At 38.0% G+C, this 72,089-nt stretch overlaps 1 protein-coding gene across 1 annotated transcript; it reads left to right on the top strand.

Annotated features, from left to right (window-relative positions):
* The first annotated feature begins 37,529 nt into the window (after positions 1-37,529).
* LOC140246772 (uncharacterized) lies at positions 37,530-61,238 on the top strand. Its single transcript, XM_072326108.1, has 10 exons — positions 37,530-37,952; positions 39,162-39,372; positions 41,021-41,119; positions 42,115-42,213; positions 44,560-44,640; positions 46,397-46,495; positions 48,110-48,350; positions 50,436-50,559; positions 55,155-55,409; positions 59,377-61,238. The coding sequence occupies exons 1-10, from the start codon at positions 37,593-37,595 to the stop codon at positions 61,159-61,161; spliced, it is 3,354 nt and encodes a 1,117-aa protein (XP_072182209.1). The 5' UTR covers positions 37,530-37,592; the 3' UTR covers positions 61,162-61,238.
* The last annotated feature ends 10,851 nt before the right edge of the window (positions 61,239-72,089 follow it).

The following is a 72,089-nucleotide window of genomic DNA, read 5'->3' as shown; positions in this document are numbered from 1 at the left end:
ATAAATAGCTTCTGATCAAACGAGCATTGAGAATAATGTTTTTTCTTGGACGAACGCTGTACTAGCTTTCGCATTGGTAACACCCAATTTGATTAAACTGTCTAAATGCTATTTCATGGTCTCAAAACATCAAATCTTGGTTAAGCGGTCACAGAGAAATGTGTACTAGTGTACTGCATGTCATGAGTCTGATTCTTCCAAGTTTAGTACTTGTATGCTGTTGTGTGTGAAAACAATAGACAAAATTTGGAGGGAAGAGATTCCTGACATCCTCTACAAAATTCCTCATTTTTCTTTTTCACTGAAGCAAATCGGATGGGATTTTCTGTAAGACGTGGGCAATGAGTTATAGTTTTGTACCCTTTAATCATATTTGGATTGATTTACTGTTTTTTAAAGCTATCATTGCGGAAGGTCCCGTTGTATTTTTTTTTTTTGGGGGGGGGGGGACATACGGTACAGCTGAGTCGGTAGAGCATCGGGCTAGCAAACTGAAGGTCTCGGGTTCGAATCCCGATGGAATCTAATTTTCTTTGATCATTTGTCCACCAATGAATTATATTAATTTCTCGTCAGTTTCCCTCTGTTTGCGTTGTTATACATAGTAAAAAATTGGCATCACTTCGTTGATCCCTTGCATTTACCCCCAAGTTTAATTATCCTTCGGGTTTATGTCGGGTTTAAGTGTGTGCGTGTGTGTTACACACAAACACACATTGCTATTGCTTCTGACCAAATGAGCATTGAAAATTAAGGGATTCTGGGACAAACACTATACTAGGACTTTCTATAGCTCAGTCGTAGAGCACCGGGCTAACAATTCGGAGGTCTTGGGTTGGAATCGCGATCGAATTCAATTTTCTTTGCTCATTTTCCACTAATAAATTCACAGATATGTGAATGACTAAATCGCGGTATCCCAGTTCTTGATCCCCGTGTGCGACATTAATGTGTACAAAATGTATTGAAGTTGACTGGGGGGGGGGGGAGACTGTATTGGGGAGGGTAGACCCCTTCCACACGACGGAACTTTTGTGGAATGTTCGGAAAATTTTCAATCCCCACATCGTGCTAAGTCTAATTCTAAGTCTAAAAGAGGAAGAGGGAGCTTTTGAATTCAGTAGAATTGAAGTTACATATTTGATGCACATTTTGTGATGAAATATCTGCCCTTGCCCAACCCTCTAGAGTGTATTAATTATGTAATAGGCGACAAAGTGGGCAGGATGTGGGAAGGGGTATCCCCCCCCCCCCCCCCCCACGCGAGGAAAATCTTTCATATTCAGAATTTAAAATCGATGATCTGGTGCATAATATGGGTGAAATATCTGACCAGTTTTCTATCAAAAAAGCACAAAAATTTCTTTATTTCGGGATTTATTAGGGACAACATGACATGTTTGCCCCTATTCCTCTGGGATTGACACCTCTGCATACGAGGCTTTTCCATTTTTAAAACCAAAATGAAAATACCTCGTTAACAAAATAATGATGGAATCTGGGAAAATTTCAATCCCAAAAGTGTACAAATGTATGAGGGGACACCCTCCGTTATTGAAATTATCTAGATATCTTCTCCCACCCATCCGACGGAACTTTTACATTTTTTTTAAACGAGGTGACAGACATGGTGCACTCTTAAGATGAAACATTTGGAAATTTGTCAATCTCAAAGATGATAGATTAGAAAGGACCGAAAGGGGAGGGTATATGGAAGTGGGTAGTCCGATCCCCCTGTCACGCTAGGGAGATTTGTATTTTCAGAATTCAACTTGAGCCTTCTTTGGGTGAAATATTTAGACAGTTTTCTATTAAAAAAAAAGCAAGAAAATTTCCACATCTCTTGAATTAAGAGGAGCAAAATGATGGGTTTTTTCCCAATACTTTTATGGGGGAACCATCCCCCCTCCCCATCGACGCCTACTCAGTATGAGGGAATTTTCGTAAGTGAAAGATCTGCACGCTCTTTGATAAAATAGTAGGAAATACGTCAATCTCAAAAGTTGTCTATCGAAAGGGTCCCAGTCAGTGGAGGAGCTTTTGCATGTATTGCAATTGGTACATACTTTTGGCGGTATTTGGATAATTTTCCATCAAGAAAGATCGAGATTTGCTCCCATCTCGGTTATTGTTTGGGGAAACAATTATATATATATATATATATATATATATATATATATATATGCCCCAAACATTTCCATGGGGGCGGGGCAAAATGCCCCTTTGCGCCCCCTCCCCAGCCGTCGCGTCGTATCGACGCCCCTGATCATCCATGTGTATGGCCATAGATGTATCGTGACTGACCTTCAATTGCAATCAAACTTCGAGGGAAGAGGGGTCATACAAAGTTTCACATTTTCTTATATATGAAGGTCACCTCAAGGTCAAAACTCACAGGCAGGGGTCAATGAACTTTGGGGCCCAATGATAAGTTTTTATAACGCATTTCTATTATGGGTCATAACTATTGATCCATGACTCCATTTGTGACCAATTTTGGATGGTAGATGTCCCTTGGGGAGTGGATAGTCACCACAAGGTCAAAGGTCAGAAGCATGGGTCAACGAACTTTTAGAGCCCAATGTTAAGTTTTTATGGCACGTTTCTATTATGGGTCATAACTTTTGATCCATAGGTCCGTTTGTGACTAAACTTGGATGGTAGATATCCCTTGGGGAGTGGATGATCACCACAAGATCAAAGGTCACAAGCAGAGGTCAACGAACCTTTAAAGCCTAATGTTAAGTTTTTATGGTGCGTTTCTATTATGGCTCATAACTTTTGATCGATAACTCCATTTGTGACTAAACTTGGATGGTAGATGTCCCTTGGGGAAGATGATCAACACAAGGTCAAAGGTCACAAGCAGGGGTCAACGAACTTTTAGAGCCCAATGTTAAGTTTTTATGGTGCGTTTCTATTATGGGTCATAACTTTTGATCCATAACTCCACTTGTGACTAAACTTGGATGGTAGATGTCCCTTGGGGAGTGGGTGGTCACCACAAGGTCAACGGTCACAAGCATAGGTCAACGAACTTTTAGAGCCCAATGTTAAGTTTTTATGGCGCATTTTTACTATGGGTCATAACTTTTGATCCATAACTCCACTTGTGACTAAACTTGGATGGTAGATGTCCCTTGAGGAGTGGATGGTCACTACAAGGTCAACAGTCACAAGCATAGGTCAACGAACTTTTAGAGCCCAATGTTAAGTTTTATGGCGCGTTTCTCTTATGGGTCATAAATTTTGATCCATAACTCCACTTGTGACTAAACTTGGATGGTAGATGTCCCTTGGGGAGTGGATGGTCACCACAAGGTCAATGGTCACAAGCATAGGTCAACGGACTTTTAGAGCCCAATGTTAAGCTTTTATGGCGCGTTTCTATTATGGGTCATAACTTTTGATCCATAGGTCCGTTTGTGACCAAACTTGGATGGTAGATGCCCTCTGGGGAGAGGATGGTCACCACAAGGTCAAAGGTAACCGGCAGGGGACAACGAACTTTAAGGGCCCAATGTTAATTTTTTATGGCGCGTTTCTATTATAGGTCATAACTTTTGATCCATAGGTCCGTTTGCGACCAAACTTTGATGGTAGATGTCCCCTGGGGAGTGGATGGTCACCACAAGGTCAAAGGTAACAGGCAGGGGTCAACGAATTTTAAGGGCCCAATGTTAAGTTTTTTTTTATGGCACGTTTCCTTTTTGCCATAAATTTTTACCCTTTTATATCTCTTTTTATCTGTTATATCTCTTTTTTTTAGCTGTTATATTCCATTCGTGTACAATTTCTTGTAAGCGACACATTATGGCACTTGCCTTGTTTGATGGCGTCATCATTTTTGTGACTGTATGACTCGTTGGCTGTATGACTTGTTAGCTGTATGTCTCGTGGTTGTCGGTCTCATGACGTGCGCCCTGAAAAATCGGGAAACCCGCACCCGGTACTGATAACCACCTGGGGGTATGTGTTAGTGGGGGGGGGGGGGGGGACTAATGACCATTAAGTCTGTAGCAGACTTTATTTAATGTTCGTTTAGTTTGAGTTGCTTTTCGTCTTAGGGTCCATTTACGACCAAGTTCTGATTTGGTACAGTGTTGCCCATTTCAACAGAGGAAACTATCTTATCAGAGACTCAGAATTATCGTTTTTTGAGAAAGTCACACATCCCTGCTCACCCTCACTGGAAACTATTCTATATAAAAAAGAGGTGGAAAAGTGATCGATTATGAAACGATAATGAATGACACAAAAATAACCATTATAAATTCTATTAAATGATTCATGATAGCATACTAGATAGACTTTGACCAGATAGATTTTTAACATTATGCATGTCCTCATGGTCAAAGAGCGGGCATCATACATTTTTTAAACTATCCATGGTCTGAAATACAGCTTTCATATATACCTTCATGAATTTGAGTCACACACGCTACTGTACCGTCTTCGATTCAGTCGCTTTGTTGTTCTTGTTTTTACACTTTTTCTCGATTATTCCCGGAAGTGAGATAAAAATAACAGAAACCCCAAGTTGTACGACAATTTCCCCCTCATCAACGATAATACAAGGTCTTTCATACGATTGTTTCATCTGCTAAAAGGGGTGACACTGTATTAATATCAGAACTTGATCGTGAAAGAAAGATGAAAAACAACCATCACTAATGTAGACCAAAACGAACAGTTCTCAAAGTCTGCTTTAGAAATAATGGCCATCAGAAGATTTGTGCACAACAGTAAGTAGCCATTAGATAAAGTTAATGTTCACTAGACTAATTGAAAAATAAAACAAGTTATTGTAAGACGAACTTTACCAAAGTAATGTTAAGACTAAATGATAAATTGTCAATGTAGTAACTATACATGAAATTGTAACTAGACGTGCCTACACGAGTGGGAAACAGACGAATCAAATACGAAAGAAATATTGAATAGACAATCTGGTATAGACAGACTAAATATAAAGAGACCAATGGAAATAGGAATGAATTAGCATAGACAAAATGGTTTTATCCAATGAAAATGGGAAATATAAACACATGATTTGGACAGACAAAAGGAGAAAATATTGCTGTGAAATGTGCATGTGTGTGTTTGTGTTCCTACCCTCCAGGTCCGCAAACTGACGATGAAAGTAGGTGATCCCCAAGTTTGGACAACAGCAGCCAAAGACTTTGCTGCATTTTTGTGTCTCCTGCCTCATCTTGAACATGCCAGTATCACATGCGCTGACTTGCCTGAGGCATTCTTCAAGGAGATGGAGTGGAGAGATAATGCTAAAGAGATCACAAACAGTAAGGTAAATATAACACATTGCAAACATTTACTTGTAATTACAAAAAGAAAGTTTGAAAGAGTTGTAACATTGTAAGCACTTGGAAGCGATATCAAAGTGTATTGCTGAAGTTCTTTGCAGTCTTTCCGTTGGCAGCTCTTTCTGTTGTATGTTTTCCTATGGAAGGGGAATCTGTCCTCTTTTTTGTTTTTCATTCAAATGCTTATAGTTATTTTAAAAGTGGGGATGATATTTACAAACACCACCATACACAAACTATTTACACGGTCATGACGGTAATCTTCCGGAAACGTCAACAGGCTTTATGTGTTGCAATAAACAAATAAACAAACAAACAAACAAAAACAAAAGTAGAGGAACTATACGTATGATATGTACATATATATTTATTTATCTAGTCATTTATCTATTAATGGAAAATGAGCAAAGAAAATGGGGATTCAATCGGAATATATATATACATATATATATATATATATATATATATATATACATATACGTAATCATAGCCTCAATAAACGAAATTCACACGACAGGTACATAACCTAATTATATTATACCGGTCAAGTTCGTATATTGATAAAGTCCAACAACTTTAATGGCCAATGTTTGATGGTCAATGAGCACTGTACACACAGCCGTAATGTTTTCTCAATATACTTTCCACACATTTAAGCTATAACCACCACGAACACCAAAAGGTATTGTTGATGGTGTTTTATCATATAAATCGGTTTCAGTGGTTAAGTAACACAATATGAGTTTAATTGATATTTTATAAGTGATTGCTACATTGATTATATATTCATGATTGATAGTAACATTTGTATGTCAATAATAATTGTCATGTGTACGGATTTGAATGATGTTATCAACTGGTTTTACAATTTTACTAATTGTACTCTAGAAGAATGACTAAGACGGGGATGCTGCATTATCATATCTGTTAAAATGTATATACGAAGAGTTTGTTAGCAAAAACCGATAAGTCCATTTTTGAAGATTTTGAAGTACGGTCTCTGTCATAAAGTACAAAATAATACCTTTTAAATGATATATTGGTCACTACATATAAAGGTACATTTTTGAAGTTATGGTCAAAAGAAGCACAAATTTTCTTATTATTCTCTTGATTTTTCTTGACCTTTAATCGCAAATATCTCCATTTGGCAATTATGGACTTATCGGTTTTTGCGAACAAACTCTTCATATTTATTTTCACACAAATGCATTCACGAACACAGAAGAACTTAACGTTCAAGACATTTATTCTGATGATTTTAAAGACATAAGAATACGCTCATCCATATCTTTTACAACTCTTAATTGTTAGCAGTTTGACTTTCATTTACTAACTTGTGATACACGAAAATCGCATCCAATACGATGTTTATTTATTCATATGCAGATTAATGTATTGTCCAGTGACATAAATCTCTGATATTGATATTGATATTGATATTGATATTGATATTATGCGGCTGTGTAATATTAAGGTGTGTCATGTTTATGTAGAGCTATTTATGTGTTCTGTATTTATGTGTTTCATGCATGTATCCATGTAACGTGTATGCGTGCAAGCAGAAAAAAAAAAAAAGAAAATCCAGAATTGAAAATTGAAAAAAAAGACATTTTGAACATTATATTTTAACTCTTTACTTATTTACTTACATACCAGTTTTGAATATATCTTACCCGTTACAGTTTCTTCATGTTATTTATGTACATATTATGTGTGTGTATTTGTTGTATGCTACAGATGGAGGGCATAACCATCAATGAAACACCGTTAAAGCAGTTGCTCAGTGACAAGCTAGGAGGCACTAGACAGGTATAATGTATTCCTAAGTATTTTTTCTTACTGGATCCTCGTGGATCGGTCATAACACTTCGAGTATAGGCCCATGTTCGAAATGTTTCATTGGTATAGGAATCTCCTTATAAATACACCAAACATCTTCTTACATTCTTATTTCCTATTGATATAATATTGTGGTAATATATATATATATATTATGTATATAATGTATATACATATGTATATGATTACATACATATATATATATATATATATATATATATATATATATATATAAAACGAAGGACGACTGTCAAGGGGAAAATACTGGAAACGTAAACTTTTAACACCTGTCACTGCAACGTCCATGAAAAAGAGGAATCTAATGACAATGTTGTCATCTAATTTCAAAGAATTGTATTCACTGGTTCATCATACTGTCAGTCATAATGAGAGAACATTATTCTCTGTTTGTCTGTAACTTCATACCCCGAGAAGAAGTAGAAAGAGTCACTGAAATTCTGAATCTTTGCAGTTTCTCGTGTAATTCAATAATTGATTACCTAGTTTTGTGGTTGTTTATTCATAACTCTTTTCATTTTATCAGTGTCCCGATCAGACGCAAAGTGAAGGCAGAAGCTCAGACCGACGTGAGAAGAGACAAGGAGGAGGCCACAGTGCTGGGCAAGATTGGTGTACTGTCTCTCAACTTGCCTGAAACTAGCCGACATGGGAAAACCTAAGATAAAGGAGTTGGGTTCTATGGGGGACCAGTGAAGATAAACGGAATATCCGCAAAGAAGAGGAGAAAGAAGGGCAAGAGAACAACATAATGGCATCGGATGAGAACTAACCCTGGCTGAACGTAATAACGAAGTGTTCTTGATAGGAGAAATCAATGGAGCAGGTAGCGACCGAAGAGGGGGATGAATAATGTACATGTATATGTGAGGGACTGAATAGTGGGGGGAAGGTGTGTGGGCAAGAGCGAAAATGCGATGGAAGTCAGGTAGTAGACTCCATGGAGCGGGAAGGAATAGGAAAAGGTGCCGACAAATGGGGATAACGCGCGTTTCGCTGACTTAAAAGACATTCAAAGAGGGAAACAACGTTATGGATGACGCCACAGCGAGTCCCCGAGAGAGTCTCATCGAGTTTGGCTGCTAATCTTTCGGCTCTTCGACCTGATTGAGGTATACGCGTGGATACGTGAACAAGGTACAAGTAAAAAACATGCATGCATAAAAAAAAAAAAATAATTAGACTTGCATATTTACAGGATTTAAGAGTTACAAAGTGGAGAGACGGTTCTCCATGGTGGTAGCAATACCCTGAATTAGCGACGTGTTTAATACTGAAAAAAAAAACCACACTTTTTGTGAACCATTCTAGTAATGGAGACATACGTGTCCCATGCATTTCTATCATTTGATTCATTGTTGTTATTGCTTTCTTCGATATTCGAACTTTGTGGTTACGTAGAGAATGAACCGTTCACTCTTCCAAGAGGCCTTGTCGGGACTACTTTCAAACAGGTAGGACATACTGGTTGAAAACTTCAACACATTCACTTTAACACGACAACGTGCAACAACAATAAATGGAAAGAAAGTGTAATACCAACAGGCGTAGGAAAATGTTGTTATTTCTTCTATTGCAGAAAATTAACGCATATTAGCGGGGAATGAATGCATGAACAACAAGACCTCATCTTTTTCATAGAATACATAATTCCCATTTCATTTTAGTCTGGATTAGGTATACACATTGAAATATTATTGAATTAGTTTTGTTATTTTTGTGTGGCAGCTATTCAATTTAGTTTTGATGACAGACGAAACAACCCGCCCCTTACAGAAAGTTAGACATCCTGCAACAACAACAACAAATATAAAATGCCAATGAGTCGTGGTATAACGAGGAAAATATTGATATGTCAAAGTATGACAATATAAAATCATCCGTGAAATCTACATTGGATGTCTTCTCTTTTCTTGCTGTGATATGATGCAGTGTGTTAGTGTAAATAACAAAAGCACTCCAATTTGATAAGTTTTTGGTACATTGTTTTCACAATGATAAGTGCAGAGATGAACAAAACGAAGCAGTGCCGTACCTATTTCGACATGTTAATTTCATCTTATTATTGTCTAGTATCCAACTCAATCAAATTAATGTATGTGGCAAAATGTGACTATCTTCTGCAACCTGAAGTTTTTTATCTTTATAAGCTATATACTCAATAATTGAAGAGTTTGTTTGCAAAAACCGATAAGTCCATTTTTGACGATTTTGAAGTACGGTCTCTGTCATAAAGTACAAAATAATACCTTTTAAATGATATATTGGTCACTACATAATGTTACACTGTTGAAGTTATGGTCAAAAGAAGAAGAAAATGTTCTTATTATTCTCTTTATTTTTCTTGACCTTTAATGGCAAATATCTCCATTTCACAAATATGGACTTATCGGTTTTTGCAAACAAACTCTTCAATTGTTGTAGTTGATAATGTAATTACTGATGGCTTGAACGCTACATGAAAATATGCTAACTATGCAAAAAAGGATGCGGTTTTTCTTATTCAAAAATCTTGTTGATTTGTCGCATCTGTTGAAATGTGGTTTCACTGAATGTCACAGCTATGAAATGACAATACCGTGTGTCTGTGTTGTATTTTTTTTCGCAAAGTGTTCTATCTACATGTGGAAAGAATAGTTATCATTACTACATACAGATTTTCTGTGGTTGTTCAGCCGTGTCTGATATCGTGAAGGAACTTACGTGCTGACATAAAAAAAAATGAATATAATGCTTTGTTCACTGATATGTGTACTGGCACAAATAGAAAAAAAAAGAGCGTAGCATGTATTGAATTCCATTGTCTTGTCTTGGAATCTATAATGAGGTAATTGTGAAATTTGCTACTCTATGGCTGAATTATATCTGATTTATCATGATGAATGTACAAAGAATATATATGAAGAGTTTGTTTGCAAAAACCGATAAGTCCATATTTGCCAAATGGAGATATTTGCGATTAAAGGTAAAGAAAAATAAAGAGAATAATAGGGAAATTTTCGCTTCTTTTGACCATAACTTCAAAAATATACCTTTACATGTAGTGACCAATGTATCATTTAAAAGGTATCATTTTGTACTTTATGACAGAGATCGTACTTCAAAATCTTCAAAAATGGACTTATCGTTTTTTGCAAACAAACCCTTCATATGTTGATACCATCTCAGTAACAGTTTAAGCGCACAATATTGCGATGAGATTCCACGAGGCTATGTTCTAGCTACGAGAATGTCAGAATTCAATCACACTGTTTGACATTGCAGATGATGTGTTCGTTTACATTTTTTTCTGCGAAATGTAATACAAAATATAGCGAAGTCGCCTTTTTATCTCACAAGTAGTATTGCGTGCTTGTGCAGTTATGTCCTGATTTAGGCCGTATTTTTCAGCGCGCCTAACCAATTCTCGTATACATAGATGTACATTATGATTTTATTGTCTATTTCCATGGAATATGTCATGGCTATGAGAAGGCTTATTGAAGAATGACAAAGAAGCTTGCCTATTTCATATGAACTAATAATATTGAAGTAGGCTCTTTATTATGAAACACTCGTGAAATAATATAAAGTGTGTTTCGATACAGTGTTGAATGCATCCTTCTTTTATTAGTACAGTGCAAGTTTCCGATGATTGCCCAATTTATTTATTCATTCATTCATTCAATTCGGTTTTATTGCAAATCAAAAGAAAGCATAAGTCCGCAGACTAATAGTGCCATGCGTAAAGAATTAAAATACATGCATGATTACAGAACATTCACAGTTAAAGAAATAATCAAAATGTTCAAAACCTATTTAATTATTCTGTCATGCCAATATCATATTCCTTACACTCCTATAATTAAACATTGCATTTACACAAAGCTAAAACTGGGTACACATGTGGTGATATTGATGTAGACATACTGTATAGATGCACACATTCTATAATAGACAATATACACGTACTAGACCAGAATAAATTTCTACATGCAGCCTAACGAATAAAAAAGAACGTTAAATCAGCGGAGTTATAGTACCATACATTAAAAAGAAAAGTTATACGAAACAAAAGTACACCTGTTCATATCCTTAAAAAAACAAACAAACAAACATTCTACCTTATTGATATCACATCACCTTACAGCACAATATATATCATTAATATCATATTACTATTGCACTGCACTTCAGAAAAAAAAATGAAATACATTACATGGTGGTATTATGCGATTGGACATACCATGATATAAATAAACTGTACACTTAGGCCTACATGCGCAACATTGAAGAACAGATAATTCATTTCAGCTTCCTTGTGTGTATATCATATATAAAATATATCAAATATGAAATTACAATGAATCCTGAAAAAGAAAATCAATAAAACATACCCCTTATACAAAAATATCATCTTCATCAACATAGCCATACGCAGATATAGGCCTACACGCATAACTATGCATGATAAACAGATGTATTATGTACGAACAAATACACATGCACAGGCGATGTACATTATGTCCTTATTATTAACAGATATACTTTCAACAATGCGTCTTACTAAGATCAGATTTCGTTTGAAAATGATGGTTGCAATTTAAATTCTTCAAAAATTAATTCTGCATAACTGAATATTTCTTGATTTATAAGATTACACAAAGCATTGGGCACATGAAGCTTTATCTGTTCAAATTGTCAATGAGTAATGTTATTGCAAAACGTTCAAAAGTTTCACAATTGCTGGAATACTTGATTGTCCAACTCTACAAAACATATAAATCATGAGATTCCAAATGCAGATAAATGATGAAATAACAAATTTCTCAGAAATTCCATAATCGTTGAAATACCTTATTCTTAATACAAATATATCAAATCACATAATGTGAAACATACATCATAAAAATTGCTATTGTTCAAATTATAATTGAGTGATGTACATATACAATTACAAAGAATTCAAGAGATTCAAAATTGCCGGAATACTTGACTGTGCGTACCTTTTTGTTCTGGTTCTTGGCAAGGGTAAGTGGTGACCACATCTGAGTACGGCTCGAGATACAGATTGTCTACTTGGGAGGAAGAAGACCTCTATATCAGTCAGAGAGCAACACAGATTTTCCAAAGCACAGAATGAGGTCTGTTCGACGAGACTCCAGGGGTGGGATGTCATACAACACTTTGTCTAAGAGTTCATCATAATGATGTTTCTCAGGAGAGGCGATCATGCAAAGAGCCCGCTTTTGAACTCTCTCGATTCTGGTGGACTGATGTGCGGTGATGCTGCTTCCCCAGACTGGAGCACAGAATTCCATCAAGGGGCGAATGTCCTATATTATGTTGTGTAGACGAACACCAAATCACCACGAGAAACTCCGAATGATTTCAGCATGGTAAGAATGTACAGGCGGCGAGATGCTTGTGAGATCATGTGATCAACCTGAGCATCCCACTTCAGGTTGGCTTAGTATCGTCACACCAAGCAGACGAAGGGCAGGTACTGCTTCCAGTGCTGTGCTTTCAATCATGATAACAGGCGGAGCTGGAGCATTGCGTATAAAGCTAACAAGCATGATCTTGCATTTCTCAGGTTTGGGCGTCATACCATTGACTGAACACCACTGTGACAAGGTGTCCACCTGCAACTGGAGCTGACCAGCATGAGATTTGTGTCGTATGTCTACTTAGTGACAGATGATCAATATACTTCACATCCTATCGGTGCCCATTGCAGCATCGTTGATCATATTATAAATGAGGAAGATTATGGGCTCTAACTTGGTCCCCTGAGGAACTCCACACGTGAGCTTCTGCTCGGTCGAAGATGTGCCACAATACCTCACTGTTTGAGTGCGACGAGACAAGGAACTTTAATAACAAGAATGATAGCTGGGCGGACACCATGCTCCATCATCTTCAAAGTGCTAAACGTAGGGTGATCAATAGTCAAATGCTTTCATAAAGTCAATAGTGCAGAGAGTGGCCTCGTATCCTGGTCTCGACATCGATAGACCTCATCGAGAAGACTCACAAGAAAGTGGCTCACGGAACTGCCCCTCATATTCCCAAACTGCTGTGGGTCGATCATGGGCTTGACATCTGCCATCATCCATTCTGCTAGGAAACCCTCAAAAACACGGGCAAGGATAGGAGTAATTGAAACAGGTCCCAGCTGACTAAAACCAACAATGGGTGTTGTTTTGGGGACTGGACATACAGATGCAGTTTTCCAGCAGGATGGGAAGTGTAATGTCTGTAAGCAGTTGTAAAAGATGGTGGTCAAGGGTTCAGAGATTTCATATTAGTGCGAATTCTTTGATGAGGCGAATAGGTATGTCTCTAGGATGTCCAGCCATGGATGCATTCAACTTCTTGAGACGCTTGTAGACTTCATGTCGATTGATCTTTGGAGGAGGGAAGGAACGTACTTAGATATGGGGGTACATCAAGGCTAGGAAGTCGGCTGCAAATACTGGCAAAATGACAGTTAAGTTCATGGGCAAATTCAGCAGGCATTTTATCGGAAGCAAGCTTATAGACAGAAGCCTTGCGCATCCCTGTAAGGCCCTTGATTTGTTGGGGTAATTTTCCAGGATCAGTCAACCTAAGGTGATTTACTTTTCGAATTCCAAAGTTCTTTTTTTTTGCCTGAGCAATCTCTCTTTGAACAAGAGAAAGACCCTGCTTGAAAGATTGCGTATCACCCCGGCCACGGGCCATGATGCTCATTTCGGTTGGTTATGAGTCGTCTAATGCGGTTGTTTATCCACACCTTGTCATTAACTCGACATCTGATGGACACCTCAGTAAAATGAGAATGATAGCGAGCAGTAAGGATTTCCTGGAGCCACTTGGCTTGCAAAGATGCATCGGGCTTCTCATCAACATCCGATGAATTGACATGTGTTATCCCTTGTCCAAACTGTCTTAAACTAATAGAAAATGCATACGGCTGCATGTGTGTCGGCGTGTCTCCATCTGACGTAAGTTTCTCAAAATTTACAATAACGTATAAATCAGTAAAGCTCAATATGTCCTTGAACCTATTTCTAATTTGAAATTTTCACTTTTTAGAAATAATTATTATAATCATCTAAGTGATAGGCGTTTGTTCCTATGCTGAAATATTTTGCGAAATGTGATGTGTCATTATCTTAAATCTGTAATCATCATTTACAAATGATTCACATGACGGACGAAAGTGTTTGATATTGTTTTAGTTAGATGTAAGTGGAACCTTTACAGATAACAAAATGTGACTTTTATTGGCTAACCTTTATACTTTTGTACAAAATGCGGTTAATATTTACTTTGGATTCATCCGGTATCGGCTGTATACTTGCCCATCCTTCATAGCAATGGCTTATTTGAGCGTGCGATTTTGAGAGTTGATTATTGTAACCCGTAGTTCCTAGCACTTGTTATAATCGTTGTGATGTTATCATTGGAATGTCATTTTTTATGAATATTTGTAGCTTTAATTGCTATGAAGAGCAAATCATTATTATAACATAACATTTCGATATGAAGTGTGCAGCATTGTTGTCGTTAAACGGCATACCAATTCTCACTGAATTCATTTCATCACACAAAGTGATTGATAGTTGAATCTGTGTGTACAGGTGTAAATATGCATTGATAAGAAAATAATATGTTCCTCTTTTCCTTGCAAGTGTAGATGCAATATAAGTTTATTTGAGTCGTAGTTGTGCATATTTCGCAATATAACCAGATATAGTCTGTAGTTTTCAGCATGCCTTACATATTCGGCAACATAATATTATGCCATTTGCATGCGTTGTGGTTTCACTGTCTACGGAATCAGTAAACCATGCTCTATAAAACATGACAAGGACTCTCGCTGATTTCATATTACTATAAACGAAGGTGAACGAGTGATATGCACTGTTATATGCCACGCATTTTTTTTTTTTTTTATTATGATCATGGACCTACTACACACATGGACTATGAGCGGAGGTATTTCTTCGTATCAATCTGCATCGCCGCAACCTGATTATAAGCATCTTTATGAGTACATTCAGATGTTTGGACAGTGAAGATTGGTCATCGTCACCGACAAAAGAACTGTTTCCCTCATTTCGGTTTTATATCGCTGAAGTGCCTTGTCAGACTTAACTGCCTTTGGAAAATCGAAAATGTTGGGTAACGGCAAACCTGAAATCACAAATTTATCAATAGCTGAAGCTGACGTTTGATGACGTGCATGTAACGTTGCTTAATGGTAGATAAGATATTCATGTGGTCTACCATTACTGTCCATGTTTCGTATGAAACAGAATTTATTAGAAATTACAACCAACCTGCCGAAATACTTGCTTTCTCTCATAAATCCTGTGTATTTCGAATGAAATTAACTTGATTTAAGTGTGTTGTTATCTTTTGCCCATCTATACGTTTTAGCTATCTCAAAGCGCCGTCATGTTTTACCAGGCCGGCTGTCGGTGATGCACAATGAGATCAAAGCAGGAAAGTATCTTTGAAATGATATTGTGAGGCTTTCTCAGAAACAGGTGTTTGATTTGATAAACGAGCGATGTATATGTCCATGTGTGGTACGTCCATAGACGGTGAGTGTCGATGTTTGTCAAAATGATTGCATTGAATCATACATATGATGGGGTTTTTTTAAGTTTTCGGGAACTAGTTCAATTTGTTGTGCGATGAGATTAAAAAATCGTTATCATGATATAACATTGCTTACTTTGTCGAACATGGTATGTGTGGTTTAAAAAAATAAAATGTTTCACTCTGTATCACTATATAATTTTATTATGCATAAAAGATGTGAAATAGCGGGGCTTTATCCTAGGGTATGTCTCATTTTGTTTTCACTGGTCCAGTGTTATATGATAATAATGCTGTCATAATAGTATGGTTATATTAAAGATGATTATCTACAAAATAATTATGCCTTCGCTTTTATTGAAAGGTAGAAGTCAATGATTATGCTATGAGAGTGGTTAGCATGTCGTTCGTATGCTGAAATATTTTGCGATATGTAATGTTTCACCATTTTAAACTACAACTATTATTTCATCCATGATTCGCATGGTGAAGCAAGGGTTTGATATTCCATATAGTTTAATGTAAGTTCAACATTTTAAAGGGACTCTAGAGTATACTGGTTGAGGTGATGATTCAGGTTCCTAAAATTTTGGTCAGATAATGAGAAACCTCCTGTGAAATATGAAAAAGCATTTAATTCCAAGAAGAATTAAACTTTTATTTGATGAAAATTGGCCTTGAAATGGCTTAGGTATAAAAAAAAAAAGATCCCAAATAAAATTGACAGGTCACGACTTTAATCAGGATCTCTTTGTACATTTTCATATTTTTGGGGGGCAAATGATGAACTCAAACTCAGTTTGCGCTTTGTTGTTGGCCTTGTTTTCTCAAGGGAGCTAGCTCATTTGTAACTCATTTGTAAGGGACTATGCCGTGAGTGTATAGCAAAATAGAATATTTCACCAGTGCCAAGCTGTTATTAATAGTTGTTTCAACGTGATTTGCAAGGATGAGGAATTATGTTTGATACTGTATAATAGGATCCTGGACATAGTGAAATGCAAGTGTACAGATAAAAAAAAAAAGTGTGTATTTCATTGGTTAAATTGATTTTCCTTTTGCACGATATAGAGCTCGAGGAGAAGTTGGTGGCAATCAACATCAGAAGCCTCATTCAGTGACATCGACCTACAACAAAAGCTATATCACCAACAAACTTTCATGAGGAATCGCCTAGAACAAACTCTGTATTCCTTGATCTCGGGTGCCTTGTCTCTCTCTCTCTCTCTCTCTCTCTCTCTATCGAAACATCCCAAGACGTGTGATTCTTCAACGAGGCGTGCATACATTTATTTGCATATATATAAGTATATATATGTATATGACAAATATGTAGTCATAGTTATTTTGAAGTCTTCCCATATCTGTCTAGTGCTGGCTAATCCCTATGACAATACATTGCTTAGCAACTCAGTATGCAGCTATTCTGTTACAAAATAACCTGTAGAAGGAAGTGTTACACTTTGTGATATCTTGTATACGTGTAAAGTGTTCAATTATCATTATTGTATAATGTCCTGCAAGCGTAAAATAAAAAAAAATGGCATAATGTTTACATAAAAAATGTGACGCTTTTTTGTCGTTAAACTGCTTTGAATTCTCTTTGTATTGTGTTCAGTGTTTGGTGATACATTATTCAATACGACTGACTTTAGCTGAAACATGTATGCCTATTAACGAGAAATAGTGTCGTACCTTTCTTATCAAGCTTAAATGCAATGTTAATTTTTTTTTTGTCTTTTGGGGGGATGGAGGTTTGTGTGTGTGTGTGTGTGTGTGTGTGTGTGTGTGTGCGTGTGCATTCTTTTTCCTGTAAGGCTCTGACCTGCCAATGAATAAGTGTAGGCCTACAATGAATCCATATATAGTGTAGAGAGTCTACTCCCGCTTTAAACTGACACGGCCGTAAGTAAATCATGAAAATCTCGTTACAAAACTCAAAACCCAGAGCTTTATTTTTCTTCTTTTTCATACTTAATTTTTGGGCTATAAAGACATTTGTCACAACGAAAGAAACCTGCTATGGCAGATTTTGCTAGATTACCAAATTCGATGGCGGTTATGGCGTTCACAGTGGCACATTGTTCAGAACAAAATGTTTTTGTGGTAGCAAAGGAGCTTCAAACGCAGTTAGGACTTGTTTGGGGCTCACAGCTTTTCCCCCTACGTTAAGGTGAGCGATGCACTTCAAAGCAACGAAAATATTCAACATGACATATATAAAGCTCACTTCATAAAACAAACAAACCACCAAACAAATTAACAGGTTAATGATCCATATGATAACAAGAACTTTTGATTAATACCTACACCTAACACTGAGGGAGTTAGCTTAACCAGGAGTTAGCATACTCTGTATGCCTTTTATAAAAAAAAAAAAAAAAAATAGAAACCATGACAATGTATTGACTTCAACAATGAATAACTAATGTATATTTTGCTCACTGATAGTCACATGTGCCATATCTCAAGTCAAGTGCTCAAAACCTGAGGAAGTAAGATAGAAATCGGCAATTTCTATGATTTAAATTAAAAAAAAAGTTACCACGGCAACACAATGTTTGACACTAACAAAAAACATGAAGTTTGCACAACTATCTATCACAGGCGTCACAATGTGCCAAATTTCAAGCCAAATACTCGAAGTCTGAGGGAGATAACTGACTCAGAATCCACGGCAGTCTTGTACGATTTTCATTCAGGATATGCTGTTACCATGGCAACGCATTATTCAACAGTGACTAAAGATTAAGTTGCACCTCTACGTACAATAGCCGTCACATGTGCCAAATTTCATGTCATATGCTCAAAGACTGACGGAGTTGACTGAATCCACAATATTTTTGCATTCTTTTAAGTTAAAGAAATGTTGTTACCATTGCAACGCATTGTTCAACAATGACGAAAGATTAAGTTTACACATCTATATACCCTCGTGGTTACATGTGCCAAAATACAAATCCCAAACATTTTTTTAAGTTTTTTAGTTTTAAAAAGAGGTAACCATGGCAACGCTTTGTTGAACGATGACAAAAGATTAAGTGTGCACGTCTACCTACTATAGCGGTCTGTGGAGCGGGATTTGTAAAAACGCCTTGAATTGTAAAAACGTCTCGCCGGGCAATATACAGTCATCTGGAAAATTACTCAAGTACAAGATTTGTAAAAACGTCTCACCGGGAAATGTGAAAACGTTCAATTTCTGCCGGGAATTGTAAAAATGAAGCCGGGAAATGTAAAAATCACGTACTTTAACGGTATTACATTACAATGGTGTAGGATGACCCCATATTAATCTCGATGTCTAAAAAAATTGCTCATGAACCTTTACCGTTATATTTCTTTTTTTCTTGTAAATTCCAAAACAGATTTTCACCAAACTTGGCAGATGATATCTTTATGGTAATAAGATCTTAATTTGTTAAATAAGTCCCGCCTCTCCTTCCCCCCCCCCCCCCATCGCCGAAGGGGGGGGGGAGGAGTTGAAGCATCTGAGTTCCTAAAAAGTCTGGGATTTTTCATCTTCCTATAGTCGAACCAAAAAAAAAAAGATAGAGGCAAGTTGGTGCTGAAATTTCATGTTTGTATAGCGGATTGTGGGGGCTAGTCGCGAGGGGGAAGGGGTAATGGGCAGGTCTGGAGGGGTATTTTATACGTTTTCAGCATTCTAAAAAAAAAAAAAAAAAAAAAAAAAAATCTGTTAAGGTTTTTCACCAAACTTGAAACAACATCTTTATAGAGATATGATCTTGTTAAAATAACCCCCCCCCCCCCGTCGAAAAAAAGGGGGAGGATATGAAGCCTCTTAGTCTGGAATATGTTTATCTTCTTAGTCGAAACAAAAAACGATAGAGCTAAGTTAGTGCTATGGTCGTAGATACATGTATGATATTGATCATGACTGAATGTTTGATTATGGAGGATCCAGGGGTGCCTTGTTTGTTTGTTTGTTTGTTTGGTGGGGTTTTTTTGGGTTTTTTTTTTGGTCTTTGTTTTTTTTTTTTTTTTTTTTGAGAGGGGGAAATTGGGTTGGGCAAAGAGGGGAATTTTTTTCACATTTTCAGCATCTTTTCAAATAAAAGAATAAAAAAATCTTTGACGGATTTTCCTCAAACTTGGCAAAAAGCATGTTCAGGTTGAAGCCTGAGACTCCTTAAAGCCTGGATTTTTTTTTTTTTTTTTTTTAATCTTCGTAGTAGTAAAAAAAAAAGAAAAAAAGATAGAGCTAAGTTAGGTCTACATGAAGGCCCTAATGACCGAAATTTCATGATTGATTGATTACGGCTGATCCAGGGGTACCGGTACCCCATATGGGGGGAGGAGGTGAGGGGAGGAGGGTAATTAATTTTCCACATTTTCAGCATCTTCTTGAAAAATCTACGACGGATTTTCACCAAACTAGGAAAATGGCATCTTTATAGTGATGGAGTCTCAGAGTCTCTAAAGTCTCACATTTTTCATCGTCTTAGTTGAGCCAAAACAAATCGGAGCTATATTTACGCAATGACTGAAATTTAATGTTTCTATGGCGGATCCAGGAGTGCCCTGATATATATATATATATTTTTTGGGGGCGGGGGGGGGGGGGGCGGGGGAGCAGGTGGAATGAGGAGGATGAGGGGAATTTTTCACTTTGTCAGCATCTTCTTGAAAAATCTATGACGTATAGTTTTCACCAAACATGGCAAGTATCTTTATGAAGATATGACCTTGAATTTATTTGTTAAAATGAGCCCTCCCTCCACACCCCCGAAGGAGGGGATTGATGCCGAACCATTGAAGCCTGACACTGAGTCCTCAAAGTCTGGAATTTTCTGAGTTGAATATAAAATGATAGAGCTAAATTAGTGCTATAATTATGAAGTCATCAATGACTGAATTTCATGATTGATTGATTTTATGATTGAACAAAATATGAAGAAAATTTTTTTAAAAATCACTTTTCTAGCAATATGAAAGAGCACCTGACCAATCGCTTTCAGTAAGGGGGGGGGGGGATAATATTTATTGCTACCCTTATCATATGGCAGTATCACGTTGATAGAATGTGTAATTTTCATGAAAAATGAATCTTTGTGGAATTCCCTTTACATTTTCCTTATAATATTGTTGTCCACTCATAGTCATAACCTCTAGACTAGTAGTGTCCTCATCTTGCCGTTCCAACACCAACCCATTAAAAATTCTTAACTTTTGCATCATTTTTTTTTTATAGATTTTTCTCAAACTTTCACTGATATATGTTGCTACTTTCACTTAATCCGCATTGAGAAGAAGAAGAAGAAGAAGAAGAAGGAAGAAGGAAGAAGGAAGAAAAAAAAAAAAAGAAAGAGACCATGCGACACTTGGCGCCCCCCGGCCATAGGTGGCAGTCAGTGCCGTATATTAAGAGAGTCTGGCCAACTCATAAATTGGACGCCATGTCGTTACCCAGCGCACCGTGCGCTAAAGGTTTTAGCGTATGTGCTTGGGGATTAGCGTAGTACGCGCAGGCGTCCAAAAGCCGCTTGACTTTTTATTTTCATAGAGAGACGGTGTAGGTTGGGGGAGGGACATTCTTTCATTCCATCCATGTTGAACAAAGCCAACAATCAATCCTTTTACACATTTAAATAGACCATTGTAGACACAAGCACCGGATAATAGGGAAGCTGTCTAAAGGAAAATTCCTGAATATAAATATGACAAATTTTTGCTGTAAAAATAAAAGAAGAATGCACAGTATGCCGTGTCGTAAACTTTCACTAGACTGCATGCTACATGTATATTGTATTTAACAAGATGTCCAAAGAACAAAAATATTGTATAACAAAATGATATATAAATTTACAATTCTAGCAGTGCACAGGCTATAGACGAATTCCACAGCTATTACTGTTTTGCACGTAAATAACCATCAATTATCATCCTATTTAGTACCATATAATATACTTATGTATGAAACTGACATGAAGGTCTACTAGTATGTAATTCAAAAGGAATACGCCTATGTACAATGTACAGCCTGTACAACATGAAACGTCATCGGCAAGCGCGTATTAAGGTATGTAAAATGATCTAAAATTGTTTAGAAATAATTTTCAAAAAGACCTGTAATTGAACGAAAGCACAAATACCTGGATAACATGATAATGAGGGATATCCTCAGTGACATCCGTACCAAATATGAATTACAATCAAGACCATTAAATAGATACGAAATAGGTTTTTAAAAAAAAAATGAAATTGTCAAAATGGCTACCGGTAGGACCCTATACCTTAGCCATATTATATTGTTCTCTTAGCAGGTGTAGAGTACGTCTTGACGATGTTGCACGATAGTTTCATATAATTGAGAGAAAAAATGGCATGTTTGTCATAAAATTTAATGCGTCGAGTGTTTACTTTCCTTGAACTAGGTGTGAATGGATGACTTTTATTGTTTAAGAGAGCAAGTATTAAGGAATTTAAGCATATTTTTACTCGTAAGTTGACCTATAAAGATCTATTTTCATGGCAATATTTTGAGTGGTTGTTTTAACAATATGTGGAAAATCTTGTCATTTTACTATTTTTACTTGACCTTTGACCATCAGGGCCAAAATCCTTCCCTACACGTAACTGTGTAGTGTAGATACCATGAAAATTACGTGTTTGGTTTTAAGTTTTTACATTGGGTAATCTCCAAGGTATGGAGTAACCGGGTAATAATATTTCAACAATGGATAGTAACATTTTAACATTTTACCTGACATTGATCCTTGACCTCCCCCCCATGATCCCCACCCCCCCCCCCAAAAAAAAAAAAATAATGATAATAAATCACAAGAGAATCAAAGGCGCCGCAGTAAGTTTCGTCTGGAAATGCACGTACTTACCTTCAAAAATTATAGATATGGGGGAAATGCATGTAGTAATATCTTAAGAAATTAACCATTATGTACATGATTTTGACCTTTCACTTTGAACGTGTTTACATAAAAGTTTATAAGCTAAAGACAAAACTTCAGTGTCCTCTCACACATGCATACATGTCAAGTTTCATTACAAACGGTATCCAAAAAAAAAAAAAATGATTACGGAATGAAGGACAGACGGAATTCGAAGGACGGACGGACGACCAAAACAAATGCCTCGGCGACACTTCGTACGTTATGGCTGTGACATACAAAATATGTAAATCAAAACTTGGATAGTCTGAAGGACACCGCGAGTAATCCAAAGAAAACAAATCATATAGTCTTCCGGACGCACTCTGATTTCCCACTTTTTTTTCCTTCGTTTTGGATCTGTCGGAAAGCTGTGCATCATTACGCTTGAGTCATGTCTGTTCAAGCAACGCCATGCTGGGCAGGAATAAAGGCATGACAGATCTTCAGTTTATCGCAGAAAGATATCAAAATAATTTTAAAATATATTATGTATATACCTTCTACTTCAATAAAGTTTGAACGGCAATGACAATTCATTATCCCCAGTGCACCATGACTGATATTGGGGATTTCCCAAAGGCAAACAAAATTAGCGCGTATCTGCGCGTAATCAACAATGGGCACTGCGTATGAGCTTTGCTCGCGCCCGCGTGATTGCCTTTGGTAACAACATGGCGCCTGTAGATCACGGGACCAGCTTTTGACCAATCACAGGCTTCAAAACACGTAAGCCAAAAACCGAGTTGGCCAGACTCTCACGTACTCACCTACTGTACGCGTTCAAGGACACAGCGTGCGCGCTGCCATATTGTCTCACTGTACGCTCTGACAACGAGTGGGGGCGCTGATCACTTTCGGCCGATTTAATTAATCGCACTTCCTGTACAGCTTTCACTAGGGTAAAAAATCGAGAACTACCTTTCGGCGGCAATTTTGAAATAATCTCAATGTCACATTGTCCAAAAAAGTGGATTTATGAAAAATGAAAGACCCCTCATCGTCCTTTGTCATACAGATAATGGTGACAATATGAAATTACGTTAATCAAGCCCTCTTTCTTTCACTGTCTCAACACATCGCCAACGCAGTTAGTCCCATGCGTATTTTCCACAATATTTAGTCATTTTATTTTACAATTTTTGAACGTATTTCAAACATTAACCAAAGTTTTTCCATAGTGCCTTTTGTGTTTTCTTTGATCAGTGATTCATATTCTTTGACTTTGTAATTCCAATTGCAAGTCTAATTGGGCAGATTTTTTTTTTTGATTGACTTTATATCACCATGCATGCCCGTGTTAACACAGGCTTGGATGTCCATCGGGACCATCTGTCTCGGGTGTAAATATGTGGTGATTTATTTTGCATGGACTGGAAAGTTGTTGGGATGGGATGGGATGGGCGATACTGTAAAACAGAAAAAAAAAATTCTGAAAATCCTGTGTTTTTATCTCCATTATTATCATTATGACCATCACCTTCATCACCACCATCATAATGAACTCCATCATCATCATCATTATCATCTGCACGACAACATTATCGCCTCCTTCATTATCAGCTTTACCATCATAATCTTGTCTTTTTAGTCATTGACATTGACTGGTCATTATCATCATCACCTCATCTTGGGATTTTACAGTTTTTGGATCTATGATGTCATAGCAATGATGATTGATATACTGTACGTATGTTATTTACCTCTGCTTCCTTTCCTTTATTTTTTCTTTCTCTTTGTTTTTTTTCCTCTCTACCGCTTATCCTCCCTTTATATACAATATATATAAATATATACAATGTATATATATATATATATATATATATATATATACATATATATATACATATTTTTTTTTCCTGACGCACAATTGCAATGGTTATTCGTTATCATTATATCTCACAATTTGTAAAGTGATTATGTGCAATATTGGTGGGATTGGAAAGAAATTTATATAATGATATAATCACTGATATTGTTTTGTATGGATTAATTTGGATGCTGTGTTGTATTTTAGGGCAAGCTGATTTGAGTTGTTTCAGTTTATCGCATCACTGGCTGACATGGGGGGGGGGGGTAGAGTTTGGGAACGCAGTAACAGGGAAGGTGTCTGGAGTTTTTCTTGACCGAAAGATTGGTCTGCATCTGGTCGTCAGGGAAACGTTCCGTGGAGACTGCGTCTGGTTACCACGGATCCCCAGGATAGCGTTAACGTCAAAAATAAATAAATAAATAAATAAGAATAAATAAATAAGAATAAAATAAAATAAATAATGTAGATAAATAAAAGACTCCTCCAGACAGACGGATCTTTCTGTCTACAGTTTTTCATGCCAATGGAGCCAGTTTTCATGCCATGTTTTCATACGATTGTTCTTTTCAGTTTGACTTTGCATACGTGTTCGGTTGTTTATCTATTTATCATGTACTATTTCGTGTTGTTTTCTTCTCTCTATGTACATATTGTATTTGTTGTTTTGTCATTTATATGTAAAAATCCAGCACTGAATTTCTTGTGATGTTTTTATTGGACGGTTAAAAATGAATTGAATTGACTTTACTTGAATTGAACTGAATTGAATTGAATTCTCTCGAAAAAAATGCCCACAAATGTTGTCAATCGGGAGCAAGATCCTCATGTTGGTATATGCAGTGTATGTTCACTGGCCATGGAAAAAAAAATAAGGGTGGCCCCACTAAAAAAACAAGGGTGACCCCACTAAAAAGCATCATCAATTTCAAAACACACATGGGTGATTACTGTTGCAGCACTCCACGATCACCAGTATCATAAAAAAACATGAAACACATGCAATGACCTCACACCATCTCAAACAGAGGCAATGGCAGCCAAAGTTGTAAAAGAAATGATAGGCTAGCAAAATCCACAAACAAAACAGCAATTCTCAAGGATGGCAACTTAGGACAGGCAATGTATTTTTTTCTGTTTATTACAATAATTAATATAAGCTTGTAATTTATAACAACATAAACTATAAATTCATATATAAAATATATCATACAAATTACTTTTAAATAGGCTCTTTGTTGCAGTGTTATGTATAGATTATTTCCTTTACTTTTGAGGGGGGACAGAACATAGGATATACATGTATACCATTGTCAGTGTAATGTAGATACATGCTGTCATTTTCATTAGTACTGTATAAGTTATATACATGTATTTTGCTGGGGGGGGGTATATCTTCACGAGTCAGTCTTCATAAAATTTCCCTTTCCAATATTTGTCTATTCATAGTTAAAGAAACATTACTAAAATTCTAAAATTAAACTCTTGCTAACTTCCCAATCTAGTGATAAAATCACAAAGAAATTATGTATGTGAAATAAATAGCTTATACATTAAAACTCAACAGAAGTCAGATGTTTTATAATCTAATACCCAAGCCTAAGCCAGTATGTGACCTTCCCTTATCACTTCACAAAAACTGAACTACACCTTTTGAAAATTAAAACTCAACATTGTCGAAGACAACATTATCCCGTGGTACCAGCTTTGGGGAGCTGGGCTTGGCCTCATGGGTGAGCGAGGGGGGAGAAGCAATGTACTCCCACCTTAACAACATAAGGAGCAACCTGAGACGTTTCTCCCTCACAGACGAGCTCCAGCTTGATCTCTGATCAGTCGAAGAACAATGGATCTTTTTGAACCCAGCTTCCTATCACAGAAACAGGAAAAAGTAAAGTGATCAAACAATGAGTGAATGCAAAGGAAATCTATGATTACTGAAACTAGAGAAAGACAATAGACTGTAATTGCTTGATGAATCAAACACTAATCTCTGACTCACTACGTACTGCATCGATTGTTATCGTGATGGCTGCTTCGAAAGCAGCAGAGAAGACAACCAAGAAGAAATCGGCTGAGCATTCACCGACTCAGGTGATGGTCCTTTAGTTTCTCGCAGTAGAATTGCACCTAATATACATTGCAAATACACTTAAGTACATCAAAAATGCAGATATCAAATTTCATTTAAAGGACTGAGGAGATACAGGTACCTAAATAAACTTGCTCCAGGGTGCATGTTGTTCATCATCTAGTTTGAACCAACAATGAGTGATTCTCAAGTATCCATACAATGATAATATTGTCTATAAAGGATGTTAATTTGAATGCGAACGAGACTGAATATTGATATTTCATGATTATGCAGATCAAGTCTGTGTACATCTGGCAGGAAAATACCAAAGCAGTATACTGACTACTTAAATATTGTTTTGAATTTTTATGTAGTTACTGTACAAATACAGCGCCCCCCCCCCAAAAAAAAAAAAAAAAAAAAAAATCAGGGCTCCAGAACTTTTTTCAAAAATCTTTATTATTTACTTTACTTTTCAGCGTAATCATCCAGCTTGCCTGCAGCCTGCGGATGAAAGCCAACATGCATGTACACGTATTACCGGTACCGGGTACGCAAAGATACGACACCCCTTTGCCTCATGCATTAAAACTTAAAAGCATGACCACTGGAGCTGGCGCAGGGGAAAAAAAAAATAATTCCCCCCCCCCCCCTATAAAAAAAAAAAGTCCCAACGCCTATGGGTATAGCACTGTAGATAAGGTCAATATGATGATATATTCATAACAATGTGTCAATGTGATGTTCATATCTAATCAGATGAGATATCATCACACACATTTGAAAAGCTAACTGTGTGTCAAAGTTAGGGATCAAACACTTACAAAATGATTGGTAGCGATTCAGAATATTATAATAAGACAAGATGACCTGCAAATGCGTCGTAATACATAAAAGTGAATTTTTAATATTTTTTACAAGTTGTGTTGGTGGTTTTTGACGCGTACACTACGCGCATAGTACGGCATGGGACCACGCTCACATCGAATGCGAACGGAAACTCACCTGCACGTCGCCCCAGCGGCACCGGCGTACTCCAGATGCGTGTCCCGATCAAAACACGATTATGCTGCTTTTAAACTCAGTTGAAGATCACTCTAATCAAGATTATTTCTCCGAATCAACTAAAACAATCAGATAAAGCCATCGGTAATATCGTACTGTATAAGAGGTACGAAGAATTACACTTCAGCGTCACATGGATGTTCAAAAATTGACTAAAAACGGTCACGACGTCAAAAACGATGGAAACTCTGTTTATTTGTTGCCGAACTTCAGACACACGTAAAAAAAGTTCTACCCAATTAGACTTGCAAACTGAATGGCCAATTTGAAGAGAAAATCATAAATATCAAAATTATATTAATGATTTTCAGCAAAAAACTTTGAATAATTTTTAATCAATCAACCAAAAAACCCTTAAATTTTTTGAAGATCAAATTGATAGGAAACAGGAATTTTTGAATGACTTTTTTAAATATTTGGATTGATATTTTATTCATGAAATTGGCATTGTTAGAATGAGTATGACACGAGGAAGATATTGGCGATTATTTCAGATCAAACATTTGATTGGCTGATCGACGAGGGGAAAATGTTTATGCATGATAAGAGAGAGACGGTAAGCGCATGAAAATGTGGAATTTGGGGTGACAAAATGGCCGCGCGCGGCTTGTGGCCGTTGAAGTGAGTACGTGCTCTGTGGCAGTAGCTCCATTCTCTGGCATGGCTGGCGCGAATTTGCAAGCGTTTGGCGTTGGATGATCCATGATCCACTTGGTCATCGTCTTTCAAGACTACATCAACAGACGAGCACTAGCTCTAACATGTAAACAGTGTGAAACTGGCAACTGGTTACGCGTCGCGTCCTGTAAGAATTTCACATTTTGACGCTGGACTGAGCTGTAGCTGCGATTGACAGGTTTGTCTCGTAGACGTCTTACATTTAGATGACTTCAGGTGGATGGGGCCAGGGCAGGGGAACTCATCACGAAACACGAAAGTGCTAACAGGGTTGTGTCATTACATTTGACTTCAGGTGGATGGGGCCAGGGCAGGGGAACTCATCACGAAACACGAAAGTGCTAACAGGGTTGTGTCACAACACGAATATAAAGTTATGGGACTGATGGACGGGACGTGCTTACACTTCAGCAACGTTACACATACAGTTGAAGCGATAATGCCCAGAGCATGGCTAAAAATGTAATGCCCCATACCCCATGCGTTGAACTTGAAGTCATGGTCACATTCAAACTTGAATTTGATTTCAACCAGACATAAATTTAGATCTAGTCTAGACGACAACTAGATTCTATGCCGTTGATTTACTAAAATTTACTAGACTCTAGAACCTAGTTAAATTTTACAGCATTATTTAGACTTACGAATAAAATACCCAGTTCTAACTTTTTTTTTTTTTTTTATAGAAGTCATGGGCACTGGACCCACTGATGTAGAAATGCACACCTAACGTTAGGCCTACTGGTGTAGAAATGCGCGTTACCTATCGGTTTCTCCACCGTATACGCGTCTACATTAATTAAATGGCATCCACTGGCACTGTCTACTGAATTCTTACAACTGGAATAGCATCCACTGACTGTCTGAAGCACCACACCACAAACCTAGTCACGAATAGCCTCATCACTCATCCAGTTGCTGAACAGGCTTTGATGAGAAGCACCGGCGTAGAAGTAGAACAAGTAAATCATGTGAATGTTGTGCACCTGTTTGAGGTGCTCAAATGAACCATGGCATGTGAGAGTATTATCGTGGAATTTGAATAGTCAAAAAGGCAAAATAAAGAGAGAAATCAGAGTTCGGAATTAAAATGTTGCTCATGAACTGGGCAAAACCATGAAATCGGCCCCACGGCCCACTGGCAGTGTGCATGCAGCCGTGTGTTAGCAAGCAAATAGGTTAGGGTTAACGTTATACAAGGGTTAGATAAAGTAAGATTTAAGGTTGTGTTTAGTATGATGAAATTGGGCATTAAATTAGTCAAGGAACATTAGGGAGTCCCTCGAGCTCCGCGACTAAAAAGTTGAACAAAGAAAAAAGGGGAGGACGATGCATGCTGTGGAAATCGGCCCCGCGGCTTTATCAATCTCGTGAAAACGCCGTTTGGTGGGGCCGCATTCAGGAGTACTTTATACTGTGGAAGAAAGCTCCTCCGCCATGCTAATGTACCGATGAACGCCACACGGTGGGGTTGAATTTACTAGTAGTACTTTAACTAGTAGTAAGCAAGCTGCCATACGGACATGCAGTGGTGTTGCCTATTTCACGATCGCCGCACTTTTCAGTCAGAATCTGGAATTTTCTACTTCTCTTTCTTAATTGACTTTCAAATTCCGTGAAACCGTGGTACCGAAACCGTCTGATAAAGTCCATCTTACTCTTCCATGTCTGATAGCCATAAAGAAATTTAATTGACAAATCATTTAAGGGAATGGTATTTGGTACTGTAGGTATGCGTGGTGTGCACTTCTACATGATTACCCTTTTTGTGCACCATACAAAGGATCGGAATACATAATGTGTCATCACATGCACTTTGCCTTTGGGCCCTCCACTTTTTTCAACCCTTTGAGGACGAGTCCTGAGTATACTCGGGCAGGTGTCTATGGGAAATGCGTGTTATAGCAAAACTAGTCCGTCCTCAACGGGTTAACCCAGAACGGATATGTAAATGTCACTATCCCACAAAAAAGAAATAAACTAGGCCTAGATTAAATTTATAGGACCCAGGTCTACTAGTACTACTATACTTTACTACTACGAGTACTAGAGTTAGATGTCTAGAAAATATTTAGGGACCTAGGGCTTAGGTCACCTAAAGTTCTAGATCTAGATCTAACATCAGATGTGTTCTAGAATGTTCTACCTTCTAACTCGTTAGCTAACTGTTAGAGAAGAGATCTTAAACAAATTGAAGTGTGAGGGCGGTAAGGTTATGTTTTCTGCTGAAGGCCCTTTTTTTGTTGTTTGTCAGCTGAAGTCGAAGGAGAAAGATGAGCTGAAGAACTTTGTTTGTTTGTTTTTTTCTGCTTGTCATGTGAAGAAACCCGGAAATGGAAAGGACCCTTTTTTTGGGGGGGGGGGGGGGGGGGGGGGGGCTTGTCAGTTGAAGAAACTTGAAAGTGGAAGGGGAGAGATGAGCAGAGGACCTTTTTTTCTTGTTTTTGTTTTTGTTCTTGCTTGTTACTCTAGCTCGATCCTGAAACCCAGAAGTGCCTCCAGCCCCCCACACACTTTTGAAAACGCTCTGCCGACCCTGTCTATTTGTTAATTAGACTAGTCTAAGACTAACGTTGATAATGATAGAAGATCAGGCCTACCTTGGCATTAGAAAGATCCATTGTCTGGAGGAGTCTTTTTTGTGTGTGTGTGTGTGTGTTTTTTTTTGTGTGTGTTTTTGTTTTGTTTTGTTTTTTTGTTTTTTACTTAATCACTCTCCTCCAAAGACCCAGTCTCAGCCAAATAAATCTCATGACTCCGACATCGAGATCACTGACATTAGTGTCATTTAAAATCATTCTGCTCACCATGTCACCTCTCACTGACACACAACACCGACATGTACCATATCCCGGAATAGTTCCAAGGAACTGTTGAAAGGGATTAGGTGTAGTAATCTATCTATGTAGGAGTAGAATCTTATACTTCAAGGTTCAAGGCTTAAACTATCACCTATCTATAGGTGATATACACTGTATGCCTAACCAGGTTAGGCGTAACGTAGTTAGGCCAAACCGTTAAAACTAAACTGCCACCAGCCCCAATGCGTACAAGTTGCGTTAACTGTGTACAAGGAGTGCCCCAAGGTTAGCCTAGAACATGTTAATAACTATGTCATGACTTATTTGCCACTCTTGCTAAACCAGAAGGATGGGTCTGTATCTGCTTGTCGGGGATACGAATGTATGTTCCACAGAGACTGGGTCTGGCTTCACACAATCCACTCCTATCTATCTATTAACCAGAGTACGAATTAAAAAAAAAAAAAACAACAAAACAAAACACAGACTCCTCTGGATAGACACTTGACCGACAAGTATGTCTAATTCCGCGAAAAACTTCTCATTTATGATAATCACATTTGCTGGGTCAGTTTGGGGTCAAAATTTGCTGACCCAGCAAATGTCATTATTACCTCCGCCAAGGGAGAAGGTTATAAATGTTTTCGTTACCGTTGTTTTGTGTGTTCGTTCGTTTGTTTGTCCATGTGCAAAATAACTCAAAAAGTAGTTAACGGATTGGGATGAAACTTGCAGGAAAGGTTGAGAATGACACAAGTAACAAACGATTAACTTTTGGTAATGATCCAAGAATTTTGGGGAATTTATGAAGGATTTTTTATGTTTTGGCAGGTAGGGTCAATGAACTTGGGAGTTCAGGCTGCACGTATTTGAGGTTTGCCTGTGCGCACTAAAGTGCGTGCTCTAGTTTCTGCTGGGGTGAGGCGCGCCGTGCAGCTGAATATGACGTAACAAAGGCTTCTATACTTGGAAATCTGGCGACTTTTAGCACCGATGTTGTGTACCGTACGTATGATATCTCTATGGAAGAACAAGATCAGTGAAGTGGTGGAAATAAACTTCATGCTTGGCGGAGGTCTGCGCTCTCAGAGTGCTTTTCTAGTTATAATTATGAGAAGTTTTTCGCAGAAATAGACTTAGTTAATAAGTAGGCCCTAATGTTACCGTATGCTTCTATCAGTTATCTCCCTAAAAGCCCATTATTGCCACAAAGATTGCTACAGTATTTAATTGTTGGCCTATGCTGTAGAAAATCAGATCAGTCCCACCCCCCCCCCCCACCCCCCGCCGCTGGCGCTGTATCAATCTTGCGTAAACGTTGTTTGGTGCCCACACCGGCATGCTTTTATGTACAAGTGGACAAGTTGTACCTTCTTCTTCTTCTTTTGTTGACTACCTCATTCACAGAAAGAAATTTCAGCGATACAAGCACACTTATCATCATGTACAGCGTACTAAGGTGTTCAGGAGATAACTGTGTTAAGGAGTGCGGGGGTTGGCATTTTCCAAGGAGATGTGTGATGGTCTCATCTTTGGATTGACAGGGGAATCTAGGGGGCATTTCATGGAGAGGTTTTGTTGGATATTTTTCTGACAAACTGTTGCAAGCTACTAAAATCCTTGCATCTGATTGGCTGAGAGCAAATTTGTCCGACAACTTTGTCGGACAAAATGCTTCATGAAGTTGTCGGTCAAGTGCTGATAATTTCAGCAAAATCCTTGGTTTTGATTGGCTGAGATGCTGTGGTCACTGACTGTTACTATGGTACTATAGAGGAACCATTGTCAATGGTTCGCCACACGAGGACAATGGGGCTTAATTACGAGTGTAAACTGGCAAATGCTGTGTGTACTGGTAGTGTTAGTAACGGTTGCCAACTTGTGTGTGGTACAGACATGCAGTGGTCGTGGGATATGGATTCCCCCCCCCCCCCCCCCCAGCTGAAATCTCAGCCATCGGTGGTGTGATCGCGAAGAAATTTTGTATGCGTGACACCCACGTCATAATCTACAAGATTGTGTCATAAGATTTTTTTTTTTAACAATTTCTAATTTTAATTCATTAATTATGCAAATTAAGCTCAAGATCAGATTTTAGCCTAATTAAAAGCATGAGAGTCTACTTTTTGATCTGTAAATCTGTTAATAGCATATTCAACAATTGTACATCACAAAAACTTCAAAAACTCATTTCAATTCTTATGTACTGTATTTTATTGTTTTCAGAATTTGTCATGTATTTCTGTTTTTCAACTTTGTTTTTTTTTTCCCTGTTTTTTCATTGGAAATTGTCACTGACCACTTTTCTACCATAATTAGCCCCAAAATAATCAATGAAAGTGATTAATTCTAAAAATAATCGGGTTTTTATGACTTTCATGACAGAGCACTGTTTTCCATAGGAAATGTACACAAAATTGTGCCCGTTTTGGGGCGACATTCCGTTACAAAAATGGGCGTGGCTTCGCAAAAGTATGTGGGGACGTTGCAAATTTGGTCTCAAAAGTTGCGGGAGACTTGAACAAACAAAGTCAAGAAGCCTCGCGATGAGGCCTTCTCGCGTTGCAGAATTATAGCGCGAAACGTCGAGGGGGCAGATTCCGCCCCCCAGCCCTTTTAGGGTTAAGGGTTTACTATATCAATAGGGTTAGAGTTAAGGGTTAGGGTTAGGAATACAATAGGACAGTTAATAGGGTTAGGTTATTATAGGGGCTAGGTAGTAGTGCACTTTATAGGGCCCTAGTCTTTATGTTTTGTAGACCATCTACCTCATTCTCCGTATGCCAAGGTGATATCCCATGAACCACCACGCACTGAGCAGCTGGTGAGCTTCTCACTTCTGTGGAATACATGTACCGGTACCATTTGACAAGTGATAATGTCACTGATATAGACCTGAAGCCCGCCTCACACTTACACTGCACTGTGATATCGACACATACACAGTAGAGCACTTTACGATATCGTGTGCCTTTGCTCTCTGCTTCGGGATTATCAAGCTTTGTAATATTGCATCCCAGAAAATTGCCACAATCATGGTGCAAAGTGTGGAAAAGTGTGCCATCCCCCAATTAGCCATAAATAGGTTCCGTTTTTTTTTTTATATCCTAGCTACAAACTAGCCATAATAACAATCACGTAAATGTTTTTAAGCCTCCTTCATCCATTCGCCACCACTGCAAACCACCTGCACAGGGCAGACGACGAGACTTGTATACTAGCGTGTGTGTGTTGATGAGCATGCAGTGACTGCCTGTAAATCTTCAACTGTGTAGAGAGTAACAGACTGATGTTGAGATCAAGATATAAGATTTTGTGTATTTTTTTCTTCATTATTTCACAGAATAATTTGGCCAAGGAAAGTGGACATACTCATACATGCCCTCTGCAATAATAGGTTGATTGGTGATCCCCTGCCTGAGATATAACTCAGTATCAATTCACTTAAATTCATGAATGAGGGCCAAAAGTTACAACTGCACTGTTTCGTTGCATTACTTGTGTGTCATACACAGGAGCAGAGCAGGTTCATAGGATGGAAGAGCATGTGGTGTGGCATACTGTGTTTTCATTTTGCACCCACACATTCACACATGTATACACTCTGCATCCCAACTCTAAATTCCACCAACATGCACACATTGCCAGAACACATGCTTTCAAACCCTTGGAGCCTGATAGGTACGGTACCCTACCGTACAAAATTGTGTTCACATGCACTGCTTGATTAGGGTAAAATCTCGTACCAATAATAAAGGGCCCTGAAGTTTATGATTGCCGAGCAAAGACTAGCAGATGAAAATTACGTCGAAGACAAGTACAAGCCTATTCCAATCGGCCGACAGACCATGTCTGTTGGTTTATCAATGGAATGCGAATACATTAACAGTTCTAAGCGGATTATGCAATGGTTAACTAATATCTCAGCCATTCACATAGTCTGCAGAACTGCCATATGTCAGACCAACTTAAAAATACCTACTACTTCATAGACACCGACATCCTTGACAGAAGCTCGAGTGAACATCAAGCAAAAATGGCATTTTTAAATTCCACAGATACCTGGAGGGAAAAGAGACAAATTACTGTAATCTACTTAAATTTATCACAATAATTTCCAGTAACTGCTGTTACTGCTCTTGATTCTGTTGGCATAATCGTCCACCAAGTTAAATTAGGACAATTGTCATGCATTTCATGTAGATTTACACTGCTTTCTGTTTTTATTATTAAAGGTATGATGAAGCGGTCAAAACCGCAAGAGAAGATGAAGGAGTCGGCTTGTGACTTTTGTGAAGAAGTTAGTCATGTGCGTAAAAGGACATTGAAAAGGCCGGCGAGAACAGCAAATGTGAACAAGCCTGCAAAACGTCAGAAAACAGTATGTACACGTACGCCTGCCAAGATTCGACGCAGAACGATTGGAGTGCAGACTTATGCAAAGAGCTACACAGGGACGGCTGTACCAGTAAGTACCAGAATCTACATTGTAGTGTGACATTGACCCTTAAAGTTTACCTGTTGAAAACTAGACGTTTAGTACCAGGTACAGTCAGGGAGGTGTTTATGGGAAATGCTTGTTATTTATAGCAGAATCAGCTCATCCTTAATGTGTTTAGTGCCTACTGTAGTGATGCTTGCATCAGATGATCGATTAAAGATTAGAGAACTGAAAAATGTGAAGTTATTAATCATGATTTTTTGCTTGAAGAAGAAAAAATGGGCTGATGTTTGGAGGGAATTCAGTGAATGTTAGTAAAGTTCAGACTTACTTTCACACCTACAATGTAACCCTTGACCTGAGGGGTCACACATTTGTATAGAATTTCAACTCATTTTGATGGGCTGTTACAACTTTTTATGCCTCCGCAACGAAGTGGCCGGAGGCATTATGTTTTCGGGTCGTCCGTCCATCCGTCCGTCCCTCCGTCCCGTTTTGTTTTTGTCGATATCTCAAGAACCGTGTGGTGGTTTTACATCAAACTTGGTATGAGGGTATATCCTTGGGGGATAATACTATGTGTGGATTTTAGGGTCATAGGGTCAAAGGTCAAAGGTCACAGGTTATTTTGTAAAAAAAAAATTGAAATGTCATGTTTTTCTCCATATCTCGCTAATGGTTCAAGGTATCTTCATGGAACTTAGTATATATGCTTGTACTGATGGGCAGTGATTATCTAGGGAAGTTGGGGGTCATGGGTCAAAGGTCAGGGGGTCAAAGGTCAAGGTCAACTCCTCAAAATATCACTACTTTCCTCAAAATGCAATATGCCTGAAGGTTTTTTTTTTTTTTTTTTTTTTAACTTGATGTATGGCATGTATTACCCAATATATATTTTTGGGGAAGTTTCTTGCCCAAAGGTCAAAAGGTCAAATGTCAAGTGAAAGTGCTAAATTGCACTTTTTTCTCCATATCTCGAAAGTAACTCAAGGTATCATCATGAAACTTACATATTTATGCATGTTCTACCTAACAGTGATTCTCTGTGGAACTGTGAGGTCAAAGGTCAAAGACCAGGTTTAGATAATGCTATTTTCCCATTTGATACTGAAATTATACTTTTTCTCAATACCTTGAAAATTACTCAATTCATAAACTTATAAAAGGGTCAAAAGTCAAGTAAAAATCATCAGTTCCCCAAATACCTGCACTCTGACATTTTAATCATTCATCCAATTGAACCTAGTTCTAGAAAGTGAACATTCAGCACATTTGTGTCAAACCTGTCATTTTAATATTTTGCCAATTGTGTGAAACTGTCATCACACATTGTCAAGACATTGTACTATAGACCTATTAGGAGAACCATGCATTATGGCGGAGGCATATCAGTAGCCGTAGCGATATATTGAGTTATACTATAAATTGTTACAATGGCATGTGATACAGTAGGTTGCTCTGAATATTTTGTTGTCTTTTTCAAGTCTCTCAGTATCTATTTGATGGATTGGAACAACTGCCTCTAAACAGCTTGCAGTTAGAAACAACATCTAGTGCTGTCCCTGATGGCCCTGAATTGAAGGTTTTCTGTGTGGACATAAAATCCCAACATAAGATTGCTTCTTTGGGCTGCACTATATATCAGGAGAACAATTTGAACTGCCCCCATTCATTCTGTTTTAATGTACCTGTCAACACAGATTTCTGCTCCTCGTGTCATAGTGTCATGCTTGTCTAAATGCACCATGTAATCCATGTTTATCCTCATAAATTGCCCTTTCAAATGTGCTAATGCATATTAATGAGTATCATTGTAGTGAGTTAATAATGATTGTATTTTATAACCGAACTAATAAAATGGTTGGTTACTCTGTAAAACAATAATAGATTTTTCTTTCTTTCTTTCTTTTTTTTTTTTTTTTTTGGTCATTCAAGAGTGACCTAATGAAAATAAGATTTGTGCATCAAATTTCTTTCTCGAAATATAGCCCGGCCGCTTTCTCCCAGAAGCAGCCGCCAATCTAAGACACGGTAACTACAAAGAGACTATTGCGTTCATGTGTCGGAAAAGTTCCTCTTTCACGACACACATGGTCTCAGCCATCTTGAAGAAAGTCTCGAAGGAGGCGGCAGATTTGGAGAAGAAAGGGACGTTCAAGCCGGGGGGAGAGGACAAGTTCGACAAATACCAGCAACTGAACTGGAAAAGCATTCAGAAGGACCTGAAAGAAACGTGCCCAATCCTCCTGCAAGTCTTGCAGTCGGTGGTCCCGGGCGGAAGACGGCCGACGCGGCTGGAGCAGGTGCGGATGATCACAGCCATATCAGTGCTCATGTTCCTGAGAAGGCCGGGTCAGAACAAGCTCATCCAGGAGCTAACGGGTATCATGCTGTGGCTGGCTGGATGCAAGACTGAGGTGGGTCATGATTTTGAAGAGTGAAATGGACAACAAAACGAAAGGGACTGTATAGTTTTGGTTGAGACCAAACTTTTGGGTTTCTAAAAATTTTTTCTGTGAGATAACGGGAAACTTCTAAATAATTGAAAGAGCATGTAATTCTGAGAGTAATTCAACATTTATTTGATGACAGTTGGTTTTGAATTGGCTGACATTTATACAGAAAACAAAGTCATCTGAATAAAGGGTGGGAGCCACCGTTTGTTATGATTGTTTTGTTTTCCTTTGTTTTTTTATGTCTCGGCCATTCCGGAATAGAATTTGATCAAATCAACTGTGAATTCCTCTTAGAATTCCTAGAATGGTCTGCTCTGTATTATTTCATGACTAGTTTCGTGGTATTTGGCAAAAAGTTTAAAACACAATCTTCATCTCCACCAATACTGTACCAGCCCCTTAATAAATAGGTTGTTTACGTCGGCATTTTAATAGAATGTAGGAACCAAAGATCATAAGATGGGTTATTCCCTCCAGATATTACATGCGAAAGAACAAACAATATTTTGCACAGAGATGTGCAGAAATTTCATATTCCTTTTTCTAATCCAATCTTTAGCCCTTCAAAATCGATGCTAAATAGTGAAATTATAGCAGGTCACCTGTAGTAAACCAAAGGAATAAGGTGCTGAAAAAGTGTCCCTCTCTTTCTCTCTGGGATCTCTCAATCACTCAATCATTTGAGGGTCTGCTAATCCTTTTATTAAATGCATTATTTACCATTTGAAGATAAAACGAAAATACAGCTTAAGGGCTTCAGAATACATGTAGTCCTAGAATGTGAGTTAGTGATAGAAGCAACCAACTGATGTAAAAATGTTAATCAGTTTAGGGTAATCAATGTGAAGTATTGTTTGATAACATACATGTACAAAATGTGACTAAACAGTAGTTGTGATAAGATTGTCAAATTGACAACCATCTACATTTATGGTTTATCGAGAAAAATAGTGATATCTCATTTTATTTTTGACTTTTCTGCAAAATTTTTATATAGCCATTTATCCAACTGGATTGCCCCTGAACTGCCCAAAACATTGCCGGCAAAACTTCTCGCAAAACTTCCCACTCCAACTGGGATCCTACATACTGTACCATCCCCCCCCCCCTGCCAAACTTGTAGATCTTTTGCCAGTCTGACCGTGCCTCTTGTTTAATCCGATGATACAGACCCTTGTCAGATTGAACCGACTCGGGATGTCTACTAACCAGAAATCAACGTCAAGGAGCGTCGACATGATCAGGAACGCGTTCGATGGGGACCTCAAGAGGCACAAGGAGAGCATAGAGAGAGTCTGTGGGCAAGCAAAGAGCGCAGCGGACGAGAGATTGCTTGAAGAGTCACAAGTATCATCAGATTTATGTTCTGATATGAACGAGGGTGAGCATTACTTTCATCATAGGAAGCGTTCAAGTGCTCTCTGAAAGCGAACCACACCATACTGTACCCGCGCCACAGGAGCGCTCGAACGCTCCTAAAGTGTACCTACCGTACTGTACTGAGCCAAAAGTGGACCACTTCCCAATGCACTCCAAAAGCGTACCAAAAGTTTGTTGTAAAGCATGCATGTATCATGCACATGTCACAGTGCAAAGACATTGTATTCTCTTTGTTTTGGACAGCTGTGAGTAGTTCAAGCGCCGGGTGCATGTCATTCTTGCTACAAAAATGCCTTACCTTTTCTAAAATTAACTTGTGAGGTACATGTGTACGCTTTTTCAACAGAGCGCTCGAACGCTCCATATCTGCCACAGTTGGGTGCGGTATGCTGTGGTTCAGTTCGCTTTGGTTGCTTTGGCGCACTCGAACGCACCCATACTCTTGTGCATGGTATCATTACACAGTCCCTGATTTCTATGACATAAAAAATGAAATGCATACAAATGATCATAGTTGTAGAATTGTCCCAGTGTATACACACAGGCATGTTTCCTATCGAAAGATGTCGCGTCATCTTTCCATTAAGGTTCTCAAATACCAGTCACATTTTATGTGAATAATATGTATTTATCTGTTGTCACTTGCACACAAGCTGTCTAGTATTTCAGTTTACACTTCAATATGTGTATTTACATTGAAGACCACCACTCACTACTTTGCCAGGACTTTGCAAGGAATCGCCAGTTGTATGGCCTTTCCTTCCAGACGTGAAGATTTCCAATGTTTCTATCTCTCAATTCAATTTAAAGTTTTATATGTGTATCATTTGACCAGACCTGGAACTGTCGGTCAATTATGCTGCACACTGCAGGTGAAAGTCAAGCTATTATAAGCGAATTTAAATACGTTTGACAGGTCATATGACCCAGTTTGCTTTCAGAGTCATGCCAAAACTGTACTGGTAGGATCATGTAATATGCAGTGGGCTTTATGTGGTCCAGTATAAATCCCACATCAATTCAAGAAGTAAGAAATGGTTTTATTCTATACAGGAATTGTTCAGTAACTGTTACCTGAACAGTAGAGATTTCATTTTAACAACCTTTATCACATTTATTTTCTTTTTCTTTTCTTTTCTTTTGTAGTTTTCTGTGGTGTTCACTGTCTATATTCAAAGTATACTATGATAGTGGTAGAACTAAGCAAAATCATAGCCATTACCATAATTGCCATAGTTGTAACAGCAGAAGTAGTGATATCGATAGTAAATTATGTTCTCATAGCGCTCAATGATTAGTTTCTATTCATGAGCATTAAGCAACACTTTTGTTATTTTTTTGTGCAACGTGTATGCTTCGATCACACTATGCATATTCAAATTCACTATGACCACTTCATTTTTAGTGGTTGCTTCCAATTTTTTTGCTAGAATAGGGGTTATGCAATCACAGTATACATATCTTCATTGCCTGTTTAGTCTGTCATGTAGATTGTTATTCTTGCCAGTTTGTATCTTACATGTATTTATTTTTTACTCACATACCCCAGGAGGGTGATTGAGTTGATAAAACTACAAACTACAAACTACTACAGTGGATTTTAAGCATGTTTGATCCAGCTTATTTTTCTCTCCGTTGACCTACGGTAGGTGGTGATCAAGCACATGGTGGATCAAATGGAGCAGACTGTAGCACTGCCATCAGTGAGGCCCATCCGTCTAGTCAAGACAACACACAGTCATTGCCAAGTAAGATTATGTTTCAAATTATATGGTACTGGATAAATGTGTAGACCGATGCACATATAAAATTTAGTAGTATTTTCAGATATTATTACCTTTTGACAATAATGTAACACATTATGGGAAGTCTTGCCAAATGTGGCAAATTAAGTGAAATTAGAAAAGCACTTGAGTGATAGTGCAGACCTCAGTCTAGCCTATGGTATAATCTAGGCTGAGGATGCAGCTATTGTCTTCACTGTTAGGCTATAAATGTTAGAAGCGTCACAATTACTGACTCTTCACTATTAGTGATACATCTGATGCGGGGAGACTATGAACAGTGGAAGCATCCATCTCCTATATCCTGTTGCCTTGTTTCAGTTGTTGTTTTCTTAATAAACTTTGAATCAGTGGGAGTATTTTTTTAAAAAGCTGCCGATTCATAGTTGATTACAAAAAAGACAGTGACTTCAAGTGGATATTATATATAACGAAATGGATGCTTCACCCGCATCAATTGTTCGTAGCCTCGCAGCATCAGGCATATTGCGTTACTACCAAAGGAAATAGTGTCGCCAATTTGGACGTTTAGCATGACAGTGTAAGATCATAGCTGTATCCTCTGCCTAGATTATAGGCAAACCTCGGCCAAGCTGCTCATATCCAACCATGCACACATGTTGGAAATTATCAGCTTGATTTTGCCGAAATGTTGATTAGAAAACAATCCTGTATCACTCCCAAAATTGACTCTTCTTTTGTGTCATTGACTTCTTCTGGAAGTTTCATCCAAATAGTTTCTCAACTTTTGGACTTATTGTGGAAATAGACAAACCAACACCATCAAAAAATAACTTCCTTCCCTGGAGGATGTAGTAATCACAAGAATGCTATTGAATGTAGTACGTTTAGAGAGGAATCTTACAAGATTGTTTGATGAGAAAAAAATAGGGATTTATTACAACACTGGATATACATGATCAATAATTCAACCTTTCTTTTTCTCTCTATCTCTCTAGATACTGATCTTCCACATGATGGATCAAGCAAAGCAACATACAGCACTCCTGCCATTGAGCCCCATCTTGTTCATCATGACTACACACGGACATGGCCTGGTACAATTGGGTTTCTTATTTACTAATTAGTACAGAATATATAGAATTAAATCTTTTAAGTCTTTTCGACTCATATGTAACATTTTGGGGAAATCTTGTGAAAAGTGGCAACTCAGATGAGAAAAATGGTAAGGATGCGAAAATTGTTTTAGAGATGAACAGGATCTGATAATATTCTTTGTTAAGAGAGAATCGAGGCTTTATTATGACAGTGGATATTCAGTTAGCCTTGCGTGAGTCAACCTCACATATGTATACAGTTGAACCTCTCGTATCCGGACAAGTCGGGACCAGGGCTCATCCGGATAAGGGATTTGGCCGGATACGTGAGACTCAATGTTGTTTAATCATGACTTTATTCAAGTTCAAGTAAGTATGAGAATAACAAATATACAAAAGAACCAGGTCCACCGTTTCATTCAAAACGAATGGCAGGTTTAGACACGTACATGGGGATACAAAACAACAATATTAGAGTTTGCATTATTGCAACCCATATCACACATAGAATATCAGATATTACCGGTGATCAATCAATAAAAACAATCAATACACAATACTATTTCTGTGTTACATTAACAGCAGTGATGTTGTTATCATCCGCAGTATTAATACAATAATCCGCATTAAAATATAATATAATAAATTATACAAATACACATATAGGCCTATATATATGCATATACATACATGTACATATACACACACATACATAAATACAAAAAAAAAACACATAAACCTTATTGTCATCATCATCTCATCAAATCTTCACCAACGTTAATCTTTATTTGGCTCTGTGCCCCATACCCCTACCACATTATCAGAACCCATCTTATTTACAACTATCAATCTTTTTCAACCTAAAACCAAAAATTATAAACAAACATTTCTACATTTTTTTTTTCAATTACCCATTCACCCATAATATTACAGTGCATCAATACTAATCTCATCTCAACTTTCCAAACATATCATTTAACCTCAAATTCCTTTCCTTTCCCAAGAAAAAACAAAACATAAAAAATGCGAAATCCAAACCAGACGCAGCGGCAGAATAAGCTTTCACCCGTTATCCCCATCTCATACCTGCGGCTACCCTCCTCCCCCCCCCCCCCCCCCCCTCTCCCGGGGAAAAAAAAATCTACAGCCATACCACATATAAACCGGAAATATCTGCGCCTGTATATTATACAAACAATAAATATCTATATCAATAATTATAACATACCTCAAACAATATTCTACAATTATATCACATACATAACACATGATTACAAACATGTGTCTTACAGACCGGCAAACATATTCCTGTACTTCCACGTCGGCTTCATAGTGGGTGCGAATATTGCATAACTAATAAGTCATGGATCTAGGTGCCGTACCTCCCCCCAAGCTCTCTCTTTCCTGGCATAAAATATTGAAAAAGAGGAGAGTATGGCGAGTTTAGAGAGTGTCTGGAAAAATTCGTTGGGACGAATCTTTGAACCTGTTCTCAGAATTCGCTTTAAACGGCTTTTGTTCCCCCGGTCTATTAGGCCCCTTGCCCCGACTTCTATCGCGTGGAATGACACTGAGTAGCCCTTATCCTGGATGTCCCGCACAATTGAATTATACTTTTCTACTTTTCTTTGATGTGCATCCTTGAGGTTCATTTCAAAGGGAACAGTTAGTTCAACAATCGTGATATCTTGTTCTTCCTTAAGGATAACTAAATCTGGGCGCAAACTTGTAGTGAGAATATGGGGAGGTATGGTGCCCCCGGCGATTGAGTGCCCCTCTAAGTCAGTGTAAATCGTCCCGTTGGACAGATTTTCAAGAAATGTTTTATACATATACCTCATGTACATGTACATACATACACATGTACTGATGTAGCCCATTGTAGTACCACATGTAGTAATGTGTATACTGCAACCTTTTCATTGTTACATTTGGGGATGTTTGGGGATGTTAAAATGTCTGAGGGTAAGCAATTTGGAAGGAAATTTGATGTAATGTATGTTAATCATGTTGGAAGTAATATGTAATTCATGTGTGTTTGTGTAGGAGTTCTCAAGGAGTTGGGCAAAATCATGGCGAGATTGCGTCCGTATTATAGAGAGATCCGGATAAAGGGAGGCCGGATAATAGAGGTTCAACTGTATATATCAAATAATCACTGCAGTCGGTCTTTTCAAGTCCACTTCTTTTTATATTCTATTGATTTAGATTGCTTATATGTCAAATTTTTTCTATAAGCTGAAGTGATTTCTGTTGATTCAACAGAGGCAATGCTGACTGTACTTCAATTCTTAATAACTGAATTGAATTTCAATTGATTTCACACTTATTTCTCCGTCTATCTAGATACTGATCATTCAGATGATGGATCAAGCAGAGCAACCTGTAGTGCGCCCTCTAGTGCAGACAACACGCCGACAGGAAATGGTATAATTGCATTTCATACTATTATTTGGTACAGGATACAGAATTACAAAACATAAATTGCAATAATGACAAACTCCTGACACAAGTATAAGAAATGAGAAATTTTGCAGAAAATAGCAAGTTAGGTAAATTTTTAAAAAAAGAAGAAAAAAAAAAGGAGAATGGCAACAAAAGTATACAGTTGGATTTTAAAATTAAATAGGAAAGAAACGTTGGGAAAGAGGAGACAATAGTTACCATTGATATATTGTACATGTTTAATTTACAACACAAAATTTGTATTTTCATAGTACATGTATGCATTGTAGATACTGAGGATGGAGAATAAGTGATGGATTAAGTACAGCAGCCTGTTCAACTCACATCATTAAAGGGATAGTACAGTATTGGTGGAGATGAGAATTGGGCTTTTAACTTTTTGCGAGATACCAAGAAATCACTTATGAAATAGTACGGAGGATACCATTTTAAGAGGGATTCAAAGTTTGTTTGATGAAAATCGGGTTTGGAATGACTGAAACATCCAAAAACAAAGTAAAACAAAGTGATCGTAATAAAAGGTGGGTCCCACACTTTATTAGAATCGCTGTGTTTTGGATATCTCAGCCATTTCAGAACCAATTTTCATCAAATGAATGTTGAATTTCTCATGGAATTACATGCTCTGTCATATTTCATGAGAGGTTCTCATTATCTCACCAAAAAATGTTAGAAACCTGAAATTAGGTCTCAACCAAAACTATACGATCCCTTTAAGCCCCTTTCCCCGTAGTCCATACAACACACTGGCACTGACTGTATACTATTTGGTACAGGATGTAGAATGATTTGATAGGAACAACTTCTGATGTGATGTCCTTCTTGCCTAAATAAAACAAATGAAAAATGATTTTTTTTTTTTTTTTTAAGTTGTGAAAGTGGCAAATCAAATAAATAATGAAAAGGATACTAACTTGTTTAGAGAGGAGCAGGATTTGATAAGATTCCTTGTTGATGAAGAATAGGGGTTGGTATAATCACAGTGGATATATATATATATGTGAACCTGCACCACAAAGCAGACAAAGAGTTGCCAGACATGAACTTCCATTAAAAGGCAGATTCTAAGCTTTAAAATGACGTATAACTCTACTCAGATGGACTCTCCTAACCTGTCTAAATATTGGAACCAAAGCACACTCTCTGGAAAAGTGTGAACAGAGAAAAGAGGCTCTGAAGTACAGGGTCTATTCAAGCGCTAAATTCTTAACATGAACATGTGCTAGCTTTGCAATGGATACGTAGGACAAAAAACAGAATGTAAATCACCATAGTAACAACAATGAAGGGCTTGTCAGATTAAGCTGTAATTTACATGTAGCTTGCTCAATTATCCTATACTGGCCATGACAAATGTCAACTTTCAAAGCAGTAGCATAATCCTTTCGAAAGTTATTAAGAGTTAAAAGTGAAGAGTGTGCAAAGGATTATCAAGAAATAAAAAAAGCCTCTAAGACATACCTGACGACACTACTCTACCAAAAAAAGGGGGTTGTAGAAAACAACAACAACAACGGCAACAACAACATCAACAACTTTCATATTCATGTTATGATTCCAAACTCAAGAATAATGTGGAAGAAGAGTAGCTCCATCAGAAAATATGGAAAACCGGGAATTGACTTAGTTTACCCTTTTAACTTTGTGTGAGTCCTCACATAAAATCAAGGGGGTGCGACTTTTTAATCCACACTTACTTTTCTCTCCGCTTATCTAGGTGCTGATCTAGCACACGGTGAATCGAGCGGAGCAGACGGTAGTACTCCTATCATTGAGCCTCATCCTACTAGTGATGATAACACACCGACATCGCCAGGTATGATTACATTTCTGTGAGATATGGAGTTCTAATGTATAGTCCTAGGATTCGTATTTGGTGCGTTGGTACATGTAAAATTAACTTGGGGTACTCAGGCAGATGTCAGTTGGAAATATGTGTCATATTAAATCATCCTCAGTGTGTAAAACAGGGTTCTTTAGGTTTCTTTAATTTAGATCCTAAATGGGAAGACAATAGCTTACTTATGTTGATGTTGAGGTTTTCTTCATTCAATTATTTGTCAAAGAAATAATAGATTTGTTTATTTTATTTTGTTTTTATTTTCTTATTTATTTATTCATTTATTTATTATTATTTTTGAATTTTTTTTTTTTTTTGGGGGGGGGAATAGGTAATTAAAGATATGTCACAAAGGTTACATAATGACATCTGGGTAAAATAGTGTGGGTCATAGTGTATTCCATTCCAAGATTGATGTGCACGTAGCGCAGCCATATGGATGGTAGGGGTATGTGCAACATATTCAACCCATTCCTTATGGGATACCAGGTTCCCAAGATGGAAGACAGGAGTGCTTGCTTTCATGGCCAAAATTCATGTTTCTTTGTGTTATGATGTCCAGAAAAATGGGTTTGATAGAAAGATAAAGAGTTGATTGTATCACAATTTGTTCTCGTCCTGTTTGAAAAATGCATCCATCAGAGTATTATTTACCCTTTTTTCTGATTAGTTAGCCCTTACTCTGCTGTACAACTCACATGAACATGTGCATAGCAATCAAAACTGAGCTGAGTAGATCTCTGTGTTTGACGATCACAGTCATCCCGTTCAAGTGCCTGGTTTTATGTTGAACAGAAGAGTCTGTGAGCCCATCAGCCATGTTCTATTCATGCGTAGCACCCAATCCATATTTTCATTGTTCGATTGCACGTGTAGTTGACCGTGGAGAGGGGATACATCCACCGCTTGACTGCTTTAGCACAGGTGGATTTCCATCCTGTACGTTCTCTGTCAACGGGCAAACAGAATCGCGCTTTGGGGCGATAAAGGCATTCAGAGAATTTGCGGAAGGAACTGGTTAAGTTGCTGTTCCTTTTGTCAAAGATAGGCCAAGCTGGTGCACCATCATCCATTTCAAAGTGTATTTGCGGTATGTGAGTGTTGCATTCTTGTCAGTGATAAACCTTTGAAATCAACTATGAAAACAGACAGAACATTGTATGATTGCATTCCAGACGCGGAGAAGGCAGACATGTCTTCAAATCACATGGGATTTACTAATGGTGGCTGGTAACGTAGATCAACCCACGAGCACAAAATCTAGTTCCACAGATCACTCAAATTAGCTCCATTTTATGATTGTCTTTCAGACGTGGAGAAAGCAGACATGTCTTCAAATCACATGGGATTTACTATCATGATGGTTGTTGGTAACGTCCATCAACCCCTTAGCACAAAACCTACCTGTAGTTCCACTGATCACTCAAATTAGTTCCATTTTATGATTGTCTTATAGAAGTGGAGAAAGCAGACATGTCTTCAAATCACATAGGATTTTTTATGGTGGTTGGTAACGTAGATCAACCCACAAGCACAAAATCTAGTTCTACAGATCACTCAAATTAGTTCCATTTAATGATTGTCTTTCAGATGCAGAGAAGGCAGACATGTCTTCAAATCATGTGGGATTTACTATGATGGTTGGTAACGTAGATCAACCTGCAGGCACAAAACCTACCTCCACAGATCCCTTGAATTTGTTCCAGTGCTACGCTGCTATGGACCGTGTTCCATGCTTTCATCTCAGCGATGTCCATCCTTCCATAGAGGATATTGAGGCCATTAGTGAGGAAGTCTTCTTACCATCAAAGAAGGATGTTGAACTGCTGAGGTATGTGTGTGTACACATTTTGAGTAGTTGCCTTGTATGTTGGACATATAGTAGTACATGTACATGGCCCGGGGGGAATACGTAAGAATTGAAATGAGTTTTGGAAGGTTTTTGATGTACAATTGTTGAATATGCTAAAACAGATTTACAGGCCAAAAAGTAGACTCTCAATGATTTTAATTAGGCTAAAATATGACCGTGAGCTTAACTTACATAATTAATTAACTAGAATTAGAAAATGATTGCTTAAAAAAATCTTATGACTCAATCTTGTAGATTATGACGTGGGTGTCACACATGCCAATTTTTTTTTTTTTTTTTTTTTAAGGGGGGAACCTGTGGTTTTAGCATAGCCACAAAAAAAAACAAAACAAAACGGCCCTGATTAGGGTTAAAATGAAAACCTGACTTATTAACGAAATGTGATCGTGCAAATTTATTAGCTCATCTTGCAGTCTGCAAAAAAAAAAAAAAAAAGTAAATAAATGAATAGATAAAGTACTTGGGTAGTAAACCGTGCAATGATATTCAGGATAAAGTACTCTATTACTATTTCTTTTTCTATCTCTCTCTCTCTCTCTCTCTACCCGCACATGCATCTCCATCTCTCTATCACTATACTCCTTACTGTGTATTGTTACTTTCTGACAATTTTCACTCTTAACCCTAACTTACCTGGGCTATTTAGCAAGCTTGAATTCCTGGGGGGGGGGGGGGGGGGGCCATTATGGCCCCCCCTTCAGATCTCGGCCGTTGATCGCGCGATCGCCGCAAAATTTTGCATGAACATAAAGCCGGATGTAATCTACAAGACTGTTAAGTTCAATTTTCAAAAAATTTGCAGTTTTTATTTTAAATTAATTAATTATGCAAATATATGCAAAAAAACTCATTTTCGTCTATAATTGGCTTATAAAAGCTTATGGAATGCTGATTTTTGTTTTAAATTTTCCTAGTGACATTCCGAACATTTGTACGTAAAAAGAAAATCAGTATCAAAATTAATTTCCTATGTTTTCTATTGTTTTATCATTTTTTAATGTATTTCTTTGTTTTTTCGAACTTTTGTTTTTGTTGTTTTTTTCAGCAGAATTTGTCATACACATCTTTAGAAGCATAGCTATACTAAAATACATTTATTTCAGCCATTAAAATTAAAAATATGAATCTTTATATGAATTAATTGAAAAAACACAATTTGTATTGACTTTGTACACAAAATCACGTTTTTGAGCAATTTTGGGGTGGACGAACATTTTTTGAAGGGGCGTGGCTTCGGAACGGTATGCCCGGTCGCGACAAATTTGGTCTCAAAAGTTGCGCGAGACTTGAAAGTAAAAAGTCAGTGAGCGGCGCGGTCAAAAAATTTTGCGCGGCGGAATGGTCGCGGAATTTGTCGAGGGGGGGGCCATTATGGCCCCCCCCCAGGTAAGTTAGGGTTAATATCTGTTTTCATAACATTGTTTTATAATTAATGATAGCAATTACAGCTAGAAAATAATGGTTACTTTAATTAACTCTTTATGTGCCACGTTCGCACATCCGACTCAGTCGACGGCGTGCCAACTTCGCATATTCTGCTCAACAAACAGAGCCGCCAAGACCGATCGATAAACCGCTAATTACTGCTAATCCCGCGGCACAATGAAAGCGTTTCTTGTGCTTTTATTCTTCTCGTATACGACTTGCATTCTATGTGGTGGTCAACTATCAAGCGATGTTCCCAACTAGATTTGCTCCTACATTCTAAGTTTCTGTCACGGTTTTATGTGCAAAAGTCATGCCTTTACGGTAATGTAGCAACTGATCATTCAAAAGGAAAATTGAAAGTAGATTCGTCATACAATTTATATCGTAACAAAGCTTGGCATTCCTCGTTGACTTTGCCTACTATTATGCCCATCGTAACAGAAATTTGTACAACTGTAGAAGTTATACAAATCGGAAAAACAGAATTCTTTCTCAAGGCATGACTACCTTCGTGTCTCAGAATAACGTGGCACACAGGGGGTTTCCACTATGGCACATAAAGAGTTAACGTAAGCCCTGATTGTCATTTGTTATCACTCTTTATCTCAATGACAGGATGGAGTACCTCGTCACAATCAAGCGGATTTTGTCATCTCATATTCCAGTCTTCAAGAAGATGAAAACCGTCGACCATATTCCCCATCCTCATGCCGCTGAAACCAAGAAGAAGAGTAAAATAGTAAGCAAATGTTACCAGAGTATGAAGTTATATGATTTGTTGATAGGGAAGCAAGGGAGTGATAATGCCCTTGTCTTCCAAAAATCCCTGACAAGCTTAGAAAAAAAAATTATTAATGACTTCGTAAATAAATAGAGAAATGAAAAAAAGAAAAGAAGAATCACAAAAATATATAGATAAAACAGTAAAGAGCATTGAGAAGTCAGTAAGGCCCCAGTCACATATAAACACGGATCTTCAAGGATGTACACGATGATCTGGGGAGCTCCAGGATAGTTTTGACCTCGAAGCATCGACGAGCGTTGACGTGACTGCACACGGTATCAACACTGCAGCTATACGGATAAGGCTGGAAGAGCACCGCGGCATCTACACAGACCATAACGGCAGCTGCACGGCAGCCACATGGACCATCCCAGATTGCTCTGCCAATACGGCAATCCCTGGTTGACATCAGATGTTTTTGACCTCCAAAAGTTGCTGTGTTGGCCTCCCGGGTGTCTAAGGATGCACAAGGTGTCAACACAGATCTCTCCCCGGATCAGATCCGGGATGATCTGGCTTGTCTATGTGACTGGGGCTTTAGACTTTATGGATTCTCTTTTCCCCGCCCCCTAAAATAAAAACGCAATTCTAAAAACAACAACTAATTTTTTTACTGATAAACAAGCTTACATGCAAAAACAACAACAACAGATAACATATTAGACACAAAAGGAAGCTTAAACAACTACTTTATCCCCTTGAATCGACCAATGGTTTATATTCACACTAGTTATGACCAATGCTAAGTTTTGTAGGCCTTTGAAGAAAATGATTGCAGCCTCCCAACTGTTTCTGAAATAGTCCCTCCAGACAGTCAGCAAATTATCTCTTTGAAGAAGAAACTGATGAAATATGTGCCTTTTCGGTCATGCTAGTCAATTGTAAAGCAATCTTGAAATGTATTGTTGAAGAAACTAAAGGATTGTACATGTAGGAGAAGAAATATATTTCATGATGAAAAACAAAGGTAGGATGATAATGTAGGAAATGAAGAGAGTAATGACAAGTGGTGAGATGCAGAGAGACTGAGAAACAAAAATTGACATTGAGTGAAGAAGAAAAGAAAAGAATAACACAAAATGCAATCAAACATGGTTAAAGGTCCTGTTTACCTTTGGGAACAATGATTTAAAAAGAAAGTCAAGATATGACATTTAGTGTAGGTTTGTTGGACCTCAAAACATCCTATTATGTAACATTTTCGTTTAAACCCTAAAATATAAAGACATGTCTGTATTATTCTCAATAAACTGTAACTGTATACGGTTTAGTCTGGAAACATTTTCATTAGTTATTATTATTCACATTTTGTGTATTTAACAATACTTAACATTAACGAGATAGGAAACTCGTCAGACTGACGATTTAGGTGATACGCTTGGGGTCATCAGATGTCGGTCATCTGTGATCGACAAAGAAAAGAATGTGATATAGGCACCTTGAAGTTATATTGAGCGTGCATGCGAAACCCTTTCTGTAACCACTCGGCCACGGGTCATCCACGGAAATGGTAAGACAAAAAAAAAAAACAATGTATAGATATAACAGGGGGGAAAAGTCAATGCCCACTCAACCAACGTGGCCGCGTGAACATGTATTGCATTGCTAGACGGAAATGCGGCCTTGTAACTACTGATGTCGCTATGCCATTTCTGGCAACTTGGGAAAAATACGTGCCGTTAATATAAAACCTATAATCGGCTGGTTTTGATACCTTGCCTTTAATCACAATTTTCAGTGTAATGACGTCATCAAATTACAAAACAATGACATCGTCTTGAAAGACAATTGTTCAAAGTACAACACCTCAGTCGTCGTCATTACATACTATGATCGGTTTGACAAAGTCAACCTGCAAAATTTGCTGCAGTCGAAGCAATGTGGTCACCAACACACAAAAAAGAGGGATATGGCGTGTGTGTGTGTCTGTGTGTGTGTATAGGTGCGTTTATATACGAACGTGATTTCTACATGGACGAATATGTAATACAAAATTAAAGAAAAAAAACAGTAAAGTAGCTAAGTAATTTGTTTCGTGATCTTGTGGGGTTCGAACCCGCAACCTCACGTCTCTGAGACGTCGCCTTTAACCACTCGGCCACACGTCTCGACGGGAAAATATAGGGAACGTTATGGACTTGAAAGACAGTTGTTCAATATATAACACATTCATCGTACGTTGTCAGTTTGCTATTGACATGACGATCTATCGCACGAATAGGAGGCAGGTGTTAGTACCTGTATGAAATTATTATAGGCATGGTTATCAAATTGCCCTAAAATTTCCTTATAATTGCCTTATTTTTACACACAGTTATGCTATCCCTTTAAACTCGTCACACTTTAATTAGAATCATTAACATCATACATTAGTACCATATTCAGTTCCATAGCTGATCACGTTTGCTAATCAATTAAGATTAATTGTCTAGTATGTGTCATATGGCCAACCTGTATACACACGTATATACACACACACAATGCTAAATGTATGTATCAAACATCTGTAACACAACTTTGAACTAACTGTAGGAATTATCGCTGCACTTATCATCCATACTTTTTATCACTATCTGAAACTCCACAAAAACCACTAATTGACAAATAATCATCAATACAGAAGACTGAATACCTTTTTTACAATGTATAGCATGTTACATGTATAAATCAGCACAAAGTAACCACGACTACATTGTGTTACTGAATTGATATGAACAAATTTCATTTTATTACAATTTACTATATCAGTTTGAAAAGCCCAGCCTGCAAAACTATGATTTTGCAGCAGTCGAAGTAATGCAGTCTCCAACGCAAATCAAAGGTATACTGTGTGAGTGTGTGCGTATAGGTGTGTTTACATGCAAACGTGATTTCTACATGGCCGAAGGTGTAGTACTCCATTGAAGAAAAAAGTAAAAAAAAAAATTATTATTTTCTTTCGTGCTCTTGTGAGGATCGAACCCGTACGTGTGCAACCTCACGTTTCTAAGACGACGCCTCTAACCACTCGGCCATACGTCTCGACGAGAAAATTAGAGGAACGTAAACTTATGTACGTGAAAGATGAATCAGGAATCGTTTGGTCCGCATTCCATTCTCATTTTCAGTTTTAAATTGCAAAATTGTCAACCTCATGAGGAGATTTCAAAGAATAAAATGCATGATTACTGCAGCTTATTGTCACAGCTACAACATACTTAAGTTTCAGAGGAAATGAAGCAAAATCAGCTGGGATAAAGGTGCTTAAACGTTGTCAAGTCAATGCATGGTTTCTAAAAAAATCACCTCCCATAGACATAACACGTAAACTTGTCCGATTTTGCGTCTTTACCTTTAAACACAATTTAAAACATGATGACGTCATCAAATTTCAAAACTATGACATGGATTTGAAAGGTAAATGTTCAAAGTACAACATATCTGAATTTGGGATAATATTGAGCTTAAACAACAGAGATACGAGCAAATGAATGTCAGAAACAGTACCTTAAAAAAATTAATTCCACTTTTTTGATTTCAAATGATGATATGATGACGTCATAATGTATTCATGGAGATATTGATACTTGAAACGTTATTTCCAATTCATATGTTTTTGTAATATGCAATAAAAACATAGGGTAACCAGATGTTTTAAAGAGCTATGGCGAAATAAACAAAGACATGTTTTTCGCTATATTTGCACATAGACGCGCACACGAAATTTCAACTTTGACGCCAACGCATTCCTTTGTTATAGCTCAAAATTGATCGGAAATCAATGGATATTGTTACTTAATGTATCAGGAATCCAAATCTGTCAAAAAATGTGCATTTTCATTTTGCTTACGCGCACTACGCGCGAAAATGTGCGGACGGACGCGAACGCGCGAAACGCTTAGAATTGTCTGAAACTTCGAGATTTCCCATTGGTAAGTTATTTTGAGCCTTTTAAAAGTTTCACGCGCGCGTACGCGCGCGTAATAATGTCCTAGGTAATTAGCATTAAAATGTAAGATAGAGCGTGACCTGAACTTAATGTCCACCGAAAATGATACAGAAATGACCTTTAGTTATGAAGTTATGATCGATCATGTAACATGGTCCGAAAATCACAAAATGGCACCTAGATGACGTCATAGATATGTTACTGTCATGAAAACCTTATTGTGGCTAGATATTGTCATGTGACATGTTCCCTGAAAATGTCATGTTATTCCGTAATGTCATTCTTGAGATATTGATGACACAAAATTGTCCAGAAAGAAAGAAGAATAAAAAGAAATAAAGAGAGATTTTGACAATCACAATAGGTGATACGCTGATAGCGTATCACCTAATTATACTGATCAAATTTTCACAATTGTTTCCATCCCTAAATCACATTTTAGAACTATTTTAAAGCACAAATGCTGGATTTTGTTTCATCTGCAAATGGAAAATTATGCCTTCAGGGAGATGTTTGAAAGGTTGTCTTCCTATCATTTGTGTAATAAGTTGTTTATCTACCAGTAATTAGCTTTCTCATTTTATTTAATCAGTATTCTCAATTGTTTTGTTCTCTATATCAGTTCCCGTTTGGCATCCTTCAGAAGACCGGGTCAAAGGTCAGCAAGATGGCGGATGTCCTGGACCATCTCACCCAGTATGTCCCCAAGGACTCGTCATCACAGCCCATCCCGCTGTTGCTCTTCGGAGACCAAGAGAGCTGTGAGAGACACCGGGATGCACAGGATGCCCTTGAGAATGAAGAATTGGAGTGGGACAGACTCTCGGGTCTTCACCCGGCTATCCAGGAATGGAATAAGAGGGTTCTCACTCTGCAGGTAAATTACATTATATTTAATCACATACATAATTTGTGACCCTGCATTACACACCCCCCCCCCCCAAAAAAAAAAAAAATATAATAAATAAATAAATAAATAAATAAATAAATAGAAATAAAAATAAATAATAATATAAATAGATAAGTAAATAAATACAACAATAAATGAATAGATACCAAATAAAAAAAAAGAATGTCACCTGACCGTAATTTTTTATTAAGAGCAAATTTAAATTCAGTGCAATAGTTAATTTATTTCCATCATCAAAAAAAAGAAAAGTGGTACAATGTTTCAATTTGTTTTTCATTCTTCTGATAAAGGCTTTTTTTTTCAAAAACAATATAAAGTATATGCACAAATGATATCATAAAAGGAAGCAATCAATGTTGCCATGGCAACAAAAATAAGAAATAATCATAACAATGGAAAACATTGTTCTACTGAAAAGCCAAGCTTGTAAGACGTGGAACACTGGCCAAAGTCAGATTCTGAATTCAAAACTAATTCAGATTCTCAATTTAAGAACAGACTCTCAACTTTTAAATCATCTAAAACTCAATTCAAATTGGCTCTCTTATTCCTATCTTAACCCTAAAAAGACTGGGCTAGTTTGATGCCCAGCAGAAAAAATTGGCATGATGTGAAAAAAAAAAAAAAAATGTGTTGAATATCCTTTTAAAATAAAAATAAAAAACTAACAAAAGTAACACTTTTTTTATGCCTCCGCCACGAAGTGGTGCCGGAGGCATTATGTTTTCGGGTTGTCCGTCCGTCCGTACGTACGTCCGTCCGTACGTACGTCCGTACGTCCGTACGTCCGCTTTCGTTTACGCGATAACTTGAGTAATATTTACTGGAATTTTACCAAACTTGGTCCAAGTATGAAGTATGATGGGGCAACGATTTGATAAGATTTTGGGTGAAATCGGCTAAAGTTCAAAGGTCAAAGGTCAAGGTCAAATCATGAAATTGTATCCATTTACGCGATAACTCAAGACTGTATGGAGCAAATTTCACCAAACTTTGTTGGAGGTTGATGTATGATGGGACAATTACTTGATTAGTTTTTCAGTGAAATCGGACAGAGGTCAAAGGTCAAAGATCAAGGTAAAATCCTAAAATTTATCTGTTTATGTGATAACTCAAAACTGGATGAAGCAGCTTTCACCAAACTTGGTCCAAGGATGATGTATGATGGGACAATTAGTTGAGTAGATTCTAGTTACATTGACAAGAGGTCAAAGGTCAAAAGGTCAAGGTCAAATGCTAAAAATGTTGCTATTTCCCCCATATCTATGCAATGCCTGCAGTTATTTTCTTGAAACTTAGTGTAGACATGAACTACTGCGTAAGGATTCTCCAGAGAGAGTTTCATGTCATAAGGTCAAAGGTCAAAAGGTCAAAGGTTAGGTGAAAATGTTGCAATATCACTTTTCTCGCAGATGGTTCAATGTATCTTCATGGAGCATGGTACATATGCATGTACTGACTGGCAGGGATTATCTAGGGAATTTAGGGGTCATAGGTCAATAGTCAGGGGTTCAAAGGTCAAGGTCAACTCCTCAAAATGTTACTACTGTATTTCCCTCATACATGTATACTAGTATATGCAATGATTGCATTATTAGTTTTAAAAGTGTTTAATATATGTACATGTATTACTTGATGGAGATTCTCTTGGAAATTTCCAGCCAGAAGGTCAAAGGTCAAAGGTTAAGGGTCAAAGGTCAGGTTTAAATGAAAAAAAAAAAATATTTTGTACTGTAATTACACTCTTTCTTCATACCTTGAAAATTATACTCAATGCATAAACTTATAATAAGGTCGGTCAGAAGTCAAGTAAAAATTTTCAATTCCCCAAATATGTGTACCTGCACTCTTTAATAGACAATTATAGCAAACCCAGTTTGTGGAAAGTGAACATTCAAGATATTTCTGACAAACCTGTTATTTCGATATTTTGCCAGTTATGTGAAACTGTCATCACACATTGTCAAGACATTGTACTATACACCTATTGGGAGAATCATGCATTATGGCGGAGGCATCAGTCGCCGTAGCGACATTTCTAGTTTTTTTCATTTTTCCACCAGTGTACAATTCTGAGGCTTGAAGAAAAAAATCATTCGTCTCACTATTTGAATTTATTCTCTCGAAAAGGAAAAGCATAGCACATCATACAAATTGTAGATGATAGTAACAATGTATTGATAACCATTTTGTTTTCAAACATCAAGTACATAAAAATGTGGTATCTGTACCTCAAAGTGGCATTATGCTGTGTACAATAACTATGCTTAAGCAGATCCAAGAACCTCACTTCTCTTTTTTTCAGAAAACCAGGAGAATCTTAAGGACGATCTCTTTACTTTATAAGTCTGTATAATGAGTTCAGAAGAAAAGCAAATTATTTTATAGTCACTAGAAGGTCAAGACCTTGTATCTGCAATTTTGGTAAAAATAACTTTCTTGGATAAATGGTCAAATAATGGTTTAAATGATGTCCTGTCCAAATCCCAACTGTCTTGCTCCAAAAATGAAGCCACCACGGCATGTCAAAGGAAAGGCCATCCCATTCGCCACAGTGCTTTTGTCGCTATGATTTTTGGCTCTCCTGAAGATAAGACATTTTGTAGATACAAGGTCTTGTCCCCCCAGCAGCGTTATCCTATATGAGCTTTTTCACTTTGACGATGAGCTGCCTGGGTTCCGTCAGCTTGTCTTTGTGTACATCATTGCTCACTCCCACCTTCAATCCCCAAATGGTAATAATGCCTTTAGTTTTAATGCCAAACTTTCGTTCAGAATAAACTAGTTCGTACATCTGTAGTTCTTCTTTGTGCATGAGCAGAAAAAGGTCATTTGTACAAAAACGCATGCTGGTTTTTGAATTCATGAGGATAAGCATTTGTCATAATGATTATTCATGCAATCCTTGTAAATGATACTTTCCATTACATCTACCTGACTGCAAACCTGATATTTGGCAATACAAATAAAAAATGTTTTTAAATAATGCATTCAATAAAGAACAAAGAAATTGGTGCATCCCCAGAGGGTTGTTTGACGGACCATTCTGGTCACCTGGGGCCTGTTTCATAAAACTTGTCGTCAGTGACAATTGCCACATTTCTATGACAAATTTGCTTTCAGCAAATCAGATGCAAGGATTTCAGTAGCTTGTCACATCTATGACAACTTGTCACTGACGACAAGTTTTATGAAATAGGCGCCTAGTCTCGCTATGCAAGATCACATTTTGGTTAACACGAATTCCACAATACTTCGGGCAAACTTACCGGTTACACATTATGTTGCTTTGAATATGAGTGAAGTGCCTAGCTAACTGAGAAAATGGAAAGGTCTTTTGTACCATCATGCACATGAGCTGATTACAAACTGGTTTATAGCTTTGACATCGGTGAAACGTAGCAGCTGCATGACGTTCATAGGGTGTGGTCTCAAGTGGCTCCCTTCATTTCCAGTAGGCCCCATTACCTGTTGTGTGCAATGGGAGCGCTCAAGCTCCACCTCGTTCATGGGTAGCCAAGAAGTCAGGGCATAGGTTAGACACTCCTGCAATCTGTTCATTGGAGACTCCTCCCCTTCCAGAATTCTGTCTAGTGTGACATTGTTCTGCTTGCTGTGGTTGACAAGGTCCATGACATTCCTGCCCACAGAGGACAAATGTATTCCAAGTTTGACCTTTCCAAATTTCTTAACATTTTATGCTAAGCTCTTCACTTTGAGGATAGAAAAACATTCTAAAAAAAAATTCTGGATAAAGTTACTCCTTAAAAAAGTTGGAAATTGTGATGCAGCTCAAGATTGTGTATCCCCCTAGCTCGAAACCAATTGTGCTGTCCTAACATTGACATTGACTGAATTATCAAGATTGAAATGTACTTGCAGTTGCCTACTGCACAAGTAATAAAATCTTTCTGTTCAATATTGTTTCTTGCAGGATGATTTCGCCCTCCTGTACAATATACGCAGCATGCGTTCCTCTGGGACACTGTCTTTCATTAAGAAACATTTCGGCTTCATAACTGTAAACGAAAAGATACCGATTTGCTTCGACGATGCAACCAGCTTGTTGCGGTTCACAACTGAAGGCTATGTCCTGGCAGCGGCTTTGCACCTCATGGGCATCACATCAGTCCATGAGGCAGGCAGAGATGAGATTACCACAGATATTGCTGCATACTTTGACAGAATCTGCAATGAAGTGCTGGATTTGGCATTCCATCCACCATACCAAAACCTGCTCCATGAAGAAGAAGATACTCCAGTTGGTCATCCATCTTGCGATCAGGGAGAACCTGCATCGTCCAAGCCTTCTATGGAAGACGGCCCATCCTCCTCCACTTCTCATTATTGCCTGTGTAGGTCAGTCTTGGAGGAAGACATGATTGGTTGTGACAATCCAGCGTGTGACAGAGGTTCGTGGTTTCACTATTCATGCATCAGTCTGTCAAAGAGTAAAGTACCACAGGGTGTCTGGTTCTGCAGCAGGTCCTGCAAGAAAGATGCAGCAAGGAGTAAGAAAGATACAGCAAGGAACAAGGAAGATACAGCAAGGAACAAGAAAGATGCAGCAAGGAACAAGGAAGATGCAGCAAGGAACAAGGAAGATGCAGCAAGGAACAAGGAAGATGCAGCAAGGAACAAGGAAGATGCATCAAGGAACAAGAAAGATACAGCAAGGAACAAGAAAGATACAGCAAGGAACAAGGAAGATACAGCAAGGAACAAGGAAGATACAGCAAGGAACAAGGAAGATACAGCAAGGAACAAGGAAGATACAGCAAGGAACAAGAAAGATACAGCAAGGAACAAGAAAGATACAGCAAGGAACAAGAAAGATACAGCAAGGAACAAGGAAGATGCAGCAAGGAACAAGAAAGATACAGCAAGGAACAAGAAAGATGCAGCAAGGAACAAGAAAGATACAGCAAGGAACAAGGAAGATGCAGCAAGGAACAAGGAAGATGCAGCAAGGAACAAGAAAGATACAGCAAGGAACAAGAAAGATGCAGCAAGGAACAAGAAAGATACAGCAAGGAACAATAATGCTGAAAAGCCTGTTCAGCGAAAATGTCACAAGTTTGAGTACACCAAGGCAGTCTTGTTTCACGGACTGGGGGAAATGGTCAGGTACGACGCCATCCGAGAAGGCGATGGGAACAGAATCCTCGCCCATTGGCGCTTTGACATGCTTCGATTCTATGCAAACCAGCACTTGAAGTATTTGACAGAAGGACATCATCTGTTGATGGATGTTAATGGAGCGCTTTCACCTAGGTTAGCCTATCAACTGACGTGGAATAGAACGGTTAACATTCAGGGTGGCTCAGGACGCAACGTGTCGATGGACCTAGAAATGGAAACCCTCAACAAGGACTTTAAAAAGTTTATGAAATCAGCTGTAGGAATCCAAATAGATCATGCTATTCATAGGTACAACCAAACAGTTGGTCTCAAAGCATGTGTGGCAAAATTCTTTGACAGGAAGGGCAGTGGAAAGGAAGACAAGAAATCAGCCAAGTCCTCACAGGACAAAGACACAATTACGCTCGCTGAAATGCTACTTAACGAGGGGTGCCTCGAGGAAGTAGTGGGCAGAGGACATGCTGGATTTGAGAGATTTGAATTTCAGGGAGAATTCACACAGCAAGAGAAATTCAAGGAAAGGATGTCTATGTTGTCATGGAAGAGACTTGAGAGAGAAATGCTTTCCCAGTTGTAAACTGTGGTGGAGCGAGATGAACCATGACTTTTGAAAACTTGCCAGGGGGATGTGATGATGCCATTGTTCACTTCATATTATAAAGGTGTAGGAGTGAGTGCAATTATTACCCATTCCCACTTTCGTATTTGTGATGAATCTCTGTTTCGCTGAAGGTGGTGCTAATCTTCCCTAATGATTTGTAAATCACAAGTTTGAAGAACTCAGGAGTAACATTTGAGCCACTTTCTTGGGTAGATGATTGACAGCAAGCATTTAGTCATGAATAGGGAAAAATTTGTTTGTTTGAATGACTACTGATGTGTTGATTTCTGTAAGATACAACTATGATTTGTACGCATTAAGCCCTCGTCGTGTGTCAATTTGTGAAAGACAAACTTCAATACTTCCAGAGAGTATGAAGAAATACTAGATCAGTATGGGAAAATTTCTTGTGATACACGTATATGTGTTTAAATCCTGTCTGAATGCAAAAGAGAACATGTAGGGAGCTATATTTCAAGACCTCTATATACGTTTAACCCTAACTTACCTCTGGGGGGGGGGGGGGGGGGGGGGGCCATAATGCCCCCCCCCCCCCCCTCTACGAATTCCGCGACCATTCCGACACGCAAAATTTTTTGACCGCGCCTCTCGCTGACTTTTTACTTTCAAGTCTCGCGCAACTTTTGAGACCAAATTTATCACACCCAGGCATACCGTTCAGAAGCCATGCCCCTTCAAAAAATTTTCGTCAACCCCCAAATTGCTCAAAAACGTGATTTTGTGTACAAAGTCAATACAAATTGTGTTTTTTCAATTAATTCATGTAAAGAGTCATATTTTTAATTTTAATGGCTGAAATCAATTTATTTTAGTATAATTATGCTTCAAAAAATGTGTAAGACAAATTCTGCTGAAAAGAACGACAAAAACAAAAGTTTGAAAAAACAAAGAAACACATAAACAATTGATAAAACAATAAAAAACATAAGAAATTAATTTTGATACTGATTTTTTTGTTACGCACAAATGTTTGGAATGTCGCTAGGAATATTTACACCAAAAATCAGCGTTCCATAAGCTTTTATTAGCCAATTACAGACGAAAATGAGGTTTTTGCATATGTTTGCATAATTAATTGATTTAAAATAGAAAATGCAAATTTTTTTTAACTTAACAGACTTGTAGATTACATACGGCTTAATGTTCATGCAAAATTTTGCGGCGATCGCGCGATCAGAAGCCGAGATCTGAAGGGGGGGCCATAATGCCCCCCCCCCCCCCCAGGAATTTAAGCTCGCTAAATAGCCCAGGTAAGTTAGGGTTAATACAGCTCAGTGCACTTTTGGATCTCACAGTACACGTACAGTCACACACAGGAGAGGCAATTACTAGAACACTTGGATTTGATATGTCAAAAGGCTTTCTTTTAGTCCTGAAAAATCGCCTTCTGCACTTGTGACAGATCCATGACTGGTAGAATAATCTGGCTGAGCATAGTTGTATGCAGGCAGGCAGTCACTCTGTCTCCGTTATGACCTTGTCATTGCATACAATGTAAATTCCAAAATCTTTTGTAACAATACACACAGCCTCTCCCCTTCTGCCATCCCTGGCATAGCGTCCCACTTCCTGCCAGTAAGTCAATGCATTGGCCACCCCCAAGTTTATCGCACCATCAAAGTCACACATCAATTCCTATGCAGAGGGCACCTGTAGCTACAACTACCCTGTGGTATCCCCAGGCTGTCTGATACCCGCATCTGGGCAATTACCCCTAGGCTACATATTGGTTAGTGCCATTAGTGTTATTGTTAGAGTAAAGATGAGGGTTAGGGTTACGTTAAGGGTACGGGGTTAGGATTAGGTTCAGGATTAAGATCAGGATTAGAACCAGGGGGAGAGTCCAGGGTTATTGCCCTAGACCCCTGATACCATCAATAATTTCCCATTAATTTTATGTGTGTAGTTTCTGCTGTGAGATATTTTGATGACGCAGTGAGGTTTTCGTGGGAGATGGCAATTGGTACAGCACAAACTGCTAATAATCCAGTTGTCAAGGCCAGCACATGCTTTTCAATCCAGTGGTGTACAGGACCATCTTTCTCAACAGTCAACCTTCGTTCTCCAGCTCTTTTATCCACCATTTAAGAGCATCCTTGTATTTGTGCGAGACATGTCTGACATCAGTTATAGATGTATTGACCTAATTGAAAGTACAGTGCCATCCTGTTATAACGAACACAGTTATATCGAAATTATGGTTACAACAAAATTAAAATTGAGTTTGTAACATTTCCTGCTGTAGCTTTTTTGTTTCTTCTTATTTGTTCAGTTATGACGAAATTTTGATATATAATGAAAGAAAACTGAAGGGTCCCAGGGACTTAGTAATTTAAATATTAAAGGGAGTTAACAGTACACATTCAAAAATGGAATTATCAAACAAGGGAAGTTCTTGTTAATGTTTAGGGACTGAAAAAAAAAAAAAAGATATTGTATGTTCTTTCATTTCTTCATGCTCAGTCAACAATAACATTTGATGTATCAATGTAGAATGAATTGATATACAGTTGTTGTATTATGATATACCTTGTATTGGTATGGATGCCAGCCTCAGAAGGGTATACAGAGGCAATAATCTTGCAGCTCACTTGGTTGGCTATATCCAACAGTCTGAAGCCAGGCTGACACTTACACGACTTTTGGCCACGATTTTGTCGTGGCAAGTCGTGACCAAAATTTTGAACAATTCAAAATTCTCGTCCCGACACGGCACGCAGGTCACGACTGGTCTACGCACATTTCACGCCAGTTTACGACTAGTTTGCGCACTGGCACGACTCGAGTCGTGCCAATGCGTGCCACAGAATCGTGTAAGTGTCAGCCTGGCTTGACTCTGCATCCGACATAGCTCTTGATACATAGGCTATTGGAAACCGATTTGATCATGTTCTTGCAATAATGACGCTCTCTGAGCCCATTTTTGGAAGCATATCTGCTGACGGCTTCACATGTTTTGTTTAGTCACAAAATAAATACACTGTACCACTGTAGTACTGGTTCGGTTCACCAAACTTCTTTTGAGTTGATGCCTTACTTGTTCTTGTGCAACATCCCACAACCACTGTGTTTGTTTTGTTTAGTTTGGTTTGGTTTTGTTTTTTTGTTTTTTGTTTTTTTTCTGGGGGGGGGGTGGCATAATCGCAACATTTTGTCTAACGTAACACTAGTAATATAATTGCAGAATTCAGTCTTTATTTGAAATGATTCCAGTTCTATATGATTTATTATCTGTCAGGGATAATGGTGCTGGTTGGCTGAAATGTGTAATTGCTCAAATTTGTTGCCATTTTTGCAACAGTTTGATTTTCAACGAAGAACAATGCTGAAAATATTATATTTAGTATTTTGCATATTATCAACCAGTCAAAATAACAAGAAATTTTATTGAGTTAAATTGCGGCTTATGTTCCCATGACAGACTCCAAAGTCTCGCCTGTAGGCTTATTACCAGCTTTGCCATATAGGCTAAAGCACTGTTTGAAGAAACAGACATCCCTTTTGAACAGTAGTAATACATGTACTAGTATTTTGAATGTTGTTCAGAGATATCGTTCAGTGTGGAGAATGAGTATGTATATTGCCTAGTAGTATATGTACACACTAAGAAATGAAATGACTTATAAAATCATCCAAAAAAAAAAATAAAATCAACAAATCCAATAAAATCAGTAATTTGCTGAAGTTGTTTTTTTTAAGGAAGTTCAATGTTTGTTTGTTTGTGTTTTTTTTAAGTTCTGACCTCGCATATATAGCGTTTGTTTAGTTTACTGTATTTGGCAAAACAGTTTCACCAGTGACAAACTATAATTGTTACATTTACATGTATTTTCGAAAACAATCGATTCGTGTGGTAGATGAATGTGTTTGATATTGTTTATAATGAAATACATGTATTAATGAAACCTGTAAAAATGGCAAACTGTGCCTTTCACTGGTTCCCTTTCGTTTGTTTGGGTCCCCCCCCCCCCCCCACAAATTGTTGGAACATGTAATATTTATTTTGATACCCATACATGTATATATTTGTAGGCCTTACATCTTGTACTGTGTATTTTCCTTCAACATACCAAATTCCTCTGGTATCACTTGTGCTGGCCTGTCCTTACAGCTGTGTATGAGTTAAGTACCGTATGCGTTTTAAGACAGAATATACGTGTATCCTGAAAGTAATTTGCAACCTTCAAAATGTATTTTTCCCCCAGTTTTATCTCTTATGTGGGCATTTTTCTTTTTTATGTAGCGTGAATTGATATGATGGGAAAAGGCTCATTATTTCAACGTAATGTCTAGACATGAGGTGGATGTGCTGCATTTCTGTCAATAAACTGCATCCGAGTTTTCACTGAATTCGTTAATTTGTGCATGAGTTTTGATATTGCATGTTCCCACACACCTAAATATCCACTGATGGGAAATGTGTCTTTGTTTTTTTCCTCTCTTTTTTTCTAGAGTAGGTGGAATGTTCGTCTAAGCCTTTTTTTTTTTTTGGGGGGGGGGATCTCCTGGTGAATGGATGAATGTTTTGTCATTAAAGGGGATGGCTAGGAAAACTGATCAGTATGAATCAGAGGGAATGCTTGGGTATGATTGTTCCTTGTATGATTAATTTAAGTGTACGTGTACATTATAGATCTATTGTTGTGTGAAAATTATTGTTTCAGAAAGGTCTGATATTCAAGTACATAATGTGCAGTTTTATGCCCCGTCACTGTACAGGCATGCTAGCCTGGAACCATGAAACTGCACATTACTTGACTATGAGACCATTCTGAAGCAAATTTTCACACAACAGTAGATATATAATGTACTCTTAAATGAATCCCACAAGAATTGGAACAATCATCCCCCAGCATTCCCACTGATCAGTTACTAGCAATCCCCTTTGATAATGTATGGTATACTTCCGAAATAACAAACATGGTTATAACGAAACTCTGGTTGCAGCGGAGTATACGTTTTATATTTCTTGGCTGTAACAAAATTGATTCATTATCACGAAAGAAACTTGTCCAGTCCCGAAGACCGTCTTCCTGCACATTACTACAAATTCCGGATACAATATTAGTGAGTGGCAAACTTATTTCATGAATTAAATTATTTTCTTCCTGTGTACGTTACTTGCAAGCAAAAATTCTCGATCGTTCTCGGAAGAGTCATCATTAGCGGTAATGTTCCTCTTAATTGACGGCCGTCTTTGCCATAAACGAAATTTGATTGTTCAAGTCCATTCATTATGAAATAGAACATTTAGGCTAACAGGATCAATTTGCAACTACACGTAGTGTAAATACAGTAAGGGTGAAAGTAGTCTGGCGATGGAAATGACTTGAGAAAGCGAAAATCTAGCAGGATCCACTAGCAATAGAATGGTCTATTTGCGAGGAATTTCTGTCAAGAGATGGAGGAAACGGGAGTAAAATTTGCAGAGATGGTAAATCATTCCAGAAAAAAAAAAAAAAAAAAAACAACTTCAAGTTAACAAAATGGTCACTTTAATAAGGAAACAGAAACAACTAGACTTAAGAAGAAATGAAATCAAGTACAGTGGACTCCCTTTGTAATGGAGTCCTGGGGACCAGCAGTTTTCTTTCGTTATGTTTCATGTAACCGAACACATGATTGTAAAACAATACAAAAACATAGAGCGGGAAATGTTGCGGCCTGACATTTTACTTCGATGAACCGGAATTTCCTTGTAAATGTGTGCGTTATAACGGGAGTACACTGTTAACTCTTCATGGGTCACAGTGCAAACCCCTGTGTGCCACATTTAATACTCTAAGACTACATCCCAGGCATGCTTTTAGAAAATGTTCAGTTTTGTATGTAACTTATTAAAGATTTTTGTTCACCTGGGCCCCGTTGCTAGAAACTTTGCGTTTAAACGCAACTTGCAACTGATTGTCACTGGCCAATCAAAATCATTGTTGCATGCATGTCTTCTTAATAGGGCAGACCCTGAGCCAATCAGAATGGTTGTTTCAAAATTAGCAATTATTTGCAATTGATTGCAACTTTCTTGCAACGGGGCCCTGGACATGCATTGAACAAGGTTCTAGAGAAAATTCCAAGCGATGCTTTCATGTAAATTTCATGACAAATTTATGATTATTTTCTTTGAAATGATCAGCACATAGCTACATTGTTGTGTATGCATGAATTCTGCTTTTTAAAAAAGGAGACAGTGACATAAATTTACATTGTAAAAACATCGGTGTTAGATTCAACACCATGGGTGTTAAATTCAACACCGATCAAGTGCTGATAGAGGACCACACTCACAGCTGTGTAGAAAATGTATTGTGATGGTGTTGAAAAGTGTTCACTTGGCACTTCGTGGTGTTAATTTGACACTGTATCTCGTGATATTTTTGACACTGTGCTGGTGTTAATTCAATGATGACACGGCATGGTGTTGATTTGGTATTGCTGGTGTTAATGTCGATGGTATAACACCCGTCCAGCTTCAAAAAGAGACCACACCAACTGGTGTAACTGTGGTGTAAATGTGTTTACATATTTTTTTTTTCAAAAATCAAGTACTTTATCGGAAAATTCTTGATCGTCTTGTTGAAGTTCAAAATCAACAAGTACAGTTAACGTTACAAAGAAACTCTTCAAAAAACAAGTAATATATTTTGGAATGACTCCTGGAGGTGTTAATCTAACACCATAAATGAGCACCGAAAATTCAACACCAGCTCGGTGTTTCATATTTAACACCGGACTTTTTGCAGTGTATAATTTACCCGAATATTATCGAGTACGGAGCACCGTTTGATATTCAATCACCACGCAATGCAAGATTTATACATGAGAGAGAAATAAGATCGAGAGCTAAGCTTCCATAGTACATTGTCATTGGCGATGTATCGATCAGTTTGGGCGGGATTCTGCGTTTGAGCAAAATAAATTATGCCAATTTGGCACGTTGTCGACTTATTCGGGCGTGTACGTAAACATATAAAGATTGTTAATTAAAGATTGCAGCACAATACTAACAATTGCAAATGTGTGCTTTAACAAGAGTGCTTTATAATACTAGTTCTATTCTTCAATGATGCAGTGTAGGCCTACATACAGAAAGTTGTAACTGGCATAAAAGGTATACAGGGATTACAAAGTCATTTTTGTCCCCGCCGAACGAGTTCGAGCAGGGGACTATGAAACGGGCTCCGTACGTGTGTGTGTCCGGCCGTCCGTCCGTGCGTCCGTCCGTCCGTGCGTCCGTCCGTGCGTCCGTGTGTGATCAAAATGTTCAATTTGCTACTTCTCTGTCATTTATGAGCCAATTTTGATTCTGTTTGCTTTATATGATAGCACTACATGGGAGCTTTAAAACTTGTACACAGAATTTCAGTTGTGACCTTTGACCTTGACCTTTGACCTATATTGTACATTTTGCTACAAAATGCTACTCCTTCGCCATTTCTACCCCGATTTCGATTCCGTTTGCTTTATGTGATGGCAGTAGGTGAGGGCTTCAAAACTTCTACACATAATTTTGACCTTTGACTTCTTTGACCTTTGACCTTGATTTTTGACCTATATTGTACATTTTGCTACAAAATGCTACTCCTTCGCCATTTCTAACCCGATTTCGATTCCGTTTGCTTTATATGATGGCACTAGTTGAGGGCTTCAAAACTTCTACACAGAATTTTGACCTTTGACCTTGATTTTTGACCTATATTGTGCATTTTGCTACAAAATGCTACTCCTTCGCCATTTCTAACCCGATTTCGATTCCGTTTGCTTTATGTGATAGCACTAGGTGAGGGCTTCAAAACTTCTACACAGAATTTTGACCTTTGTCTTCTTTGACCTTTGACCTTGATTTTTGACCTATATTGTACATTGGCTACAAAATGCTACTCCTTCGCCATTTCTAACCCAATTTCGATTCCATTTGCTTTATGTGATGGCACTAGGTGAGGGCTTCAAAACTTCTCCACAGAATTTTGACCTTTGACTTCTTTGACCTTTGACCTTGATTTTTTACCTATATTGCACATTTTGTTACAAAATGCTACTTCCGGCGGGGACATATATTACGCACCGCGTAATTTCTACTTTTCCTTGTATATTCTTGATTTGGATATGACATTGATTATCTGTAAAAGCGAGAGACTCAGTGGACAAGACTGTTCCAGCACACTTATATTCATTTTCATATTCCACATGACATTCTGATAATACACACAATACGATAAATCAAAAGGGCACAAAATGAACAAGAAATAGGCCTACATTGTATTACATCTAGAACACGTGTTTACATACGTCTGCACAGCATTTCTTTCTTCTTCTTTTTTCAAAGAGTAGATAACAACCAACTCTTGATTGAATGCATTACCTAACCCTGTAGGCCCTTTGTAGTGTATAGTGTATAGGAATTTTAAAATGTTGTCGGGAACTGTTTAAATGAATGCATGCTTCGTTTTTACTTTCCCTTGCAAACTGTACATTCTGAATTCTCCTTATGTAGGACAGGAGTCTATGAAATGACAAATTTACATGGTACTTTAGAATGCCTATTTAAAATCAAATGAAAAGAAATGACATCAGTCTTCAGCGAACACGAGTTATCATGTTCATGTTTTATCTTGACGATATTCAAAACAGAGTTTGTTGGTTACTATCCTAGTTATCGTTGCCACAATTTTTACGGAATTATGTCTGTGAAAGAACGTGTAGTAGTATAGATATGGCTTTCAAAATTGTCCTTGCAATAATTCACCTTAATGCCAATAAACATATCGCGCTCCTACCAAAATCCGGCAAATACTAAAACTTTCAATGTGATATCATACAATGAAAAATGTTAATGAAAATACACCCAGAGACACGCTAATCGCTCAAATCACGCTAAAGTGATCTGCACGTACATCGAAACGCCAAGGCTGAGTGAAAACTGACAAGACACTACAGTGGACTCCCACTGTAACGAAGTCCTCGGGGACCGGTAGTTTTCTTTCGTTATATAGAAATTTCGTTATAACCGAACAAATAAACAATGAAATTACATAGAGTGGATAATGTTGAGCCTGAATTTTAACTTCGTGGTAACCGGAAATTCATCATAACCGTGTTCGTTATAACGGGAATGCACTGTAATTAAATTTGATGAGCTTGAACGAGGGCACCTGCGCGTCCAACCACAAAACATTCCTGGGCGGATAGTTATATTATATATTGTGCGCAGGGAGAAAGGACCATCACCATACCAATTCATTTACCTTGATCGACAGCTTTGAATGTGGTAGACAATCAGGACTTGTCAATTTATTGGGTGTTATTTACAATTATTCAAATCGTGCATCTGACACGCCACATCAGTCTTCACATCGAACTGGTGGTGCGATTTTATTTGTGTATTTGTTTATTTTGTTTCTACGACTCGAAGCGTTGAGGAAAATAATCTGTGTTCTCGAACAACGGCATATCCTATAGTTTCAATTTTTACATTGACATGAAAAGCTTCAGTCAATATATCTATAGCCAGCTGCGGTGCATCATGTTATGCTACTGAGATGGCATTGACAACGAACGGACTGGTGTATAAACAAACAACAACACACCAGAGAAAGGTGAGTACATTATTCTGTTCCTGCTTAAGGCCCGGTCCCGTGCACTGCACTTACGGATGCAAAGAGGATGTAAAGCGTACAAAAAATCTTGCCATCCGTTGGAAAACGCTACGAATCCGCTGTGTACCCATCGCATACGTGTTTCATCCGCTCTATCCATCGAGCATCCGTCCACTGTGATTTCATCCGCGCAAAAAGTTTTAAGCTGCTTAAAACTTTTAGAACGGATGAACTTTCCGCTGTGTACGATGTAAATCCGCGACATACGAGCAACAAACGTTGTATGTCCGTGCGGCATCCCTTAAACGTCCGCTGCATCCTCTCTGCATCCTCTGGGCATCCTCGCAACTCACATCCGCTGCAGCTAAAAACGGAAAGAGGGAGGAAAGATATGGTACGTGGAACGTCTTTACATCGTTAATAGCACGTTAATAGAAAGGATGTAAGCGTATGCATCTCGTATATAAAGCATTTCGAAAGCATCCCCTCTGCATCCGCTCTGCATCCGCTCTGCATCAACTCTGCATCCGCTTTTTCTGCTATGCGTCCGTTTCGCAATTATCTCCGGTAACCCCTTCGGTCATCCCCTTCCCCGGTCATCCCCTTCCATCCGCTAGGCTTCCGATGAACATCCGTTTAACATCCCCGCTACATACTACCCACGTCCGTTCTATTTCCGTTCTGTTACCGCCAATTTTCGCCAATTTTGTCAATTTCTGGAGCGGATGAAAGCGGATGAAGCCATCCCCGAAATTTTGCTCGTCCGCTGTGTCCTTTATGCATACGCTTTGTGTCCGTCGGCCAGTGGGACCGGGCCTTTAGGTTTCACTTATTACTTTTCATCGACCATATTTGAAATAACGCTCTCATCATTTCCTCCTCACAAAAGTGCAGATATTCGCTTGAATTCTTTGAATCAGTCACACCGACACGACAACGACTTTGATCACAAAAAAAAAGGAATATGAACTTAAGAGGAGTAAACTATTGCTTGTATTTACTTCCTACACAAATTATTATTGAAACAAGATTTTTACCGGTGTGATAACATGAAAGAGACAGTATTGCTATATAGAAAATAAGTTTGACATGACGTTTATCTCTGAGAGTTTACTGAAATTTTAGTGACATTCCAGTTAAAGTTGAGAAGCCTTGTTAAGAAGCATTTTTTTTTTCGTCCATCATACTGTTGTTAAGTTTAACCGAGTAAAAGAAACATTGATTTACTAGAGATTTTGCGGAATAAAAAAGTTGCCCACATAGTGTTGGAATAACACAAGGACTTCAGGT

Source organism: Diadema setosum, chromosome 3 (assembly GCF_964275005.1).
Source record: "Diadema setosum chromosome 3, eeDiaSeto1, whole genome shotgun sequence".
In the NCBI taxonomy this organism is placed as follows: Eukaryota; Metazoa; Echinodermata; class Echinoidea; order Diadematoida; family Diadematidae; genus Diadema; species Diadema setosum.
The sequence above is the reverse complement of the archived record's forward strand: the minus strand, read 5'-3'. Positions and strand labels throughout refer to the sequence as shown.

Bases quoted from the DNA above. Each gene is read 5' to 3' on its own strand.
- LOC140246772 (XM_072326108.1), top strand. From the start codon at position 37,593: ATGTGTCGGAAAAGTTCCTCTTTCACGACACACATGGTCTCAGCCATC. The intron at 50,560-55,154 runs GTAAGCAAATGT...TCTCTATATCAG, and splicing joins CCAAGAAGAAGAGTAAAATA to TTCCCGTTTGGCATCCTTCA. The intron at 55,410-59,376 runs GTAAATTACATT...TGTTTCTTGCAG, and splicing joins AGAGGGTTCTCACTCTGCAG to GATGATTTCGCCCTCCTGTA.